The sequence below is a fragment of the Lathyrus oleraceus genome, chromosome 7 (assembly GCF_024323335.1).
Source record: "Lathyrus oleraceus cultivar Zhongwan6 chromosome 7, CAAS_Psat_ZW6_1.0, whole genome shotgun sequence".
Classification (NCBI taxonomy): domain Eukaryota; kingdom Viridiplantae; phylum Streptophyta; class Magnoliopsida; order Fabales; family Fabaceae; genus Lathyrus; species Lathyrus oleraceus.
The window spans coordinates 6,843,175-6,915,263 of NC_066585.1; the positions used below are offsets into that span (position 1 = coordinate 6,843,175).

General features: G+C 35.1%; 2 protein-coding genes and 5 non-coding genes across 8 annotated transcripts; all 7 read left to right on the forward strand.

Annotated features, from left to right (window-relative positions):
* Positions 1–40,185: 40,185 nt before the first annotated feature.
* Positions 40,186–42,861, forward strand: LOC127108185 (uncharacterized). Of its 2 annotated transcripts, XM_051045612.1 has the most exons (7): positions 40,223–40,369; positions 41,664–41,768; positions 41,877–41,931; positions 42,033–42,051; positions 42,158–42,238; positions 42,342–42,446; positions 42,525–42,861. In XM_051045612.1, exons 3-7 carry the CDS (start codon positions 41,927–41,929, stop codon positions 42,639–42,641), a joined length of 327 nt encoding a protein of 108 aa, XP_050901569.1. In that variant the 5' UTR covers positions 40,223–40,369; positions 41,664–41,768; positions 41,877–41,926; the 3' UTR covers positions 42,642–42,861. The 2 variants fall into 2 exon arrangements, with proteins under 2 accessions (XP_050901568.1, XP_050901569.1); XM_051045611.1 differs by lacking the exon at positions 41,664–41,768 and having other exon boundaries at positions 40,186–40,369.
* Positions 40,687–40,772, forward strand: LOC127109547 (small nucleolar RNA Z159/U59). The gene has a single exon (XR_007796822.1). It is a non-coding gene; the product is annotated as a small nucleolar RNA Z159/U59 (small nucleolar RNA).
* On the forward strand, positions 40,877–40,960 carry LOC127109545 (small nucleolar RNA Z159/U59). Its single transcript, XR_007796820.1, has one exon. It is a non-coding gene; the product is annotated as a small nucleolar RNA Z159/U59 (small nucleolar RNA).
* Positions 41,111–41,194, forward strand: LOC127109548 (small nucleolar RNA Z159/U59). Its single transcript, XR_007796823.1, has one exon. It is a non-coding gene; the product is annotated as a small nucleolar RNA Z159/U59 (small nucleolar RNA).
* Positions 41,329–41,412, forward strand: LOC127109546 (small nucleolar RNA Z159/U59). The gene has a single exon (XR_007796821.1). It is a non-coding gene; the product is annotated as a small nucleolar RNA Z159/U59 (small nucleolar RNA).
* Positions 41,663–41,744, forward strand: LOC127109549 (small nucleolar RNA Z159/U59). The gene has a single exon (XR_007796824.1). It is a non-coding gene; the product is annotated as a small nucleolar RNA Z159/U59 (small nucleolar RNA).
* Positions 42,862–54,497: 11,636 nt separating the features above from the next.
* On the forward strand, positions 54,498–57,312 carry LOC127100869 (uncharacterized). Its single transcript, XM_051038182.1, has 7 exons — positions 54,498–55,245; positions 56,031–56,117; positions 56,222–56,266; positions 56,343–56,438; positions 56,523–56,624; positions 56,745–56,899; positions 56,997–57,312. Exons 1-7 carry the CDS (start codon positions 54,679–54,681, stop codon positions 57,076–57,078), a joined length of 1,134 nt encoding a protein of 377 aa, XP_050894139.1. The 5' UTR covers positions 54,498–54,678; the 3' UTR covers positions 57,079–57,312.
* The last annotated feature ends 14,777 nt before the right edge of the window (positions 57,313–72,089 follow it).

Consider the following 72,089-nt stretch of genomic DNA (forward strand, 5'->3'; position numbering starts at 1 on the left):
CCAGGCAGAAACTGCAGATACTGACGACTCTGAACCTGAAGACTCTGATAATGAAGAAGAACTGTCCTTACTAACCAGAAGAGTTAAGCAACTCTGGAAAAGAAGGAACAACAACAACTTCAGAAGATCAAGACCCAGAGGGGATAGATCAGAGTCAACTTCAAAAGGTAAACCTAATAAAGATATTACCTGTTTTGAATGTAAAGAAACAGGTCATTATAGAAATGAATGCCCCAAGCTGAAGAAAGATAACTCTAAGAAGGAAAGCTTCAAGAAAAATGCCTTCAGAACAAAGAAAGGATTAATGGCCACCTGGGACGATAGTGATTCAGGATCATCAGAATCTGACTCTGATGAACAAGCCAACGTAGCATTTATGGCTACCACATCCAGCAGCTCAGATGAAGAATCTGAAGAGGTATTTTCTGAACTTTCTAGATCTGACTTAGAATCATGTTTATCAGAAACTCTTACCTCTCTTCAGAAATTAAAACAAAAAGTTAAAAGCATTAAAGGTCTTCTTAAAGCAAAATCTGAAGAATGTAGTGAACTTGAGACAACAATTCTAGCACATGAAGATACAATCAAATCTTTAACGTTAGAAAGAGATGGAGCTAAAACAAAAAGCTTAAAATTAGAAGAAGTGTTGTCTCAAGCACCACAAACTTCAAATGAAATTATTTATAAGTATGAAGAAGCCTTTCAACAATTTCTGAAGAATGGGATAAATAGGAGTATTATGGCATCCATGATTTATGGAGTAGGTCAGAATAATAAAAGGGGAATTGGGTATGATTCTGATTCTGATAAAACTTCTACCAGTAACCAAATTAAATCACCTTTTTCATACCACTATACACACACACAAGAACACAAATTTAAAAATGCTAGAAGACCCAAAGTTGTAAGAAACTCTGGGAAAACTAATCTGAAAGGACCCAAGAGATTCTGGGTACCGAAAGATAAGATTATCTATGTTGCAGATATCCTATGCAGCAAAGTTCAGACACCAGTCATGGTACCTGGACTCTGGATGCTCGCGACATATGACGGGAAGAAAGTCTATGTTCCAAAGCCTGGAACTTAAAGACGCTGGTTTTGTAGGCTTCGGAGGAGATCAGAAAGGAAGGATCAGAGGCTCCGGAACTATTGGTAATGGTACTCTTCCCTCTATATCTGATGTTCTTTATGTAGAAGGTTTAATGCATAACTTGTTATCCATAAGTCAATTAAGTGATAACGGTTATGATGTAATCTTTAATCAAAAAACGTGTAAAGCCATTAATCAGAACGATGGCTCTGTCCTTTTCACAGGCAAGAGGAAAAACAACATTTATAAAATAAATCTTTCTGATTTAAAAGATCAAAATGTTAAATGTTTAATGTCAGTTCACGAAGAGCAATGGGTATGGCATAGACGCTTAGGCCACATTAGCATGAGGAAACTTTCTCAGCTAACTAAACTTGAGTTAGTCAGAGGCTTACCTAAACTGAAGTTTTCTTCAGATGCTCTGTGTGAAGCTTGTCAGAAAGGAAAGTTTTCAAAAACATCTTTTAAAAAGAAAAATGTTGTTTCTACCTCCAAGCCTCTGGAGCTTCTTCACATTGACTTATTTGGTCCTGTGAAAACAGCATCAGTCAATGGAAAGAAGTATGGACTAGTAATCGTTGATGATTACAGCCGCTGGACATGGGTAAAATTCCTAAAGCACAAGAGTGAGTCTCACTCTGTATTCACCAGTTTCTGTTCTAAAGTGCAAAAAGAATTTGACTCTAAAATTATTAGAGTCAGAAGTGATCATGGTGGAGAATTTGAAAATAAAGATTTTGAAGAATTATTTGATTCTAATGGAATATCCCATGATTTCTCCTGCCCTAGAACTCCACAACAAAATGGAGTTGTAGAGAGGAAGAATAGGACACTCCAAGAAATGGCCAGAACCATGATCAATGAAACAAATGTAGCAAAGCACTTTTGGGCAGAAGCTGTAAATACAGCGTGTTACATTCAGAATAGAATCTCTATTAGACCTATTCTGGATAAGACTCCCTATGAACTGTGTAAGGGAAGAAAACCCAACATTTCTTATTTTCATCCTTTTGGATGCATTTGTTTTATATTAAATACTAAAGAACATCTGAACAAGTTTGATTCCAAAGCACAGAAAGGTATTATGTTAGGATACTCAGAACGCTCTAAAGGCTACAGAGTATACAACACAGAAACCAAAATTGTGGAGGAATCAATTCATGTTAGATTTGATGATAAGCTTGACCCTGAAAAGTCAAAGCTAGTTGAAAAGTTTGCAGATTTAGAGATCACTCTGGTAGAATCTGAGAAAACTCCAGAAGCACCTGTCACTCCAGACTCTGAAGAAATTAAATCTCCAGAAATTCCAAGGAAAGTCAAGAGTCGTAGCAACGTATCTGAAGACTTGATTTTGGGAAACAAAGATGAACCTGTTAGAACCAGATCTACCTTCAGAACTTCTGAAGATATTCCTCTGGGACTAGTGTCTCTGATTGAGCCTACGTCCTGTGATGAAGCTCTTCAAGATAATGATTGGGTGGCAGCTATGCAAGAAGAGTTAGATCAATTCTCCAAGAATGATGTCTGGGATCTTGTTCCTAAACCCAGAGGCACTCATGTCATTGGAACCAGATGGGTTTTCAGAAACAAACTGAACGAGAAAGGAAAAGTTGTCAGAAACAAAGCACGACTGGTAGCTCAAGGTTATAGTCAACAAGAAGGTATTGATTATAATGAAACTTTTGCTCCAGTCGCAAGGTTAGAGTCTATTCGTCTTCTTGTATCATTTGCTATTAATCACTCTATAAAATTATACCAAATGGATGTCAAGAGTGCATTTCTAAATGGTTATATTTCAGAAGAAGTGTATGTAAATCAACCTCCTGGTTTTGAAAACTCAAATTTTCCAGAACATGTTTTCAAACTTAAGAAATCCTTATATGGACTTAAACAAGCTCCCAGAGCTTGGTATGAACGCTTAAGTAATTTTCTTCTGGAACAAAATTTTATCAGAGGGAAAGTTGATTCTACACTCTTCTGTAAAAATCATAAAAATGATCTCATGATATGCCAAATTTATGTTGATGACATTATTTTTGGTTCTGCTAATATCTCTGTTTGCCAAGAATTTTCTAAGTTAATGCAGGCAGAATTTGAAATGAGTCTAATGCAAGAACTAAAGTTCTTTCTGGGAATTCAAATCAATCAAACTCCAGAAGTCACGTACATTCATCAAAGCAAGTACATTAAAGACGTTCTAAAGAAGTTTGATATGTCTGAATGCAATTCTGCAAAGACTCCCATGCATCCAACTTGCATTCTGGAGAAGGAAGAGGTAAGCAACAAGGTTTGTCAGAAGCTCTATCGAGGTATGATAGGCTCTCTTCTCTATCTGACTGCTACTCGTCCTGATATTCTCTTTAGCGTCTGTCTTTGTGCCAGATTCCAATCAGATCCTAGAGAATCTCATTTAACAGCTGTTAAGAGAATTCTTAAGTATCTGAAAGGAACCCCTAACCTGGGCCTGATGTATGAGAAAACATCAGAGTATAGGCTTTCTGGTTATTGTGATGCAGATTATGCAGGAGATAGAATAGAACGAAAAAGTACATCTGGAAATTGCCAGCTTCTGGGAAACAACTTAATCTCCTGGGCTAGCAAAAGACAGTCAACAATTGCTCTATCAACTGCAGAAGCAGAATACATCTCAGCATCACTGTGCACAACTCAGATGCTCTGGATGAAACATCAGCTAGAAGATCTACAAATCTTTGAGAGTAACATTCCTATCCTTTGTGATAATAATGCTGCTATTTGTTTGAGTAAGAATCCCATTTTGCATTCCAGAGCCAAACACATAGAAATTAAACATCATTTTATTAGAGACTATGTTCAGAAAGGAATAGTAACGCTGAAGTTCATTGATACAGAACATCAATGGGCAGATATCTTTACTAAGCCTCTGGCTGAAGATAGATTTCGCTTTATATTAGAAAATCTGAACATTAAAAATTGCCCTGAGTAAAATTTGGCTCTGAACATGTAAAATGAGAATCTGATAAAAACAAATACACTTCTGCCTCTGACTCTGATACTTCTACCAAGTTAAGAAGATATCTGAGTTAGAAATCTTCAGAACCAATCTCTTGGTATTCCTGAAGATCAGAAACATCAACACGTGGGGAACATGCGTCTAACCCTAGAACTTCTAGACAGCTGTCAAAAGAAATCAAAGGTCAGAACGCTTGAAATCTCCTCGAGCAGTGTGCTTACTGTTGGGATTAGACTTTCATTTATTAGCTATAATCATTTTTCCTCCCCTAGCGTGCAAATCTTGTGTTCTGTTCCAACGCAATTAATTGTGTCGTTTTGCATGTGTTTTTACCCTTAGGTATATAAACACTTTTCTCACATTTCACACACTTATCACTCTCACTCACTCTTAAACCCTAAACCCTCTCTCGAAGTTTTCTCTGCAACTCTCTCAGTTCTTCATCTTTTTCATCAATCTTCATCATGAATCCTCAAGAACAAGCAGTTTTTAACTTCTCCCAACAAATGGAAGCTGCTTCTAACCCCCAAACCTCAAACACTCAAACACCCATGGTTGTAGATGTTACCACAACCCCAGTTTACAAAGAACCTCACATTTTGGAACGCGAACAACACATAAACCTTTCAACTCCCTTTGAAGGTTTGGATGTTCTATGTGAATCGCTGGTAGATTTTGAGAATTTGAGAAGAAATGGCGTTGATTTAACTGAAGATCTTCGCAAGCAAGGTTGGGAAAACTACTTCAACAGATTGTATGGTCCAATCTATCCTCTTCTGGTGAAAGAGTTCTGGAGATGTGCAGATGCTGATGATGAGTTCATTGTTTCTTTTGTTCTGGGAGTGAAGATCATCATCACAGAAGCATCTATTGCCTCTTTGCTGAACATGGAGAGAACTGGAGGTAAAAGGATTTACAACATTCCTCCAAGGTCCAAGCGCATCACAGAAGTCATTAACCCTACAATCTTCAAAGCAAATGTTGAAGGAAACCCATCTAAGAACAAGGAGCTTCATCAGAACCTCCGAGTTTGGTTGAAGATTATTCTGGGAACAATCCATCATCGTCCAGCTTCCAACTCTTCAGATTATATAAATGCTGATCAGAAGTGCATCCTCTACTGTATTCAGAAGGGTATTCCAATCAACCTCCCTGTTCTCCTCTTCAGATATCTGAGGGATTCAGTCAGAGAAACCAGGAATAATATGAAGCCCAGATCCTACGTTCCTCTGGGAAGATTGCTCTCTGAACAAGTCAGAAATGGCTACATCAGAGACTCTGAGGAAAGACTCCAAGAGAGACTGGCTAGAGAAGCTGAGGCCAGAAGGTTAGAGGAAGAGAGACTGGCTAGAGAAGCTGAGGCCAAGAGATTAGAAGAAGAAAGATTAGCTAAGGAAGCTGAAGAAGAAGCTAAGAGATTGGAAGAAGAACGCCTGGCAAAAGAAGCAGAACTTCTGAGAATTCAGGAAGCTGAAGCCAAGGCTAAAGCAGATGCAGAAGCCCAAGCTGCTGCTGAAGCTGAAACTCAGCAGGCTCTGATTCAGGGGGAGTCTTCCTCTGCGATCCCTCTGATTCTTAACACTCTGAAGGAGATCAAGCAAGATCAGAAAGAGATCAAGCAAGATCAGAGTGAGCTCCGGGCAAGGATGGACAAGCAAGACGCTCTGAATGAAAACCTCCAGAACATGTTTGCCATGCTACTACAGAGACTTCCTCCTCCTCCAAACCCTTAGGCACTTAGGATTTCTTTTGTTTGCCTAGTGTTTTTGCTTCTGTCTTTTCTTTTTAGCTCTGATATTTCTTTGAATCTGTTGTTTTTGACTGCTGTTTGCCTTTGTGCTGTTTAATGAAGTGTTTTTCTCTCTATTATTCTTTTTATTTTTATGCCTTTTTGATTATGCCAAAAAGGGGGAGAAATTATTAAATAGCTCTGATGAAAATTATGTCTAAAACCTTAAGCATTCTGCAACAATTATAGAAATAGTTCTGATATAAATAGCTCTGATTAAATAATAGCTCTGATTAAATAACTCTAACTTTAAAGTTAAGCATTTGCAGAAAGTTTTCAGAAACCTAATTACTTGGAAAGCTCTGGTAAGAACTTCTGAACTCCCTAGTACTAACTCAGGGGGAGCTTTTGTCTATCTGATCTAATATTTTTCATGTTTCATCTGATAATTTTTATTTGTTTTGTCATCATCAAAAAGGGGGAGATTGTAAGAACAAAAATAGTTCTACAATAGATTCCATGATTTTGATGATAACAAAGGATGAAACCAAAAGTGGTACCCTAACGAAAAGTTTCTAAGTGTGCAGGGTTCTAAAGAAAGAAGAAATAAATCTGATGATGTCATCAGATGCAAAACAAGATCAGATGCAAAATCTCAAGTATCAGAAGCATCTAAAGAGGAATCTCATTCAAGAAGCTCTAAACTCTGGACAAAACTGCAAGTATCAGAAGCATCTGAACATGAAGTAAAGTCTAGAAGCTCTGACTCTGAACAAATGTCTTCTGCAAACTCTGAAGTTATCAGCGCCATCTGAACATTCAAGAAATAACATCAGAAGCCAATTTCTCCAGATACACAAAGACTCTAATCAGAATTGTTAATCATGATGAAGTAACGTTTAAGCCAAGTTAAAGTTCTGCAAATGGATTTCCTCAATTAGAAAGAGACGTTAATCTCCACTTCCAAGAGAAAAGATACTAATTGTGGTAAGTAGTCACTTCTAAGTGAAAAAGTCTACTGCAGAAGCTATTAATGGAATGGCGTAATTACATCTCAATATCCAATAGATTCAACGCTACTTCAACTCTACTTCAACTCCTATAAATAGAGAAGAAATCTCATTCAGTAAACACGAAGAAATCACTAGCCAAAACTATACTGAAATTATATCACGCTCAAGAAAAACATCTTTGTTCTTCAAAGATTTTCACTAAGCTTTTGCTTATCAAGTGAAAAATTTGTTCTTAAGTTTGTAATATTTGCTTTCTTAGAAGCATTCTAGATTACACATCTTGTATCTATTTTTATTTGTTTTCCTCAAGTGACTCTTTGTAGTCTGTAGACTTGAGAGGACTAAGAGATTTTCTTTTCTCTTAGGGGTTGTTTGTAATCTTTCAAGATTAGTGGATTAAGTCCTTGTTGAAGGCGAAATCACCTTGGCCGGGTGGACTGGAGTAGCTTTGTGTTATAAGCGAACCAGTATAAAATCATTGTGTGATTTCATTTTGCAAAAGCGCTTATTTTTCAAACAATTCAAACCCCCCTTTCTTGTTTTTCTCACCTTCAAGAAGTTCTCAACAATCAGGACGAAGAACTTGTGGTGTTCAGACCAGTTTTCCCGGTATCCAGACCGAAGTGGCATTCAGGCCAGTTTTCCCGGTATCCAGACCGAAGTGGCATTCAGGCCAGTTTCCGATTTCCAGATCGAAGAAGTTCTCAACAATCAGGACGAAGAACTTGTGGCATTCAGGCCAGTTTTCCCGGTATCCAGACCGAAGTGGCATTCAGGCCAGTTTCCGATTTCCAGATCGAAGAAGTTCTCAACAATCAGGACGAAGAACTTGTGGCATTCAGGCCAGTTTTCCCGGTATCCAGACCGAAGTGGCGTTCAGGCCAGGTTTCCGATTTCCAGATCGAAGAAGTTCTCAACAATCAGGACGAAGAACTTGTGGCATTCAGGCCAGTTTTCCCGGTATCCAGACCGAAGTGGCATTCAGGCCAGTCTCCGATTTCCAGATCGAAGAAGTTCTCAACAGTCAGGACGAAGAACTTGTGGCATTCAGGCCAGTTTTCCCGGTATCCAGACCGAAGTGGCATTCAGGCCAGTTTTCCCGGTATCCAGACCGAAGTGGCATTCAGGCCAGTTTTCCCGGTATCCAGACCGAAGTGGCATTCAGGCCAGTTTTCCCGGTATCCAGACCGAAGTGGCATTCAGGCCAGAGTTTTCCCGGTATCTAGACCGAAGTGGCATTCAAGCCAGTCTTTCCCGATTTTCAGATCGAAGAAGTTTCCGGTATCCAGACCGAAGTGGCATTCAGGCCAGTTTTTCCGATATCCAGATCAAAGTGGTGTTCAGACCAGATTTCCAGTGATCAGACCAACATTGATACTCTCATACTCCGATGCTTAGTGTTCAGACTAATGTGCGGCGTTCAGGTCATGGGTATTCCTGTGTTACCATTTATTTTGGTATCCAGGTCAACTTTCTGTTTCGGTACTCAGGCCGATTTTCACCGTACCAGACGAATTCTTCTTTTGAGATTGCTTCTTTGACGATGCTGACAGGCATTGTTTCATGGGGATTCAGGATCAAAATCCGGGTCTTCTTAGTATTTAACCATCTCCCACTATGATCATATGAAGAACATCCTGCTTCATATTCTCTAGTTGAAGACGCTTAAATAGGGGCAACTGTCATACCCCGATTTTGGTCCTGAATTTTTTATGTTTGTTTAGCGTGCTTGGCCTAACCTTACTTTGGTTTTTACATGAGGATTGGTCTTGGTCCAAAGTCATGGTGTTTGTTCATGTGCATTATCAGTCATGTTCTTTTCAAAGTCAAACATTCAAGTCATAAGGCAAAACAAATTGTGAAACCAATTTCAACCATTTGTTAATCCATTTCAATTTATTTCATGTCGTTGTTTAAACCAGTACATATGAGTCCATACAAAAAAATATACAAAATTTGGCGTTTTTGACCAACTATTGACTTTGGTCAACAGTTGACTTTTTGGTCAACTTTGACCAAAGTCAACCCAAATCCATTAAACCTCAATTCCATCATAACCATTGATTCATTATCCATTTACACAAGAAAATACAAAAAAAATGCTTTTTTGACCAATTGTTGACTTTGGTCAACAGTTGACTTTTTGGTCAACCTTGACCAAAGTCAACGCAACCTCTTTGCATCCTAAAATCCTATGTCTTCCATCATGACCCTAATCCTCATCCCATGCTTCATGTCCATGTTGGCCTTGATTTTACCTTGTGGATTTGGTTTCTTCACTTTAATGCCAACTTGGTCATGCCTTGAACATCTGGGGTTTCTTGCTGTGCCAATTCACTTCCATCCTACTGCATTTGCCCTGCTGCACCACCCCAATGCTCAATCTGCATTAGCAGCAACAACAACATGAAAAAAAAAACAGTTGATACATTGCCATAAACCTCAAACAGAAACAAGGAAATGCAACAGCAGCAATAAATCCATCATCCAATGCTTAATTCAAATGCAAGCTACAATGGAGAGATTGAAGTCTACCTTGCCTTGTTCTCCCTTTGATATGCTTACTGTAATGTTTAGCTTACACCAAATCTTTCAGCAGGCTGGAAGCCGGATAGGTTGTCTATTGAACATTCTGCACTTAGTTTAACCAAGATCACAAGTAAGCTAACATCAAATGGTTGCAGCCAAACTTTGATGCTACACACCACATGTTGAATTCACTGGCTGCACGACATGCCCAATATGACCACAGGCCTGTTAACAAAAAAAACAATAAGTTCCAAAGACTCCTCCAAGGGGCACCAACAAGTCGTACGTGTGAAAATAGGCTTGTTGAAGACAAAGAAAAAGCAACAGCAACAAACTTATCAAGATACACTTTTAATTCAAGGTGATCCACTTCATCAGAAGCAGCACGCTAGTTTGCCTTCACCGTCATATTCGAAACCGGATTTCTTGGATTCAGGCATGAAGTTTGCTGCTTCGGTTTCACCGGGTCAAAACATGCTTGGTTCACTTTGTTCTGAAGGGAGTGGCAATCTCTTGAATTTATCAAGTGGTCATTCTGTGCTGACTGAACAGTTACCTCAACAAACATGGGCCTCAAAGTATTCGCCTTCGCAGGTCGATGGCATTGGTAACTCAATGTCGCACGTGCAGTATTCTGGAAGAGATACAGCACTCGCACCACCACATTGCAACTCAGATGCCCAAAATTCTGTTCTGTTTGGGGTCAATATCGATTCGTCTGGTCTTCTGCTCCCTACTACTGTTCCTCGTTATACTTCTGCGTCAGCTGATGCCGATACATCGACAATGCCATTAGGAGAGTCTGGTCTCCAGGGTTCTCCATATCATTGCATGCAGGATTCATCAGAGTGTCGCATCCTGCGAAAAATCAACCGGCGAGACTCAAAGAAAACACACACAGAGCCGCCACTAAACGTTATTTATCCCAAGATAGGGAAAGGAAACGCTCAGAGAAACCTGGAAAGACATGGTCTCGCGACCAGAGAGAAAAGGTTCGGGAGTCGGTTACGCGAGGGGAAGGTATTAGCACCCCTCACGTCCTAGGTACTCCTAGGGATCCACGTTCTAAGAAAAGAAAAGGTTGCTAAACATCACACACACACACACGGGGAACGCAGGTGGGGTTAAGAGGAACGGGCTCGATAAGGTATCGCACCTTATGCCTACATATCTTGTCTGGAACAAGAATCAGAGCCACTGTAGTTCGGCTTACGCACGCCAAACAACACAAAACAACACAAACAAGCAAGGGTGGCAAACATGGAGCCCGACAACCACTGGATGGAATTACGTCAGCATCCGAACCAAAATATGTACAAAACGGCAAACGTGGAGCCCGACTGCCAATCACTGGGCTTACGTCGGCATCCGAGCCAAAACACACAATCAGATAACAAGTTAACGCACGCAAAAAAGAAAAAGGTTGCCCGGAGAGGTCTCGCACGACCACCTGCCTACATACCTCGTCTGGAACGAGGATCAGGGCGATGTAGTTCCCCTGAAAGGGACTAAATTGCTAACCAGAAACCGGGGAAAGATACACAACTAGGGAGCTGAGACTCGAGCCTAATGTTGTCATGCATCGTTAACCCTAAGTTCGGTTTTCTATCCTACTTGCATAAGCAAACTAACCTAACCAGGAAAGAAGCTAGCACACAAGCATACAATCATATCATACATCAAATGATAACAGGCATCTCAATCAAACATGTCAATCAGATATCCACATAACACGCACTATAGCCAAACAAGGGGGCTCAATCAATCAGGTTTGACTGCCTAAGCAATCGTCTGTACAGGTTGTGTTTGCTCTTAACCTTGCCATTACGAGGCTAAGGTGAAGCAGATGAAAAGGCGAAGTGAGGATCAGACCTCACAGCTCTTATCCCTAACCAGGGAGAGCTGACAAATGAGCATGGGTCCAGAATAGGGGAACCCTTCTATACTCGATGACTCTGACACAATGTGCACTGCACAGGATCTTGGGTTAGGATCTCAATGCTACAACCATGTAATGGGAGCAAGGAGAAGACTCACTGAATAGTGGGGGGTAGGCTGCATACCCCTACCTTCCACCAATTGCCTTATTTAAAGGACTTTCCTGCTTGGGCTTAAAAAATAAACAACCACAATCATTGCCTCTTAAGGAGGACTTCAGACATTTATTTGCCCGGCCCGGTAACAGCCGGGTCTCCAGACTACATGAAGTAAGAAGGTTATACCTCTATGCAAGTTGCTTAAGCAAAGCAAAGCAAAAGTTCACAAGGAACTGAGCAACTAAAGTACCTGGAAACAATCCAACACAGTTAGTACTCAGACAGACAAAACCAAACAGCAAGTGTTCAATCAATCAAACTATACAACTCAATACACAACACAAGGCAAGCTCAAAGCTCAAGCCAAAGCTTCATCACCTACAAAACAATGTTATGTTAGTGTACAAACATCAACAACATCAATTAAAATTGATTTGAACCATTATCCATGTGCATCATGCTTTTTGATCCTGAAAAATCAAGCAAACATTAGCAACTAGACCACTAGGCTAAGCCTAGGGTCCAAAACAAGAAAAAATCCTTAAACAGCAAGGCATTCACAAACCAATCTCAAATTAAAGTCAAACAAGAGCAAACATCCTTGGTCTCATGTTTATATCCTTCATCATGCTCATGCCATGCACAAAACAATCCACATTGGTTCAAGTGAAGCATCAAACACACAAACAGAAGTATTGCATTCAATTCCATACCAAAACACATCCAAAAATTCTCAAATAAATTACACCTAAACAGGGACTATTCAAGGTCTAGCATACCAAATTTGAGCTCAATTGGGCAAATGGAACCATGCCAATGAAAATCAACAAAAACGTCACAATTTCATGCTTCAATTCACAACATCAATGCATACATCCACTTCAAAAATTCATATCTCATTGAAAACAAAAAAGAAATGGATGGGACCAAAACAGGGATGTCACATTATGTGTCTACAACATTCATATCAAATTTCATGACCATACAATACCACATGAGCATTTCACATCAAAATTACAAACCTATGTCATATGAGCTTGCACAAATGATCACCAGAAATGAAAAATCATGATCAAATTGAAAATGCAATGTAAAATTCCACAAAAATTCATACAATATCTCAACATGCCAACAAATCATCATGCAAAATTTCAATCAATTTCAACAGGTATAGGTCACTCAAAAAAATCCTGCAAGTTGACATAATGAGGTGTGACACAAATTGTCACACCTAAGTTCCAAAATTTGCTGCTCTCTGACCAGATATCAAAAATTCATGAAATTTACATATAAATAATCCTCAATGAGTCAAGAACCACCACAAAAATTTTCAGCCATTTATTTTATGATATGAGTATTTCATGATCAAATTGCCAAAATGTATCAAAATGTGACATACATTAGAAAACCCTAGGTCAAATAAAATATTTGCCATGCACAACTTTGACCAATAGGTCAAAAAAATCCTACACAAGTCAACAAAGTCATAGAAAAAATCTCCATATTTTTAGGATTTTTTTGCTATTTTTTATGGATTTTTAAAGGTGTCATCAATTTTTAAATAATCAAATGAATTAATTAAAGTTCATAATGGCAGTTTCGTAATTTATGCTTGGCGCAGGAGGGAAACTTGCTATTTGAAAATTTGAATGGAAATTTGGATCAAACCAAGCTAATTCTCTTCTTCTTCGCCCAGAAACTAACAGCAACACCAAGAACACATAATTTTCCAAACCTCACCAAAACCAACAAGTAGATAGGCATTGGAACCGTCTAATTGAGCACAATCCAAATACCTATTCCAATTAACCTAACAATCACTATATCGTCTGAATCGATCGAATTAGGGTTTATGTTCATACTTTCATTTCCAGATTTCTCCCTACTCAGTCCACTATAATCAAAACTACAAGCATCATCGTAATCTACGTGACTAGCACTTTCAAACGCATATGAACAATCAAAGAAACATGAGCATCGAAAAACCTTCAAACCTGGATATGGCAGTGTAATTCGCGCGCTTTTAGAGCTCAATTCTTCAAAACAGCAACAGTAGAGGGATATAGAAGGTGATTAGAGATGCTAACTTCAATTGCCATGGCTTCTATTGCTTGAAATCATCATTTCACCATGGATGCTCTTGAAGATGCAGTCACGATTCGATGCCTTTCATGCTCCAAATACCACAAACAGTTCTAGAGGATGATGCAAGGAGTCCAAATCAAAAAGAATCACGAAAAATGGTTGAGAATTGATGATGAATTTTGGAATTGAAGGTATTGAGTTCTTGATGAAAATGGGGAGAATGAAGAGGTTCTTGATCTGGTTTTGGTAATTGTGCAATGCTGTTATGATTAGCAAGTGATTTTGATTATATATGTGAGCCTAATCCATGCTTAATCCACTTGATTAGTTAAATGGCATGTTAAGTGAAAATGGTAATTGTGCAAATAAGGGCAAAATTGTCAATTCCATAGCCAGCTCATTGACACCTGTTTTGACACCTCACACAACCCCTAAATATCATGTATGAGCTGTAGGAACTTGTTTCATTCCAATTGGTGGAGTATTTCTCAATTTCACCTTGTATTTGCAAAATGTCCAATTTTAGCATTTCATTTTCCAAGCCAAAATCCAATTTACATGCCTTAGCCATGAAATGAATATTCAAACACACTTAAAATGCCATTCCTGAGGTGTTGGAAAAAGTCCCATTCAAAAATTCCAATTATTTTGACATTTGGACAATTTTGCCCCTGACCCAATTCAGCTGTCCAGTTGAAAAGTGACTTTTTGCCTTGGCCATTTTTGAACAAATCCAATGATGCACCCTCAAAGTACATGTCAAATGGAGTTTGTGCATATAAAGAACTTGCAATTTGGACAAAGTATGTGGTAGTTATGGCCTCCTGATTACGGGTCTTTTCTGAAATTCACTGAGCCATAACTTTCCAACCATACATGGGAATTTCAAGTTCTTGGACTTTTTGGAAAGGTGAGAACAAGATCTACAACTTTCATGTTGAACAATTTTTCATTTGAAGCTTCCTTAGACATCTGTTTTTGAGGTCCAAAACTTTCCATTTTTGGAAACTTCAGTTACAAGTCACTTGCTATTTTTGGCAGTTTTTGTCCTGACTTGATTTTCTTCAATTTTAAGCTTTGCAATGTCATTTAACACTTGTTCCAACATGAATGAAGTGTGTCTAACTCATTTCCACCTCCAAATCCATCAGATCATGTACAGTTGACCACAGTTGACTTTTCATCTGATAGATGAATCTGGCAATGCATAGATCAAACTGAGCCCCAATCTTCAACTGAAATGGCTCAAGGGTGAAACCCTAGCCTCAATAAGCACCATATAATCACAAAATGAACCCCATAATCATCAGAAACCTCATCTCCTGATCCAGCCCTGACTGGCCCAATACAACTGATTAGGGTTGACCAGTGGTCAAAACCCTAATCTCAAGGAATCTTCCTCAATCTTCTGATGACATCCAATCATGATGATGATGATGTATCACTTCAATCAAGGTGAAGACCAATATCCTTGGAGAATCATAAAACCCTAATTCACAGCCCAATCCTCAGATGATCAATGATCAGTCAATAAACCCTAGGCTTGCACTTGGACTTCCTCATCTTCTGATCAAGACTTGGGAGAATGGCTTGCACAATGTAACCACATGATATGCAATATGCAATGCCTAATGACCTAAAAATGTAATGCAATATGTTAATGATAGTCCCAAGAGAGGAGGGCAAATTTTGAGGTGTTACAGCTGCCCCTATTCAATCCACTGTGAACCTGTCGATACGAAATAGCCTCGGCTTTCGGATGATCAGGATGAAGAGTGATTGAATACCAAGAACAGACGAACAATTTGCACTCTGATGGGATAATAATTAACGCCTGTCAGCATCGGCGAAGAAACAAACTCTGAAACGTCGACCTGGATACCAAAATAAATGGTAACTCAGGGATAACCATGGCCTGATCACCACACATCCACTCGGGATTATTATTCTTTCTTCTTTTTTATCTTTTCTTGGACCCCGAAATTTTCTTTTCTTCTTCTTGGTCTGAAAACCACGTCGGTCTGATCTCCGCTTCGGTCTGAACTCCGGTTCGGTCTGAACTCCGGAAAATTGGTCTGAACACCACTTCGGTCTGAACTCCGCTTCGGTCTGAACTCCGGAAAATTGCTTGCGCCAATGATCCCCAATCATTGCATTTGAACCCCTGAACCGCGCTGATCGCGTAACGTCCTCTGATTTTACTTCCATCTCTGTTCGACGGAAACCTTTCCTCCAGTATCGCACTACTGGGGAACATTGTTAATCTGACGTCATGATGCTAGACTCCTCAGAGTAACATCTTCACCATCTGGTGAAACCAAACCTTCAAGCGGTAACCACGGCTTGAGTCATGCTGAACGCGTCATGATGTTGAACTTATCCAAGTAACATCTTCACCATCCGGTGAAACCAAATATCAAGCGGTATCCACGGCTTGAATCGCGCTGATCGCGTCACGATGTTGAGCTTATCCAAGTAACATCTTCACCATCCGGTGAAACCAAATATCAAGCTGTACCCACGGCTTGAATCGCGCTGATCGCGTCATGATGTTGAGCTTATCCAAGTAACATCTTCACCATCCGGTGAAACCAAATATCAAGCGGTATCCACGGCTTGAATTGCGCTGATCGCGTCACGATGTTGAGCTTATCCAAGTAACATCTTCACCATCCGGTGAAACCAAATATCAAGTTGTACCCACGGCTTGAATCGCGCTGATCGCGTCACGTTTCCATCTCTGTCCGACGGAAAAGCTCCTCCAGTATCGCACTACTGGGGTACAACAAATCTCAAGCGGTAACCACGGCCCGAGTAACTGATGCTTGCAATGCTGATGATTTTCCAACTAGTGAAACCACTCCTCAAACGGTAATCACGGCTCGAGTAGCATCTTCACCCACTGGCAGAACCATATCTCAAACGGTAACCACGGCTTGAGACTAGCCTATGCTTGCAATGATGCATGATTGATTTTTCTGCGTAATGCTCCATAATTATGGAAATGCTACGCGATTATTTATTTTTTCTATGCAATATGATATGCTTATTTACATGATGAATGCATAAAAAATATCCCCCTCAAGGGACTCTTCTGGGAAGCACGAGACACTCTGCTGAGGAACTCGCCATTGCTCCAACTCCAACCTGCTGGGGAATAGCACTGCTGCTGGGAAATAGGCAACCCTTGCTGGGGAAACCTCCTTTGCACCCAATCCACTCGAGAAACTGCTGGGGATAAGAACCACCAATGCACTCTGTGGGGATACAACAATCTTTGACTTGCTGGGGAATATCAATCCTGACTCCACTTCGGGAAAACCCTCACAGATACCCGTTGACTTCACTAGGGAAACAGCAACCTCCAGGCCCGGCGACTGGGAAAGCATCGATCTGAAACCTGCTGGGGATAATCATCCTGACCCTGCTAGGAAATGAGTGCTACTCCGCTGGGGACAACCCATGCAACCCATAGGTAGAATCACTCAACTGGAGATGCAAAAATCCATCCGCTACGGGAACTTGTCCAATCCACTAGTAGGATGAACACTGTTGGAGATATATTTCATTGAAACCCGCTCCACTCGGGGAACTGCTGGAGATATATTTCTTTGAACCCGCTCCACTCGGGGATTTGCAACCTTCTGGCTTGGCTGCTGAGGAAACACCGTTGTAAACCCGCCGGATAACCATCTCGACTCGGCTGGGGAAGTCATAGACCTTGGAGCTGTTGGGGAGCTAGTCCTCTGATTCTGCTTGGGGATATAGCTGGGAAATGAGAATAGTTGGCACAACACCCGTCGACTCGTCGAACCACGGTATCCACCTCCCAATCTCGCCTCAGCTTTCCACTTTTGGGGAATTTCCAGACTCGTCTGGACCTTTTCTGTTCCATCATCTTGTATTCCAAATCGCTCCGCGCTTGACGGTAACGTACTCCTGGGAGTTATACAGAAATTTCAATCATCAGACTTTGAAGAGTCTTCTTGATTAATTCCCAAGGTCGTCGTACGTCTCGTCGTCTCTCCGTCCTTTCTTCATGCACTCGTTCCTGATCGGACTCTGCGGGGAATTACATACTTTCCAATCTTCCGATTTTGAAGAGTCTTCTTGATCAACATCAAGGATCGTCGTACGTCTCGACGTCTTCGTCATTTTCATTCCTTCGTTCCTGAGCGAACTCTCTGGGGATTTGTTACAAAGCTTCCACATCACAACCTGCAAGTGAGTGAAGAATATCTAACAGTACCTGCAAAACAGATCGTCAGATAAAACCGTGCCCCAAGCATGTCAAGATTTCAACACTTGGGTCACTCAACCTTCCAAATAAGATTTCAAGCCTTCAATCTTATAAACATGCATTGGAAGGAACCTGTATGTCTTAAAATGCAAGATTCTTTATCAAAAATATCTGGATGTTTTTGCAATCAAAGCGGTTATGAAAAACAAAAACAAAATTATTTGACTGAATTTGCATTTTATTGATTTGAAAAGTGTGTGGCTCAAATGAGCAATACAAAGGAAGCAATTCCTGAAAAGAGGTAATTGCACAAAAGGAAAAATCTATCCTAATGGCAATGTGAAACCCGTAATCTCATCGAGTTCCAACTCGGTTACACCCCATATGTCCTCAGACTCTCCGTGCTTTCTGCCTTCTGAACAAGACAATTCTGACTGATCCCTACCGGGTATTATCCATGATGCCTTAACCAAAGCGCAAACGATCATGCCAGACGCAGTTGTTCGTTTCAATCCCTCTTTTGCCTGGACCGCCCTCTCGGGTTTTCAGTCCACCGGGATACCCATTTTTGCCCAAGTCGCCTTTCCAGGTTTTCGACTTGTCGGGTACACATTCTTTCATTTTTATCCCTAATTTTTGCCCGAACCTTTCTTCTGTTCTTGGTTCGCCGGGATGCCCATTTTTGCCTGGACTATTTTGTTCTTTTCGTCCAGCGGGTCAATTATACGAAGTATTTTTTAACTGCGTCCGCATTCACAGGGGATGGAAAATCCTCGCCATCCATGGTCGTTAACAACAAGGCTCCGCCAGAGAAAACCTTCTTGACCACGAATGGACCTTCATAATTCGGTGTCCATTGGCCCCTTCGATCGTTCTGAGGAGGAAGGATCCTTTTCAGCACCATATCACCCACGTGATATACCCGAGGTCGTACTTTCTTGTCAAGAGCACGCTTCATTCCCTGCTAATATAACTGCCCCTGATAGATGGCTGCTAGCCTCTTTTCTTCAATCAAGCTTTCTAAGTGAGAAAGGCGTGTGCCCCAGCAGACGTACGTACCGCGGTACAGTACCCAGGATACCAGCTTCGTACTCGGTCACCATCGTTGGTACATTCCATCGTGCCCCGGGAAGCACTAACTCATCCACCTTATCCTCCCCATCAAACATCATAATCCGTTCGGATTCAGGGTCAGGCCCCTCCTCCGGGATCGGTTACTCTCAATCTTTCGATTAGAGCACCTCGAGATGTCCTCATCAGGGAACTCAAACGTCCTCGGTTGATAACCTCACGGGTTGCAGAGAGATGTAATCAGACAATACACCCCTTGATTGCTTTCTGAGAGTGTCACAAATCAGTCAACATTCTTTTGCTCTCCCGCAACCCGTCCGGGCGATGCTGGCTTCTCAAACACCTACTCGATCGGATCCATCTCGGAAATCCACAAAGTGGCATGAATCAGCATATACTGTCTCAGTCGGCGAGCAGCCTATGCCAAAGTACATCAAGTTTTCTCGAACAGTGAATGTATTGTTTCACAGTCGACAAACTTTTTGCTAAGGTAAATTGCATGCTCTTTTCGATAAGACTCGTCATGCTGATCCAATACACCTCATAGACCCCTCGAAGGCCGTCAAATACAGAATTGACAGTTGCTCCTTCCACAGGAGACATCGGAATCCGAGGTTCCTGCAACTTTCTTTTATTTTTCAATGCCCCTTGGCAATCATTATTTCGCCTGACCGTTTGATCTCTTTTTTTTTCTTGAATGGGTTCCCACGTGGCTGTTAGATGAGATGTGAACCATGACAGGTAGTTCAATCTATCTAGGAAACCACGAACCTCTCATTCCATTCTCTTTCGGTTCAGGCGTTTCTCTTATTGTTTTTTTTTTTTTTTTTTTTTAAAGCAGGATGAACCTCGATTCCTCCCCTACACTTATGATGAACCCCAACAGCTTACCGGATCGCACTCTGATAGTGCACTTGCTTGAATTCAACCTCAGTTTGAATTGTCTTAACTGGTCAACCGACTTGCCCCGGTCTGCCAGATGCCCCTCTTCTGTTTGGGACTTTGCTATCATGTCATAGCATAGCATTCGATTTCATGATGAATCATATCATGAAACAAAGTCACCATGGCTCTCTGATAAGTAGCACCGGCGTTTCGCCTCTTTAGAGGACAATCTCCTTTCCATGGTAGCTTGTGCGCAATGACACCGGTATACGACCCTGACGTATCTTGACATGATCAGGTGAAGGTATCCACATACTCCTTCAACAAGGCTACCATTCCGCTCTCGATTCGCCTCTGAAGCGACCCCAATTTTCACTTCCTGACCTCGGCGGTGCTTGGAATAACAACCTCAACCCGCTCCTCGTGCGGCTGAATCACTTTCTCCTCTTATTTCAACAACCTGGCTAATTCCAGCAGGTCACAATCTTCTTCGCCTTCTTCTTCGGCATGATTGCTCGGTTTGTCGAAGCCATATGAGGGGTAACCAAATTGTTATCAACGAGATCCGGAGAAGAATTATTTTTGAAGTTGGGACGAGACAAATCAAAAAAAGAAAAATGAAAACAAACATTGCCATTTTTATTTGTTTTTAAACTGCAAAAATAAATGAAAAACAGGGAACACCGCTTTTTGACTGAAAAACATCCATTTATTAATGATGCAGAAATGCAAATTTAAACATGAGGTGGCCCTTACAATGGACCATTACGTGTCGGGCAACACGTATGGCTTTCATGCAAATAAAACTGAAAACAGGAAATCATTACTCTTCAGGACGAGTGACAGTGATGATCCTTTCAGGCCTTGCAGTTCTGGATTCCCATCCCTGATACGCACGGCTTTATCCAACCACTGAACTTGCAGTCACTGTTGTTCTCTCCACCCATTGCACAGGCGTGATCCGAATCTTCACCAATTGCACTCACCATCGCCTGACCATGTGCCGGCATGGGATTGGCATTAACATTCGGAGATGGTGCGAAGTTAATAGCCTTGGAATCCACCAGGTCTTGGACTACGTGCTTAAAAGCTTTGCAGTCCTCTACACTGTGCCTGGGAGCACCCGAATGGAATTCACATTTGACATTTTCATCAAAATTGGCTGGCCTTTGATCAGGTCCCATAGGTGCCAAAGTCCTCAACTGTACCAGCCCCATATCTTTCAGCTTTTTCAATAGGACAGAGTATGTCACAGGCGGCCTGTCAAAATGCCGATCACTCATCCTCCTCCTGACTGGATATCCTGCCCTCTGAGACCTCTGCTGAAATGGCTGACGCTGCTGTTGCTGTTGTGCAGGCTGATTGTCAGCAGGAATAGTTACCGCAGCGGTGTGCTGGTAGTAACGACCCCTACCGTGTCCTCTCTGGGCGTACACAGCACTCGATTCACCCTCATCCTTGTGCTGGTCATTACCAAAAGATTTCTTCGGTCCAGATGACGAAGCGTTTCCTTGCATGTTCCCCATCTTCAGCCAGTCTTCAATCCTCCCCACCTTCTCGGCAATTACTTTCTGCCCCAAGGCGAACTCTTGCATGACATTGATCAGCTCTCCCATCTTCTCTTTCAGTTCGAGGATGTCAGCGTTGGGAGGATCCATCAGTCGAGGAGTATTGCGTCTGGTGAAGTATCTGTGAGGACGAGTTGAGTGCAAAGGGATGACTCTACGAGCGCGAGCAATGATTCCTGCAAAACAGCAAACAGGTTAATATGCATGAATGCAACGTCTATCCATATGAGGAAGCTTCTGTCTTTTGATCCTGGTTTCATCGAGACAGATAATATTTTGACATCCATATTCTGAAATTCAAGATGTCTCTCAACCAGATTCTCAATCAATAATACTCCCCATATGGCTAGACGTGAGTTTGGTGCAGATGAATGCAAAATGAGAATGATGCAGATGTATGCAATGCACTGGGCCATCCTCCAAGTCATCTGATCATCTGTACTGAATCTGGTCTCTGAACTGATCATAACCATCTGAGGAGAAATGTAACCAATCTGACCCACGGGTTCCGAAATAAACGGAAGACAGATACATCATCATCATCATCATCAGTCTCTGAGCAGACACCCACAATCATCTGAAACGGCCCGGGGAATCCTGAAATAAACGGATCCCCACTAATAAATAACGGACAGCACTCCGGCGTCTCGGCAATAAATGGCCATAAATCCGACTTATAAACAGGACTCTGATCCGCGGAACAACAAGTCACCATCTGAGCAATGCATCTGAAATAATCAACCCTCCCCTCACAGGTTAATTCTAAACAGGTCATCCTAAGGCGGATAATAGTCTCGACAATCGGGCGGAGATACTCAATGGGTTTGCCCTTGCGGGTGTGCCATTGTAGCTCCCTTAAGATCGTCTAAACCAGAGATCCGGGAAATGATCGGTCATCAGAGTCAACAGCCCAAAAGAGATAACCCAACCAAAGTGGAGAACCCCACTGGAAGAGCACTTCTCAGATGAACCTCGTCCGACTTGTGGTATGTCACGTCGCAACAATATGCCCAACCGACACATGAGCGACATGAGACCACGCTAATCCTAGGTGTACACTCGGGCCTGGGTTTTAGCCCCACTCAGAACACCCACCCCAAACAACAGAACCACCTGCAGAGGAAGATGGCAACATGACAGTAATGATGCATGCAGACATTAATGCAAATATATACACACTGGTTAGAATAATAAATGCAATAAATCACACAACAAGCAACCAAACCTAATCCTAGAACGCTAGGAAGGACTCGCCCAGGGACGATGGACCAGCACAGGTCTACATCGGGCCATTTCCCCAGCAGAGTCGCCAGCTGTCGCATCCTGCGAAAAATCAACCGGCGAGCCTCAAAGAAAACACACACAGAGCCGCCACTAAACGTTATTTATCCCAAGATAGGGAAAGGAAACGCTCAGAGAAACCTGGAAAGACATGGTCTCGCGACCAGAGAGAAAAGGTTCGGGAGTCGGTTACGCGAGGGGAAGGTATTAGCACCCCTCACGTCCTAGGTACTCCTAGGGATCCACGTTCTAAGAAAAGAAAAGGTTGCTAAACATCACACACACACACGGGGAACGCAGGTGGGGTTAAGAGGAACGGGCTCGATAAGGTATCGCACCTTATGCCTACATATCTTGTCTGGAACAAGAATCAGAGCCACTGTAGTTCGGCTTACGCACGCCAAACAACACAAAATAACACAAACAAGCAAGGGTGGCAAACATGGAGCCCGACAACCACTGGATGGAATTACGTCAGCATCCGAACCAAAATATGTACAAAACGGCAAACGTGGAGCCCGACTGCCAATCACTGGGCTTACGTCGGCATCCGAGCCAAAACACACAATCAGATAACAAGTTAACGCACGCAAAAAAGAAAAAGGTTGCCCGGAGAGGTCTCGCACGACCACCTGCCTACATACCTCGTCTGGAACGAGGATCAGGGCGATGTAGTTCCCCTGAAAGGGACTAAATTGCTAACCAGAAACCGGGGAAAGATACACAACTAGGGAGCTGAGACTCGAGCCTAATGTTGTCATGCATCGTTAACCCTAAGTTCGGTTTTCTATCCTACTTGCATAAGCAAACTAACCTAACCAGGAAAGAAGCTAGCACACAAGCATACAATCATATCATACATCAAATGAGAACAGGCATCTCAATCAAACATGTCAATCAGATATCCACATAACACGCACTATAGCCAAACAAGGGGGCTCAATCAATCAGGTTTGACTGCCTAAGCAATCGTCTGTACAGGCTGTGTTTGCTCTTAACCTTGCCATTACGAGGCTAAGGTGAAGCAGATGAAAAGGCGAAGTGAGGATCAGACCTCACAGCTCTTATCCCTAACCAGGGAGAGCTGACAAATGAGCATGGGTCCAGAATAGGGGAACCCTTCTATACTCGATGACTCTGACACAATGTGCACTGCACAGGATCTTGGGTTAGGATCTCAATGCTACAACCATGTAATGGGAGCAAGGAGAAGACTCACTGAATAGTGGGGGGTAGGCTGCATACCCCTACCTTCCACCAATTGCCTTATTTAAAGGACTTTCCTGCTTGGGCTTAAAAAATAAACAACCACAATCATTGCCTCTTAAGGAGGACTTCAGACATTTATTTGCCCGGCCCGGTAACAGCCGGGTCTCCAGACTACATGAAGTAAGAAGGTTATACCTCTATGCAAGTTGCTTAAGCAAAGCAAAGCAAAAGTTCACAAGGAACTGAGCAACTAAAGTACCTGGAAACAATCCAACACAGTTAGTACTCAGACAGACAAAACCAAACAGCAAGTGTTCAATCAATCAAACTATACAACTCAATACACAACACAAGGCAAGCTCAAAGCTCAAGCCAAAGCTTCATCACCTACAAAACAATGTTATGTTAGTGTACAAACATCAACAACATCAATTAAAATTGATTTGAACCATTATCCATGTGCATCATGCTTTTTGATCCTGAAAAATCAAGCAAACATTAGCAACTAGACCACTAGGCTAAGCCTAGGGTCCAAAACAAGAAAAAATCCTTAAACAGCAAGGCATTCACAAACCAATCTCAAATTAAAGTCAAACAAGAGCAAACATCCTTGGTCTCATGTTTATATCCTTCATCATGCTCATGCCATGCACAAAACAATCCACATTGGTTCAAGTGAAGCATCAAACACACAAACAGAAGTATTGCATTCAATTCCATACCAAAACACATCCAAAAATTCTCAAATAAATTACACCTAAACAGGGACTATTCAAGGTCTAGCATACCAAATTTGAGCTCAATTGGGCAAATGGAACCATGCCAATGAAAATCAACAAAAACAGTCACAATTTCATGCTTCAATTCACAACATCAATGCATACATCCACTTCAAAAATTCATATCTCATTGAAAACAAAAAAGAAATGGATGGGACCAAAACAGGGATGTCACATTATGTGTCTACAACATTCATATCAAATTTCATGACCATACAATACCACATGAGCATTTCACATCAAAATTACAAACCTATGTCATATGAGCTTGCACAAATGATCACCAGAAATGAAAAATCATGATCAAATTTAAAATGCAATGTAAAATTCCACAAAAATTCATACAATATCTCAACATGCCAACAAATCATCATGCAAAATTTCAATCAATTTCAACAGGTATAGGTCACTCAAAAAAATCCTGCAAGTTGACATAATGAGGTGTGACACAAATTGTCACACCTAAGTTCCAAAATTTGCTGCTCTCTGACCAGATATCAAAAATTCATGAAATTTACATATAAATAATCCTCAATGAGTCAAGAACCACCACAAAAATTTTCAGCCATTTATTTTATGATATGAGTATTTCATGATCAAATTGCCAAAATGTATCAAAATGTGACATACATTAGAAAACCCTAGGTCAAATAAAATATTTGCCATGCACAACTTTGACCAATAGGTCAAAAAAATCCTACACAAGTCAACAAAGTCATAGAAAAAATCTCCATATTTTTAGGATTTTTTTGCTATTTTTTATGGATTTTTAAAGGTGTCATCAATTTTTAAATAATCAAATGAATTAATTAAAGTTCATAATGGCAGTTTCGTAATTTATGCTTGGCGCGGGAGGGAAACTTGCTATTTGAAAATTTGAATGGAAATTTGGATCAAACCAAGCTAATTCTCTTCTTCTTCGCCCAGAAACTAACAGCAACACCAAGAACACATAATTTTCCAAACCTCACCAAAACCAACAAGTAGATAGGCATTGGAACCGTCTAATTGAGCACAATCCAAATACCTATTCCAATTAACCTAACAATCACTATATCGTCTGAATCGATCGAATTAGGGTTTATGTTCATACTTTCATTTCCAGATTTCTCCCTACTCAGTCCACTATAATCAAAACTACAAGCATCATCGTAATCTACGTGACTAGCACTTTCAAACGCATATGAACAATCAAAGAAACATGAGCATCGAAAAACCTTCAAACCTGGATATGGCAGTGTAATTCGCGCGCTTTTAGAGCTCAATTCTTCAAAACAGCAACAGTAGAGGGATAGAGAAGGTGATTAGAGATGCTAACTTCAATTGCCATGGCTTCTATTGCTTGAAATCATCATTTCACCATGGATGCTCTTGAAGATGCAGTCACGATTCGATGCCTTTCATGCTCCAAATACCACAAACAGTTCTAGAGGATGATGCAAGGAGTCCAAATCAAAAAGAATCACGAAAAATGGTTGAGAATTGATGATGAATTTTGGAATTGAAGGTATTGAGTTCTTGATGAAAATGGAGAGAATGAAGAGGTTCTTGATCTGGTTTTGGTAATTGTGCAATGCTGTTATGATTAGCAAGTGATTTTGATTATATATGTGAGCCTAATCCATGCTTAATCCACTTGATTAGTTAAATGGCATGTTAAGTGAAAATGGTAATTGTGCAAATAAGGGCAAAATTGTCAATTCCATAGCCAGCTCATTGACACCTGTTTTGACACCTCAACACCCCCTAAATATCATGTATGAGCTGTAGGAACTTGTTTCATTCCAATTGGTGGAGTATTTCTCAATTTCACCTTGTATTTGCAAAATGTCCAATTTTAGCATTTCATTTTCCAAGCCAAAATCCAATTTACATGCCTTAGCCATGAAATGAATATTCAAACACACTTAAAATGCCATTCCTGAGGTGTTGGAAAAAGTCCCATTCAAAAATTCCAATTATTTTGACATTTGGACAATTTTGCCCCTGACCCAATTCAGCTGTCCAGTTGAAAAGTGACTTTTTGCCTTGGCCATTTTTGAACAAATTCAATGATGCACCCTCAAAGTACATGTCAAATGGAGTTTGTGCATATAAAGAACTTGCAATTTGGACAAAGTATGTGGTAGTTATGGCCTCCTGATTACGGGTCTTTTCTGAAATTCACTGAGCCATAACTTTCCAACCATACATGGGAATTTCAAGTTCTTGGACTTTTTGGAAAGGTGAGAACAAGATCTACAACTTTCATGTTGAACAATTTTTCATTTGAAGCTTCCTTAGACATCTGTTTTTGAGGTCCAAAACTTTCCATTTTTGGAAACTTCAGTTACAAGTCACTTGCTATTTTTGGCAGTTTTTGTCCTGACTTGATTTTCTTCAATTTTAAGCTTTGCAATGTCATTTAACACTTGTTCCAACATGAATGAAGTGTGTCTAACTCATTTCCACCTCCAAATCCATCAGATCATGTACAGTTGACCACAGTTGACTTTTCATCTGATAGATGAATCTGGCAATGCATAGATCAAACTGAGCCCCAATCTTCAACTGAAATGGCTCAAGGGTGAAACCCTAGCCTCAATAAGCACCATATAATCACAAAATGAACCCCATAATCATCAGAAACCTCATCTCCTGATCCAGCCCTGACTGGCCCAATACAACTGATTAGGGTTGACCAGTGGTCAAAACCCTAATCTCAAGGAATCTTCCTCAATCTTCTGATGACATCCAATCATGATGATGATGATGTATCACTTCAATCAAGGTGAAGACCAATATCCTTGGAGAATCATAAAACCCTAATTCACAGCCCAATCCTCAGATGATCAATGATCAGTCAATAAACCCTAGGCTTGCACTTGGACTTCCTCATCTTCTGATCAAGACTTGGGAGAATGGCTTGCACAATGTAACCACATGATATGCAATATGCAATGCCTAATGACCTAAAAATGTAATGCAATATGTTAATGATAGTCCCAAGAGAGGAGGGCAAATTTTGAGGTGTTACACAGAGCTGTTGCAAAGTGTGGGGGAAATTGATGCTCAAAACCAGACACCTTAATCATATGATGGCACATACATGGTTAATTTAACAAAGCAATGCACATGAATTATGGTTTTGCACTCACCTTGACACATCTTGCCATCATGGTACTGCAGCAGCCAAGTCAAAACCAGGATATAACAGAAGCAATACGCAAAGTCTCCATAGTGCAGCACCTGAACCATTGGATCAAGGTTCAAGGGACCTGAGCTATTGCTGCATCACCAGAAATCAAAACTGTTAGACAACATTTATTACTGCAACAAAGAGACAGTCTAAAACAAACCATTGGAGAGATGAATGTTGAGATGGAGCACTTGAAATCTGAGATCAACAAACGGGAACACACTATTGCGGAGCATGAACAGGAGATGAGAAGTCTGATTTGTTAGGGTATGTGGTATTCTCTGGAAAATTGGTTTTGGATAAGAGGAAGATTTCTGTAAATAACTATAAAAGTGATGCTCAACAAACTTCTTTTGACACTACCAACCAAGCCTCTGTGGATGCCAAACTAACAAGCAAAGCTTTACTTTGGGGATCTCATGTGCTGCACCTTGACGATGTCATCTCGGTTTCTTATCATGCTGGTCTTAAATATTTCACAGTGCACTCGTATCCAATGAAAAAGGCTTCATGTGGTCTTTCTTGTTCTATTAAATCTCGAAGGAGTCGCAAGGACTTCCGTTTTGTGGCTACTATAATAGAAGAGGCAATTCAGTGGGTTGGTGGTTTTGCTGATCAACACTGTTTCATTAACTGTCTTCCTCACCCTTTAGTGTCTTCCAAGAAGCAAGCGTCCTCAGAATTGTTTCAAACCGATACCCCTCCTGAATTGCTCTTCAGATGCAAAACTCCACCCAAGATGCTTGTAATTTTGAATCCACGCTCAGGCAGAGGTCGTTCAAGTAAAGTTTTCCATGATACCGTGGAGCCAATTTTTAGGCTTGCTGGGTTTAGATTGGAGGTGGTCAAAACAACATCTGCTGGTCATGCCAGAAATCTTGCATCCACTGTAGACATCAGCATTTGTCCTGATGGAATTATATGTGTTGGTGGTGATGGGATAATCAATGAGGGCGATAATCCATACCGAGAAGAAAATGCAATGATAATCCAAACATTGAGAGGCTTGTTTCTCGCCCCCAATTTTCCTACCGAGTCTATCTTACTCTTGATCTCTATCCTCTTATATCTACATATATCATAACATAACATAGAATGACAGCCCCACAGTCCAAGCAGCTCCATTTGTTTCAGCCTTGTGCCATAACAACTTGCAAAATTACATGTGAGTGGCAATCCAAAGCAGCTCAAGTCCATTCGTCTTGATGACAAAAGCCATTCAGCCAGCCTGCAAGGTCTCATAACAAAGGCCAATCCATTTCCAAATAACAACACCGGATCCCTATTATTTAGGTTCCAACCAATCACTAACAACCATGTCCTGCAGCATGCAACAACACACCAAAATCAGTCCAATTCCAAAAGAAAAAAACATATATTCAAGCGAGTTACAGTGGTGAATTTGTTTCTTACCAATAGTGAAGTTTTCAAGCTACTCTTGCAAGGTTGAGTGTTGTTAACAGAAGCCTCAAAGTTGCAAGAAAATTCACTGCAGTAAAATCACAACAACTCAGTAGGATGGTAAAAATTCACAAGCAACAAAATGAAACATTTTCACAGAAGAAGTACAAGGTACATGTTACCTTTTTCAGAGCAAACACCAAAATGGGATAGACAACAGAGCAGCACAAAAAAGAAAGCACTTCCAATTCCATACTCTTTTGAGCTCATCCAAACCCTAGCAATGGGATTATAAAAAGGGAGGAATCAGTAAGAAAGAGAACCCTAGAGCACAACAGAAACTGAGAGGCAAAAATCAAAAGAGAAAAAACCCTAATTTCTAAAGGTTGGAGGAGCGGCCACTGTTCACAGAAAAGCTAGAGGCGGAAATCTGAGGAAGGAAAAAGACCTAGAACCGTTTACCTGGAGGCCGGCGTCTATACGTTCTTCACCGCCACCACCACCACGACACTTTGTAAGTATTTCTCTTTCTTTCTTGTTTATCTTTCTCATGTGCTTGCTGTTGAAAATATTGTGAGACTTGAGAGTGATTGAGAGGGGTTTGTTGAGAGCGAGAGAGGGATTCGTGTGAGAGATGGAAAGATGCGAGTGAGGTGCTGAAGGTTTGAGCTCGAGTGAGGGAGACGAGCTTCTGTTTCCATTTTCTTTTTTCTTTTTTTAATTTTTTCTTTTATTATTTAATTTAGTTTGTTTTTAACACAAAAATCAGAAAAATGTATATGCTTTTATTTTCTTTTGTTATTATTATTTACTTTTTATTTATTTAGCTTATTTTGTTTTTTAACAGAGATAATAAAAAACCCATAAAAATGTTTATTTTGTTTTTTTATTTTAAATCTTTTTTAGCCCGGTTCATATATTTAACATAGTATATCAGTAGCAAATATTGTTGAGTGGTCTAGTGGAAAGAGATTAGTTTCATAGTATTAAATGGAGAGGGTTCGATACTCATGTGTGAATTTTTTTGCTTTTTATTTGATTTTATTTTCCTTTAGCATTTTTTATTCTTTTAGTATGTTGATTAATATCTTTTTTATGTTTATTACACTCATATGTTCATTTTGTTGATGATGTATAGTTGTTGTATTTTAGTTTAGTTCAAAATCTTTTTTCAAACTATAAAAATCACACTTTTCTCGATTTAATACCGAGCCCATTTTTACACCCTTGTAAGTCGATTGCTTTTTAAGCATCGCCATCAACCTCACATAGCTTACTCTTGGGCTTTCTTACAATGAGCCGGTTCCCTTACACTCACACGTTGTTTAATGCTCATTTATTCCATTCTTTAAGTATTTGATTCGATTATATATTTGTTTATACCTTACTTGTTTGATTAACTGTGGCCTACTTGTATGGTGTATGAGGCATATATTTATATCGTTTGATTGCCATGACAACCCCCATTCATAACAAATGTATCCCTCTCCCATGAAATGTATAAGATTTACTCTTTCATTCTTTATTCACCTGTTAATACAAGAATTAAAATGAACATTCGATAACCATTTCAAAACAAGATCAAAACCTCGATCCAACGTCGAGTAATCATTTTCCAAAACCTAACAGAACCAGCACGTATTCATCCACCCTTTTGTAAGTCGATTGCTTTATGCATCGCCATCAACCTTGTAAGTCGATTGCTTCTTGCATCGCCATCAACCTTGTAAGTCGATTGCTTCATGCATCGCCATCTACCCTTATCCCTAACACTTCTCCTTGCTCCATTCGTCGATTCTTGTTCCGATTAGGTAGCACCCATTAGATAGAACCCTTTGTATGATAACATAAGTAGGATTCCCATATCCTTTTGTATGATAACATAGGTAGAATTCCCATATTCTTTGCATGCTAACATTAGGTAGATGTTCCCATTTGTAAATCCTAACACTTAAGTACACATTGCATGACAACTTTAGGGCAGAGCTTCCCCATTTCTTTTAGACCTTTCCGAGCGTCTCCGATCTTGTGGCATGTAGTCCGTTCTATTGCAAAGAGGTAACTGCCTAAGACTCGATTCAGCGAGCTGCGACACCTACTGCTAGGACGTGAATACACCGCTCACTCTCCTTTGACACAACTGGTGTCCTCCTTTGTAAGCCCATGCTTAGATGGCAACCCCTATGTAGGGGAACTACGTTGCCCTGATCCTCATACCAGATGAGGTACGTAGGCAGGAGATCGTGCGAGATCTCTTCGGGCACACCTTTCTTTTTCTTTTTGTGTGTGTTTCGGTTCGGATGCTGATGTAAGTCCAGTGATTGGCAGTCGGGCTCCACGTTTGCCCTTTTGTGTGTGTTTCGGTTCGGATGCTGATGTAAGTCCAGTGATTGGCAGTTGGGCTCCACGTTTGCCCTTTTGTGTGTGTTTCGGTTCGGATGCTGATGTAAGTCCAGTGATTGGCAGTTGGGCTCCACGTTTGCCCTTTTGTGTGTGTTTTGGTTCGGATGCTGATGTAAGTCCAGTGATTGGCAGTCGGGCTCCATGTTTGCCACCTTTTTGTGTGTAGGTGTCTTGTTTTGTTTGGCGTGCGTGAGCCGAACTACGGCAACTCTGACTCTCATGTTCAGATGAGATACGTAGGCACAAGATGCGATGTCTTGCCGAGTTTGACTAACGACTAACAACTAATCCTTGTTTGCTTTCGCCCTCGTTGCGATCCTTTCTCTCGCCCTCGTTGCGATCGAGACTTTCCTTTTCTCTTGCCCTAGTTGCAATCGAGACCCTTATTCCCGTAGTTAGCTGAACTACGTTTTGCTCTGATTCTCATTCCCGATGAGATACGTAGGCATAGGACGCGACGTCTTAGCGAGCACACTTATCCTTAACCCATAGGTACCCGAGCTACGAAGACTCTGATTCTCATTCCAGATGAGATACGTATGCAGTGGATGCGACATCCGTGCGAGTCATTTTCTTTGACCCTCTCTTTTAGTAAATAGTACATTAGATGAACATACACCCTTTAGACAAGAAACAACAAGAGTGGATCCCGTAGAGTACTACGGATGCGTAGGGGTGCTAATACCTTCCCTTCGCATAATCGACTCCCGAACCCAAGATTTGGTTGCGAGACCTTGTCTTTTCCTTTCCTCTTTCAGGTTTACTTCGAGCGTTTCCTTTCCCTCCTTTGGGATAAATAACGCACGGTGGCGACTCTTCTGTCATTTCTTTCTCGCCAGTTGTTTTTTCGCACATCCGTATTTTTCGGGTTGCGACACAAGCAAGGCATGAGAGGTTTGAAGTTTCAAAAGCCCTTTTTCAAAGCAAGTTAGCTGAGGGAGCCCCTGTAGGTCCCCATGTACTCAAGATGATTGGGTATGTGGAAAACCTTGAGAGATTGGGTTTTCCCCTCGAAAAGGAACTTGCAACTGATTTGATCTTGCAATCGTTGCCAGATAGTTTCAGTCAATTTGTCCTAAATTTCAATATGATTGATATGGACAAATCTCTTCCTGAACTGCTCGCCATGTTAAGAACTGCCGAGCAAAATCTGAAGTCAAAAGGGAAGTCCATTCTGATGATCGGAAATGGAAAGAGACAGAACAAAAGGCCTACTAAGCAGAGTGATAAGGGGAAGGGCAAGGAAGTTGCCAATCCCAGACCCACTGCTGCTTTGAAGCCTAGTGGAGGCATAGCAAAAGAAGGCACCTGCTTCCATTGCGGTAAGACTGGACACTGGAAGAGGAATTGCCCAAAGTACCTGGAAGATAAGAAAAATGGAGTAGAGACTTCAACTTCAGGTATTTTTGTTATTAATTTATCTACTTATGCATCATGGGTATTAGATACTGGATGCATTTCTCACATTTGTACAAATGTGCAGGAACTAAAAAGGAGTAGAGATTTGGCAAAAGGTGAAGTCGACCTACGAGTTGGCTATGGAGCAAAGGTTGCTGCTTTAGCCGTAGGAACTTTTGTATTGACTTTACCTAGTGGTTTAATAATTCAGTTAGAGAACTGTTATTATGTACCTGCAATTAGCAGGAATATTTCCATTGCTTGTTTGGACAAGTTTGGTTTTTCATTTATAATAAAGAACAATTGTTGCTCAATTTATTTGAATGATATATTCTATGCTACTCCACAAATGAACAATGGACTACATGTCCTTGATCTTGAAATGCCTATTAATGACATTAATACAAAAGGGTGAAACCTAACGAGTTAAAGACCAACTAGGTAAGAATATTAAAACTCTTCAATCAGATCGAAGTGATGAGTATTTAATCCTAGAGTTTGATGACCATCTGAAAGAGTGTGGGATCCTATCCCAACTTACTCCTCCTGGAACATCCCAATGGAAGGGTGTATCTGAGAGAAGAAATCGAACCCTGTTGGACATGGTCCGATCCATGATGAGTCACACCAATCTTCCAAACTCCTTTTGAGGACATACACCATTAACATCAGCTTACACACTTAACCGTGTTCCATCCAAAAGGTTGAAAAGACACCATATGAGATATGGAGTGGTAAAAGACCACATATGTCTTACATGAAGATTTGGGGTTGCGAAGTTTATGTGAAACGACAAATTTCAACTAAGTTTGAGCCCAAATCTGACAAATGCTTATTTGTGGGGTATCCTAAAGAAACAAGAGGATATTATTTCTACAATCCTTCTGAGGGCAAAGTGTTTGTCGCTCGAACTTGAGTTTTCCTAGAAAGGGATTTTATTTCCAAAGGAATCAGTGGGAGGAAAGTAGAACTTGAAGAAATTCAAGAATCACAAAGTATCGATACACCTATGGAGGAATTAGAGCAGGAAACACAAGTAGTTGTGTAAGAGCAACCTGCTCAAGTAGAACAAGACCAGCGTAGGTCAGGCAGGATACGTCACCTACCTGAGATATATGGATATCTGATCAAGGTGATGTATTACTCATGGATTAAGATGAGCCTGTGACCTACTCATGGAATCTTCGTTTTGATGAAATAGTGAAACTGTATGGATTCATTAAGAACGAAGATGAGCCTTGTGTCTACAAGAAGGTTAGTGGGAGCATGATCGTATTCCTGGTATCATATGTAGATGACATATTACTCATTGGAATCGATATCCTTACCCTGCAACAAGTAAAGTCTTGGTTGGGGAAATGCTTTTCTATGAAGGACCTAGGTGAAGCAGCCTATATATTAGGAATCAGAATCTATAGAGATAGATCACAAAACTGCTTGGCCTAAGTTAGAGTACATACATAGACAAAGTGCTGAGACGCTTTAAATATGAATGATTCCAATCATGTTATGTGTTTTTACTTAAATAGTGGCACTGTGAGCTTGAAAAGTTCAACGCAAGATGCAGTTGCTGATTCTACAATTGAGGGCGAGTATATTGCTGCCTTAAGTGCAGCAAAGGAAGTTGTTTGGATCAATAAACTTGGCATAGTCCCTAGCATTGTGGATCCCATTGGTCTCTATTATGATAACAATGGTGTTGTCGCACAAGCTAAGGAGCCTAGATCTCACCAACGATCCAAACACATACTTAGAAGTTGTGTGAAAATATGTAAAGTACCTACACTTGACAATGTTGCTAACCCACTGACAAAGCCTCTTGCGCAGCAGAAGCATGATGGCCATACTAGATCAATGGGCATACGGGGTATGCCTGATTGGCTCTAGTGCTAGTGGGAGATTGTTGGTGTAAGCCCTAGAGGCCAATACTTTTGGTACTTGTATCAAATTATTTAAAGGCATTTTCTTTATTATGGTTGATTAATAAAGTCCCTGGAATAGATAGTCCGTTTAATGTATTAAGTGTGACTTAATCATGAGAACACATTAAACATAAGGACACTATTCTTAAAGTATCCGTAGTCGAGCTTTAATGTGAAGTGGGATAACATTAAAGCATTAAGACTACTATGTTTGTAGACTGATGATCACATCTCATGGATCATGGATAAAGAGTTATCAAGTCTTAAACATAGGTATGAATATTAGGAGTAATATTTATACCGGATTGACCCGCTATGAGAATACTATATAGAAAGTTATGCAAAAGTGTCATAAGTTATTCTCATGGTGATAATAGTGTATACCACTCTTCGACCTGAAACCACTATGGATCCTAGATGTAGAGTCGAGTGCTTTATTACTGATCCAACATTGTCCGTAACTGGATAACCATAAAGACAGTTGATGGGTACTCCACGAAGCATGCTGAGGGACATGAGTGTCCTAGATGGAATTTGCCAATCCTGCGTAACAGGATAAATGTCTATGGGCCCAATATTGAACTGGACAAGGGTGACACGGTCTATACCTTGTGTTCAATATAGACATAAGGGAAAATGGGTAATTATACACATAATTATTATCACAAGAGGTTTTATCAGATCACATGACATTTTCGTGACTTGGGTAGCAGTGATGTGTTGCTAGATACCGCTCACTGTTTATTATGTTAAATGCGTGATTTAATATAATTGCCAACGTCGCGAAAACCTATAGGGTCACACACAAAGGACGGATTGATGAGAGATAGAATAATTAAGGAACATCGTAAGGTATGGTGTACTTAAGCAGAATACGAAATATGGTAAGGTACCAACTACTTAAGTGATTTTGGCATATTATGAGATATAGGCCAAAATGCACTTAAGTGGGCTTTTTGGCTTGAAGCCCACACAAGTGGTTCTATAAATAGAGCTCTTGTGCAGAAGCTTTGTATGGGAATACAACACAACTGAAGAGTTGGAATTTCGTATCTCTCTTTCTCTCACTCAAAGCCTTCATTCACAAACAGCTAGCACTGCGATTGAAGGAATCCGTTCGTGTGGACTGAGTAGAGACGTTGTCATCGTTCAACGTTCGTGATCGCCCCGTGGATCTGCATCAAAGGTTTTGACCATTATCAGAGATCTGCACCAAAGGTTTGAATCGCCACAAGAGGTAACGATTCTATCACTGATCATGCCCATTCGTAAGGATCACTAAATGGAGAAATTTTTAAATTCTGCTGCGCCTTGGATGGCAATTCTCGTACAGATCGTACAATAATGAGTGTTGTTGGCAAATGAAGTGTGATATTAGTCTCAGAAGGAGTCCATCACACTATCAAATATGGGTTATATGTGCAGACTTAAAGAACAATCTTATTAGTATTGGACATTTACAAGAGAAATTTCTAGCTATTTTTATAAAGGAAAATCATTATCAGGTCTACCATCCTACAAAAGATCTAGTGATTACCAACAAAATGACAGCCAACAGGGTGTTTGTGTTGCTCACTAATACACCTTATTGCCAACAGAAAACAAGTGAGAAGTGTTTTTAAGTTGATGTCCAAGATCTAGCTTAACTTTGGCATTATAGATATGGTTATCTCAGGTATACAAGTTTGAAGACTCTAAAAAACAAGGAAATGGTGAAAGGGCTGCCACATTTTGCCGAACCCAATGTTGTGTGCACTAAATGTTTGAAAGGGAAACAACATTGAGAAATTATTCCAAAGAAGGCTATATGGAGAGCTTCATAAAAAATAAAGGCGATTCATTCTGACATTTGTGGATCCAATCTATCCTACTTCCAATGGACAAAAAAAGCATCTCATTTGTTTCATTGAATATTTTAGTAGATAAGCTCGGTGTATTTTCTTACATATAAGGACAATGCCTTTAGTGTCTTTAAGCAATTAAGAACCTATGTAGAGAAAGAATCAGGTTTGCTCATTAAATGGTTAAGAATCGATATTGGAGGGGAATTTACATCAAATGAGTTCAACGAATATTGTAGAGAGAATGGCATCAAGAGGCAATTAACTAAAGTTTGCACACCTCATGATGTTGCAGAACGAAGAAACATAACTGTAATGAATATGGTGAGAAGTCTACTAAATGATAAAGATGTGCCAATAAATTTATGTCCATAAGTTGTGAATTGGGCCTTCTATGTTCTAAATAGATGTCCAATATCATCAGTCAAGGATATGACCCCTGAAGAAACTTAGAGTTGGGTGAATACTTTATTTGAACACTTCAAAGTGGTTGGTTGTGTAGCTTATACAAATGTGTTTGATGTTATACGAGCTAAACTCGATGATAAGAATCGCAGTTGTGTTCTGTTCGGGCCGAGTGCAAAATCCAAGGGATATAAACTATATGATCCTTTGAGCAAGAAGGTCATAATCAATAGAGATTGTCTCTGAGGTGGAAAAGAAGTGTAATTGGGATGAAAGTTACCAATAATTCATTATACTTGATCTAGAGGTGGGAGAAGAAGATAACGAAATCACACAACAAAATCATGACATAAAAGCAGTGAGAAAGAAGAGGAGAAGATTGTAGGTGATGAAATTGAGGCTCTTGTACCTAGTGCCACTGATACAACTTTCAATGTAAGAGAAACAAGAGTTAGAAGAGCACCATTATGGATGATTATGTTACCAGTGGAGAAAAAGAAGATGGTCAAGTACATTTTGCTTTCTTTGCTAGCTCTGACTCAATCAGTTTTGAAGAAGTGGTGCGAAGTGACAAATGTAGACAAACAATGGATGATGAGATAAGTATAATTGAGAAGAATGACACATGGAAACTAACATATTTTCCAATAGGTGCTAAAACCATATAAGTCAAATGCGCATACAAGACCAAACTGAATCATCTGGGAAAAATTGAAAAATATAAAGATCACTTGGTGGAAAAAGGATATGGTCAGCAATAAAAAGTTGACTATGATGAAATCTATACTCTCATAGCTCGTATGGACAATGTACGTATGATCATTGCTCTTACATCTCAAAGAAGTTGAATTATCCATCAACTTGATGTTAAATTTGCCTTTCTCCAGGGACAATTATCTGAAGAGATCTATGTTGAACAACATAAAGGTTATGAGTTAAAAGATGAAGGGAGGAAGGTCTACAAGCTTAACAAATATTTATATGGACTTAAGCAAACGCCACAAGTATGGTTTAGTAGAATAAAGTCACTCTTCGAGCAGACGACATTCGAGAAGGACGCAAGTTAACAAACATTATTTACTAAAGTGAATCAACATTGTAACTTTTTAATGAGAGAATTCAAACAATCCATGATGAAGGAGGTTGACATGTCTGACTTAGAAAAGATGAAGTACTTTCTTGTTATAGAAGTATTAAAATTTGATGAAGGGATATTTATCAACCAAAAGAAGTATGTGAAAGAAATGTTAAAGAAATTTAGAATGGAAGAAAATAATTATGTGCATAATCCAATGGTTCCAAGCTTTAAAATTCACAAAGATAAAAATGGTATGAAAGTGAATAGTTCGGTCTACAAGCAGTTGGTTAGAAGCATGATGTATATAACAACCATGATACTTGATGAGATGTATTGATTTAGCCTCATTAGAAGATACATGTCTAATCCAACAAAGCTCCATCCTATGGAAGCTAAAAGGATATTGAGGTATCTACAAGGAACACCTAGCTATGATATTTTCTATAGGAAGACTGATTGGATTGAGTGATAATGATTATTCTAGAAGTATGGAGGACAAAAATAGTACATTCGAGTATGCCATTTATTCAGAGTAATGCAGTTGTAGCATGGTCATCAAGGAAACAATCTATTGTCACACTGAGCATCATAAAAGCAGAATTTATAGCTACTTCAGCTTGCATGTGTCAAATGGTATGGATTAAAAGATTGCTCAAGAAGCTTGGTTATGATGGTAGTAGCAGTCTAATTATATTTTATGGGAGTAATTCAACAATCAAGCTATCTAAAACCCTTGAGATACATAGAAAGAGTAATCACATTTATGTATGGTTCCACTTCCTGCGTGATATGGCGAATGAAGGAACTGCAAATCTAAGTTCCATGGAACTTAAAATATATAACAGACATTTTCACCAAGCCTCTCAAGTTGAAGAGATTTCCGCATCTTAGGAAGAAATTTGGAGTATGTGATGCACCTAAGTTGAACTAGTATATTGTCTAGTTTAAGGGAGAAAATGATAAGGTCAATTATGAGTTGGTTAGTTTGTTAGAATAAGTGTCCTATTGTATAGAATTGATAGCATATCACTTGAATTAATTTTAATTTAGTCTTTATTAGTTTCAATTTTATAGTTAAGTTCTTGGATAGTTACTTATGTAATTAGTTATGTGTTTGCTTTTCTATTATTCAATAAATTAAGTAGGTTATCAAAGTTTTTTTTAACATAAATTACTAGACATTCAAAATAATTTATAATTTAGTATTGACCTTGTGATAAATCATGAAATAGATTTATATAATTTAATGAGGCTTATTGTGTATGTTTAAAATTTATATTGATAAAAATGTAAAATGAAAAGTGGATCTAAATCATGTACTACTTTGGCCCAATTTTGCTTGGTTCTAATAATTCTCTTTATTTTGAAAGAAGTTAACTTTTTTTTTTTAAATTAGATAATATATCAAGTAGTTAGGCAAAATTTTACAAGTCTAAATCATTTGAACCAATTGAAAAATCAATCAAATCATTAATATGATAACGAAGTAAATTTTAATTAAGGTCAGTCAAAATTTGACCTCTTTTCATCATTCATGGTTAAATTTGATCATGCGGAACAAACTATCCATGCCTAATATTTACAATGTCACTTATAAAAATAAATCCAATTTAATTTTAAAATAAACTTGTGAACAAATAAATTATTGTATCTCCACCAAATAGTACTTGATGGATAAATTTAGTTGCCTCAATCAATGATATGTGTGTGGTAATGATGTAACTTATGTACATAACATGTACAACAACCTAAATGTAATGATTATATGTAAATACAAATGTAACTTTTGTTTTAATAATTTTTATTTTACAAAACACAAATATTTGAGTTTGACAAAAAAAAAAGTCGTATAAACAAATTTAAATTTTGATTTTTTATTTTAGATTTAAAAAACTCAAATCCCTCATATATATATTTAAAATTTGTTAGGGTTAAAATGAGAATTCCATATGCTTTATAGATGTATGAGTACAATATGTAGGGTAAGAATAATAATTTTGTAATTTCTAATAAAATGGGCTTCGATAAAAACTAACTTTGGGCTTCCAACCCGACATTCGGAAATGAGTCTGGACACGAAACTAGGGTTTTGAATCTTTGATCCGTCAAAAACAAAATCGCAACAGAATTAGGGTTTTACGATTTAACCAGTATAAAGAGTAGTGAACGTAGTAGATCGAAATCGGTGTTCGTCTTCGTAGCTCTCATTTTTCAGATCTACTTTCTCTGCTCTGAGGTACATTTCTCCCTCTCTACTTTCGAATTCTTGCATCTATCTATGCAAATTGTTCCATTAGTTTCGTGGTTAGCTTCGTGATTAACGTGTTTTGTTTCCTTGTTGTAATTTTAATTGATCTTCAACATTGTCTCTGTATAAGCTTCATAGTGTTTGCTTTTATTCCAGTTTATTTCACCGATTGAATATGTTTGACGTGCTTAATTCTTCATTACCTCGACCTGATTTTGGTATTAGTTATGTTCAAACATTTTTTTTCAATTTCTAGGGTTTCATCAGTTAATTCTGTTTTCAGATTTTTAAAACCAGTGAAATAAGTCTCTGAGGATGATCAAAACAAAATAACTTTCGTTCTTCTGAGTTATCCATGCGGAAGATTTTTGGAGACCTGAACTGAAGAGACTTTAATTTAGTTTAATTGTAGGGATAGTTTCTTGTTTGTTTCAAGCTTTGTTCTTTGATTAGTTCTTGGGAAGTGTGTAATTCTTTTAAACAAACAATCGAAAAGCCTCTAATGATGATGAAACTTATAACTTTCGTTCTTCTGAGTTGTCCATGCGGAAATTATATGGAGACCTGAACTGAAGAGGCTTTTGTCACATTTTTATTGCCCTATCTTTTGTATTGGAGGTTTTTAATTTAGTTTGATTGTTTAGTTTCTGTTTTTTTTAATCTTATCTTTTTGCTGGCCTAGTTCTTCTACTTGTTTTTTAATTTATTTTTTTAGTCGTATGTTAATAATTCTCTGATGATGATCAAACCAATAACTTTCGTTCTTCTGAGTTATCCGTGCGGAATTTATATGGAGACCTGAACTGAAGAGACTTTCAATGTTTATATACAATTTATATAAATTTCAGAATTCAGGTCTTTTGTTGTATATATGTTGGTTCTTCTATCATTTATTGCATTTCTTAATTGTTTATTATCGTATCTGATGAGTGAGTACTGCTTTCAAAACCTCTGATGATGATCAAAATTATAACTTTCGTTCTTCTGAGTTATCCATGCGGAAATTATATGGAGACCTGAACTGAAGAGGCCTATTAGTGTTGTTTTTTTCAATTTATTTCATTTTGTGAATTTAGTTGCTTTGTATTGTTGCCTATTAGTGTTTAGATTTCTCATGTCTTGTATTATTTATAATTATTTTATATTTGGTACAATTTATTTTAAATTTTTGTAATCAGTTGCTTTGTTTTGTTGCTAAATGCTCTTGTTGATTCTTTTATTCTTATTTCTATTTCTTCTTGTTTAATGTTCTGTTTTCCTGCCATGAAACACTTAAATATAGCCTCTGAGGATGATCAAAAATTACTTTCGTTCTACTGATTTGCTCATGTGGAAATTTTATGGAGACCTGAACTGAAGAGGGCTGGCTTTCAAATCTTGTGTTTTAGTATGATTTTTATTTGCTATTTGTAGCTGATTTAAAATTTTAGTTTAGTTCTTGACTTCTTGTTCCAATTTATCATGATGATTGATTGTTTGTTCTTTCTGTTGTCAGATTCAACTTTGCTAGAACAATTTGACGTCTGCTCCATACTTTTTTCCAGAATGAGGCATGTAGTCTCTTGTTTATTGTTTTGCTAAATCTATTAATTACCATCTTGTGTTTGCATCTTTCTAACAAGTTTTGTTGTTTTCTTTTTTAATTTCTCAGCCGTCCAATGGAAGAAGAAGTGAGTTACTCATCCTTCAATAATCTTTTTGATTAATAGTTTTACTCATTATTTGAGGAAGAATGGGGATGGTTGTTTAATATTCTTTATATGGTTAATGTTACAGCCAGTGGGGAAGAATGAGGAAGAAGAGTTCAATACTGGTCCACTTTCTGTACTCATGATGAGTGTTAAAAATAATACACAGGTGTGTTTAATTTCTTGTTTTTTGTTGTATATTTATCACATTTGTTGTGTTTTGAGTTATAGAACTTATTTGATTTGTTGTTTTACTTTAAAAAACTATTCAGGTACTCATAAATTGTCGTAACAACAAAAAGCTTCTAGGTCGAGTCAGGGCTTTCGATAGGCACTGCAACATGGTTCTTGAAAATGTCAGGGAAATGTGGACTGAGGTATGTTTTGTTTATTTAAATTTTCCCTTCCACTTTTTCTACTTGTTATATATTAGCTGAATATTGTGCTTGTTTCAGGTGCCTAAGACTGGTAAAGGAAAGAAAAAAGCTCAGCCAGTGAACAAGGATAGATTCATCAGCAAGATGTTTCTTCGTGGAGATTCTGTCATCATTGTTCTTAAGAACCCAAAATAAGCTAGTATTATTGGAAGTAGTTGGATCTTATTTTACCTTGGTTTTCTTAAACTCTTGGTTTTTAGGCAGGGTTGGACTTAAAGCCCTTCAGATTTTATTGATATATATTGGTGGACTTGGTGCTCCAAAAAAGGATAAGTGTTTTGTGGATTTTAACATGTACAATTAAGGAATGTATGTAATGGTTTTAACTCTGTAAAGAGCCTGTGTTGCATTTTTACTTAACCTCCAATTTTTAGGCGACAAATATTGTCATTCCTTCAAATATGATATCGACATATTTTTTTACCATGAGGTTTCTTAAACATTTTTCATGTTTTAATCGGAAAACTTTTAACAATGTCTGTATACTGTTTATATAAGCATCTAATCTTTTTAGAAAATAGATTTTTACTGTCTAGTATGTACAAAATTGAAAATGAATTAAGATTATAGAAGTCTAATGTGTGCAAACTATTATATACGGATCCTGCTGAGGCATACAGTTGTGAGGTGCTTTTGATTCATTTTCATTCACAACAAAAGCAATCTTTTACTCATTGGCAATATAATGTTTCGAGATGAACACTAGCCTAAGTTTACAAGGAAAATTTTATTCTGCTTAAAGTCAAATTTTCTTATAATCAATTTGTTGTTACTTTTCTTTGTCCAATGAGTTTTTGGTTTTGATAAGTTTGCTTAAAGTTGAAGTTATATAAAATTGAGTGTAAAGGGTGCATAGTTGTGTTTAATCTGTGGAAGCTTTCAATTCTGTTTTTCTAAGTTGATGGGATTGTGAAGTAATAAATGGATCATCAAATTATCATTTGCAAAGTGACATCAGTCACAAATTCTATCATTATAGTAACATAAGAAACATTTTACACAGGTGATTCAAGACTCTATGTTAATATTAGTAAGTTACTGCTTTGTGAGCGATTAGATTATGTGGGCCATCATATCATTTCGGTGAAGGAGTGACAATTGATCAAAATAAGATAAAGTGCAGTATGAAATGGCCAAAACCTAAGAATGTGAAAGGAGTTTGTGGATTCTTAGGTCTTACTACGATATTTGTCAAAAATTATGAGAAAATTGCTAAGCCTTTGACTGGGTTGATAAAGGACAATTTTTCATGGGGACAACCAACTTCAAATGCTTTTAATCAATTGAAATAGATTGTGACTATTTCTTCGGTGTTTGCTAACATTTGTTTATATTTAATTAATTGTGTTACTTTAATTAAATTTGTGATGTGTTGGTACACTATTTTATTTTATGTGTCCGGTAGATAGACTAAGATGAGAGAACACATCATTTAAAAATAAAATGAGATTTTTATTTAAGTTTAATTAATTTAATTACTTAATTTGAAAAAATAGAGTGGGGTAGAAATTAAAAATAATTAACTAGAGTGAGGATATCACGAGTAAAATTAGAAATAAACATTAAGTTTTATTTTTTTTATTTAAATATAAATTGAGAGGAAAATAGGTAAGAAGAAAGAGCAATCAAGATTTTGGAGAGGGGCTAAGCTAGAGATACCAAAACAAAAAACTTAAGAGATTATGCAATTCTAAGATAAGGGGGGACAAATTATTCATGTGTGAGTGCTTAAGCAAAGAGGATATAAAAAGTTCCTTACCCTTCTCCTTTGGGGTTTTTCCTTTTCACATTGGATATTTTAGAGCTTAAGATGAGATTTCATTGAACCTCTTTCAAGAATTTTGTCATTATGTTAGTTTTGTATTCTGAATTGCATGTCAAATTCGTGTAAATTAATCTAATTAATTTTGAAAATTGTTGTTCTGATTGGTTTTGTTAAAAAGTGTTGAAGATAATGATGAGTTTTAATTAAATCGATGTAATATATATTAATATGTTTCAATTTGATTGTTTTTAATTTTATATTAACATGTATGATTAAATATTGTGTGTTTGAGATCGATTGGGGTAAAAAATGGAGCTTTGATAGGGCTCTAATGGTGAAAATTGTGCTTTTTGACGTTGTTGTTCCGGGCTTTAGCACTCAGTGCGGTCGAATCTCCGCTTAGTGAAATTTCGCTCAACATGAGAAGGGTTCGCCCAACGAGATGTCCTATTTCTAGTTATATGGGATTTTTTGGGGTTTGCGCTTAACGAGAAAAAATCGCGCTCAGCGAGCCCTGACTGTGTTGTGCGAGGATGACAGTGCAAAGTTGGTTGTTTTCAGATCAATTTTCGTGACAAAGTGAGTGTTCTTGTTTTTCTGTGATTTTCGCTTAGCGAGCGTTTCGTCGCTTAGCGAGCAATGTTTCGCTTAACGAAATATGCAAATTGATGATTTATTTGGGTTCTTGAGACGTGCGCCTATCGAGAGAGAAGCTCACCTAGCGAGGGTTCGCTCAGCAAGCTGTCGGTCGCTCAGGGAGAGTGATGACACAAAATTGAGTTATTTTCGAGTTGATTTTGTGACCTTGTGTTGTTTTGACGATTAATTGATACTGACATGTACTGTTTGAGATTATTTGATTCTATTGATGTGAATCGATGCATTTTGTTGAATTGATAATTATTATGCATGAAATTATTGAGTTTATGTTAAGGTGTGATCAATTGATTAACAATGAGCATTGTTGAGTTTCATGGTGAGTGGCCATGAAAGAGTAATGATTGAGATGTGATGAGTCTGATTGAGAGAGGGGACCGTGATAAACATTGATAGAGTTGAGTTGCATTACATGCATACATGAGTTGCAGAGTTGCCCGATTCGAGAGTGGGATTCTTTGGGCCAGTCTTGGTTCAGAGAGGGGATCGTGAGGGTGAATTAGGTTTAATGATTTTTAGAAAGAAAGCATCAAACTTTTACCTTAAGAATTTTTTGGTTTAGTTTTACTGATTATAGAGTAGTGAAGTGATGACTTTTTTTCTTCTGATTTAAGATATATAAGTGATATGCAGTAAAGTAAATTGACACATAGAATTATACTGGTCCCCCTTATCAACGAAAGGTACATTTATCCCCCTCACACCTTGTGAGAGATTTTACTATTTCTAGATCTTTGTACAAACCTCACACCAAGACTTCTCCTACAATCTTCTAACAATAATAAAGAAGCACACTGCTTCCTTGATTTCACAAACACAAACTACAATGATGGACTTTGAATTACCCATATTCAAAGGACCTTTCCAACAAATAGAAAAACAACATTTCCTATTTGCAACAACCACAATAATGGTGAAATATACAACAATTTGTATGAAATATATCATTGACAGACTTTGCAGCAATTATGATGAAATTGATACTATGCTTCTTTTCTGGTGTATAAAATTTTACTCTCCTCCTTCAATCAACAAGTCAATAGAATATAAACATTTAAGTGCTCAAGACTTTTTCACATATGATTTGAAAATTATACAGAAAAGATTTTCTGTTAAAATGTTACACAGACACTTGAAAAACAAAAAACATGTTCACGAAGAAGGCATCATGCAGTATGAAAAATTATACAATTTATAGTCACAAAGAAACCCTTTGAAAATTATGACAATGTTTGAAAATAATCAGATTAATTATACAATGATTCAAGAAAGTATTTCATGAAAAAGTACAATGAAAAAGAATTGCATTATTTCATAATTTTTCAAAAAAAAAATAGATGAAATCGATTGCACATCTCTTACAATAAATTTCGTCCTTTTCACGTTAAAAAATGTTCAAAAGTTGCACTATGACAATCAATTGGCACAATAAAAATGTTGAATATTTCTAAGTAAAAATGACATACTCAAGGATTGAACACACACCACCTAAGTACTTTAACATGCCACCTCAATTGTAGAGGCAAATCTTTTCTTGTTAAAAAAAAAGCTCATTAAACATTTTTATGAGAAAGATTATTATTTCTTTTTAAAATACAATTTTGAAACAATGCATGTATTAAAGATTAATTCTTGAGCATCGTATGTCTATAACCATTGATTTAAACATTATACCTTTGTTTATGATCCAATAGCATTGAAATCCAAAATTTTACATAAACTTGATACTTGATTCAATATTTTTCTTCTTAAGATAACCTTTTGTCTTCATCAAAAACAAGCTAAGAAGGATGAACATATCTTCTTCATAGCGTTTCTCTGATAATGTAACACTTGGATGAAAACATTTCTATTTTTTTTCTTCGAGTTTGAGAGTATTTTGTTTCGAGTACTATTTGCTCTGTTTGAGAAGTTTTGAGACGATTTTTAATTATGAGATTACTAGAGTTATTTTATTTTGGTAATTCAATTGTGATCAATCCAATAAAGACGAGCATGTGATGATGAAGTGTGTGTGTGTGTGACACCATATGTTTGAGTATTTGAAATTACCTATAATTTTATATATTTATAAGTGGAGTTTTTAGGATATTACATAGTTGGTATCAGAGCAGGTCGGTCCATCGGAGCAGGTTGTGTAATTTTGCCTGTCCCCTGGTATACGACATGTGTGTGAAACACTATCGATGCTGGTTTGTTCTTCTAACCGCTTGCCATTAGGAGCGAGATTGAAATAAGTGAGGGATAAGCTTATACTTCTTTGAGATGTTTCAGGTGTGGAGGGTTGGTTCAGCATGCCGCTGAACGTAAGAGTGGAGTTATGACTCGTTTCAACTATGGCAAACCAGGTCACATTAGTACCCAATGCCAATAGTAAAAAAGGCTCAATCTGGTGGAAATGTTTTTGCTTTGAGTGGAACAGAGACTACTAGATATAATAACTTGATTATAGGTACATGGTCCATTAATGGTAGTCCTCTAGTTTCTATTATTGATGCGGATGCGATGCATTCGTTTATATCTCTTGATTGTGCTAAGAAGTTGAATCTTGAAGTGTCTTATATGGTTGGGAGTATGGTCATTGATACTCTAGCTAATGATTCGGTGACTGCTTCGTGGTTTGTTTGAAATTTCCTTTGACTATTAATTGTAAGGACTTTGGTATTGACTTAATATGCTTAACGTTAAGTCAACTTGATATTATTCTGGGAATAAACTGGTTGGAGTTCAAGCACGTTCATATCAATTGTTTCGACAAGTCTGTGATGTTTCTAAAGTTCGAAGAAGGTAAGGATATGAGTTTTATGCCTGTTAAGCAAGTGGATGAGTCCTTGAAGGATGTGTAGTAATTGATTTTGGATTTGTTTAGTTGATTAATTTTTTGTTTAATTGATTATTTAATTGTCTAATTAGTCAATTTTTTTCCTATATATATTATTGATTTGCATGATAGTCATTTAGAATTATTTTGAATGATTATATGGTATGATTAATTGGTCAATTGTATGTTGGTGACCAATTGATTGATTATGTAAATTTTGGTCATGTAACGCTTATTCATTTAAGTGTGAAGTCTCTCGATTAAATAACTTTGACCTAAAAAAGTAAATCAATTTCAATAGGTAAGAATGAAAACCCTTGATCCAACGTCAAGTGGCTTATTTTACCAAATCTAATCCAAATTGAATGCAACATCGAGTGTCTCTCTCGCCTAATTCAAATTCTTTTATAAATCAACTTCAAACACTTGATCCAATGTCAAGTCATCCAATTTTTAAACCATTTTCATAATAAATTGGAATAAAAAAGACGGTGATTGGGTTTAGACCTCTTCCCTTCCCAAATACTGAAATATTATTGTAAATCTCCCTATTTGTGTATTTGTCTTCCTAACATGGTAAGTAAAAGAATCTTGATTCGTATTACACTTTTTCTTAAATATTTTTGGATGAAAGGAGAGTGATTGAGTTTAGACCTCTTCCTTTCCAAGCATTTGAATACTGCTATAGAGCTCACTGTTCTAATGTATGTATCCATTAAAAATCAACTTAACTCATCAAACTTATTTTTCGCCCTCGTACGATCCTGAAAACCTTTTTTTTCCAGAAATGAGCGTGTTTTAGCCATTTCGACGCAATACAAACAAAGGATTTAGTCTCCAAGAGCGAGTAAGAAGAAAAGGTTTAAATGCTCGAAATGTCTAACACATCACTCTCTAAAAGAAATCAACCAACACGTGGTTTTTTACTTAGAACACATGGTCTTGAATTCCTCATTGCAGTCGAGGATACGTAGGAACAGGATCCAACATCTTGTTAGATCCAATAGACTAAAAAATAAAAACTTTGTCCTTTTTCTCGCTTCTCGCATAATAGGAGGTAAAAGATAGCAAACGCTTCATGTTAACACTCGATCATGACACTAACTAAATGGGTCTCATCGAGTATGATGGATGTGAGGGGTGCCAACATCTTTCCCTCGCATAACCGACTCCCGAACCCAATCTGGTTACGACGACCATTTCCCTTAGCTTTAGCGGGTTTTATTCGATATTTTCCCGTTCCTCTAGAACAAATAAAGATCAGTGGCTACTCAGTTGTCATTTGAGCGTACGACGCACACGGGTAATTTTTCGTGCCGCGACATCATGGTAGAAAATAAGTGTGTGTTTGTTGTTTTTAGGGAACAATTATAATCGTATCCTAGAAATGTGTAGACATTAGCTGATTTGATCTCGTTCAAATGCTCCAAGCTTTTTATCTGACTGCTAAGGAACGAATTATAAAAGTTCTTTGGTGAAAAAAAAAGAAAATATTTTTGAAAAAAGGCTTGAGTGATAAAAGAAAAGAAAAAGTTGCTTGAACTGAAATAAAAAAGAGAATGCTTGAATTGAAAAAGAGTTGTGAAATGAGGAAAGTGTTGCTAAGGGTGTTGTAGAAGTATTGTTTGAACCGGGATTGTGTTGTTCGAATCCATAGAAAAAGTGTGTCTGAATCAAAGAGTGTGACGTTTACCAAGAGATGATGATTAGCCAATACATAATTATAGGCTTTTGCTTAGATCCAGGGATCAAGACATACAAAAAGGTTTGCCTAAGCACGGAGCTTATAAGACATAAATGAAATGAGGTTTCCTAAGCACTGATCTTATAGGTCATGAATGATTTGCATGAGCACGAAGCTCACAGGGAAATAAATGAGGGTTGCTAGAGCACGAAGCTTTACATGATAATGCATGAAGGTTGCTAGAGCACGGAGCTCTGCAGGGAAGTGCATGAAGGTTGCCAGATCACAGAGATCCATATGGCAATGCATGAAAAAGGTATTTGTTCAGAGATATGTGTTTATCCATGAGGTGATTAACCCAAAGAATGTATGCATGTCAAAGAGAATTGGGTTTGGTCTAAAGAGACAAGTATTGTGGATATTGATTGTTTAGGTATTGTCTATGGGGAAGAAGACTTGGCAATTATTTGATTTGAATTACACTAAAGTCTATGAGTGGAGGTGAATACTTTGAACAATTGGGTCAGACGCCCCTTATCTAAAGATATTCATAATAAGAATAAGAATACTTCATCTTATTTCTTCTCCACTACTTAAGGCTCATGGCATGTGATTCACATCATAACTGACAAGTGTCTACATGACTAGAAGAGTCTTTTTGGTGTGCTTTGAAGGATGAAACTCAACAGTGATCCAATCTTCAAAGTCTTGTATGTAGAACTTGAGTTGACTTTAGATCCAGTGTAGTGTAGGTACATAGGTCTAACCCAATCAAGTGATCAGGGGACTTATGATCACTTGGTTGGATATGGGAAGCAGGCAAATTATCCAAGACAAGTCTAAGACAAAGTCCAATATCAAGTATAACCAATTGATCAAGCATGAACTTGATTATTTGATTAAGGGACAAAGATCATGTTAAAGTTCTAATAAGCACATTGATTTTATTTAAAGCCTAAAAGCATAAAAATGGAAATGAACATTCTAATTTATAATGAATTTAACTAGAAAATTAAAGAGAAACTCTTCATGAAAACCTAATTAAGATCTAACATGCTTGTATTAAAATATTCTTTGAAAAAAAAGTGTATAATAAAATATATGGTAAAAGAATTAAAAGAAGAACGAAACAAACAAAAATCAAAGGAAATAAAGGAATATGCAGTGGGGGTGCAATTGCCCAGGTGGAGTGTAGCCAGCAAGGGCGTTGGACCTTATTGGAAAGCCCAATGTTATGGCTATGGTGAATTCAGCAGGGAGGTGTAGTAACAATGTATGGGTGCAAGGAGACAAATCCATGGACTTAGTTCAGCAAATCCCAACGTGCAATAGGCCAAGGGAAAGTGAGTCTTCAGCAAAGCTTCATTTCCAAATTTTCCTTGTTTTATCACGTCACAACTCCCTCCCTCCCTCTCAAAACATTTCTTCACATGAGTTTGCTCTGCCACGCCGGAGGCGGCATAAGGAATCCAAAATCAACATCAGCCACCACCATTATATTCATCTTTTTCCACTTTATCCAATTCGAAGCCTCACTTACTCTAAAACTCACTACAACCTCTCAAATCACAAAATGAGTCCAAGAACCCTAAAATTTAGAACATAAATTAAATTGTGACAGAGGGCTGAATCGAACCCAAGCCTTAGGGGTTTGGTTCTTCCACTGCAAGGCTACATTATGGCGACAGATTTTAAGCAAGAAGGAGATGGATTTCGAGGGAGATACCAACCTACAAGGCGAAGAATGCCTTGGTGTTTGTTGAATATGAAGGCAGAGATGACGAATTTAAAGAATAACAGAATACCAGAGGCACAATCCATAGGTGAGTAATTCAAATTCTCAGTGCTTATAGATTTTCCTTCTTCTTCCTCTTCTTCGTGTTTGAGTGTGTAGGATTTTAATTGGTAATTGTTGTTGTTGTTGATTATGCGTGTGAGTTGGAGAGTAGAATAAGATAGAGTTTGATGGAGAGTAGAGAAAATCAGAGAGAGAGAGAGAGAGAGAGAGAGAGAGAGAGAGAGAGAGAGAGAGAGAGAGAGAGAGAGAGAGAGATGTGCAATTTTAGGGAATCCAAAGACCACAGTCTAAGAATTAGGGTTCCATGAGACTTAGTTCAAGAGATAAGCCTCCCAAATTAAGTGTATCACCAAGATTTCATAGGTTTGACCCCCAGAGAAACCCTAGATTCATGTCAGGCATAAATAACAAAGACCTTTGAATCAATGATGCTTATTTAAAAATTGCAATTGTAAATGAAGAGTATGCAAATGAAGTGAGGATCATGAGCTAGATGAAAAGTGGAAAGAAGTATGACAAATTTTGGGGTATGTCATTGATGCATGAATTATTGTTGATAATTGCATGTATAATTATGTGAAGTGTTATAATTAATTGCATAATTATGATTGGTGAATTAGTGTTGTGCATAAATATTAATATGTTATGTGAATATGTATGTTATTGTCATGCTTGTTTAAATTATGCAATGGTGAGTCATAATGTAAGCATGAAGATGTAGTGTCGTGTTGGTGACCTTATTTGGTGTAATTGTGCATTTGTCATGCATCATTGGTGCACGAACTTCGGTTCGGTGGTGTGCTCTGGTCCAGTGGTGGGATCGGGAGCGAGTATCTGATTCCCATATGATGGGAATAATGAAGTGTTGCTATTTCAATGATGAGTCATCAGTAACGATTTTGGCGTGCTTTGGTTCAGTGGTGTAATCGGGAGCGAATAACTGCATTTCATAAATGGGAATCGGTGAAGCGTTGTTGTATCTATGGTGACGAATCAATAAGGATTTGGTGTGCTATGGTCCAATGATGGGATCAGGAGCGATTGTCGGTGAATATTAGTAACATACCTCTGACGTCAAAAGAGTAGGTACCACATTTTCATTTAGAGTCGAGTTAAGGATACATTTGTATATCTACATGCATTTGTGATCGAGTTATCGTTATGATTGTTTGATGTTGTAAATGAATATGTGATTGTTTGGTGATGTGGGTGAATGATGAATACCTATGTTGTTGGGTGATGATTATGTGTTGGTGATTGTGTTTATGTGATACTACCCGTGCTATGTTTTGTAGCGTTAATTTATTAGAGTGTATTCCCATCCCTTTCAGTTTTGTTGTTGCGTTTGTTCTCATTTGGAGTACAGGCGGTGATGAATAAGAGTAGATGCTTGATGCTAGAGGATAATGATGTGCCTATTTAGTTATTTATCGTTCGAGTTTTAGTGGAGTCGCTTTGATATGTAACACTGGAGAACGAGTTGTTATATGTTTTCTTTTGTTGCATGTCTTATTTTTTTTTAGGATTGTTGAACCACATTCTCATCTATTGTTATTGAGATTTATACACTAACTTTATTGTTTTTCTGCTGTTTATTTTGGAATTTTTTTTATTTGTGATTCTTTTATACTATTGTCAAACATGAATGTTTATCTATTTATCGAATTATATTAAATTATTCTATTGCCAAGTTGGAAAAATAAGGTATTACAAGCATATGATCCCTTCGTATAAAAATATGTGCAATTATTGAACTGATTTATTTTATAAAATATGTGCAATTATTGAGCTGATATATTTTATTGAACTAAACAATATAAGGGTGTCCTACCGGCAGGCTGAGTAGTTTGCAGCCACTAGCTAGTGATAAATTAAATACTCTTATTAAATATTAAAAATTTATGAAAATGATATTAATTAGAGGATAGAATTGAAAAAAATAAAGTTAAAAATTAAAATTGATCACTTATTTTAGAACACTCTTTTATTTTAAATGAGTTATTTAGTGTAGAATCAAAGAAAATATCTTTTATCATCTTTGTTTCGTTTTAAAATACTATCATTTAAAAAAATATATTATTTTAAAATTAAAGTTATTTTAATTTTTTAATTATATCCTTTAATAAAAATATAATTTTTTATATTTGAATCATAAAAGCAGATCAGCATGAAATATTTTATTTTATGAAAGAAACAAATATTATTACTATTTGATTTTTTTAATTATAAATTACTATATTACTAAAAATAATTGATATAAAATTATAATTTACTTCATATTAATAGGTTAATATCTTTTTATTACAAAATAAAATAATGTATAAAAAAATGTAAATATACTTTATTAGAAATAAATATGAGTTATAATGTTATATTAATATATATACTTTTCTTTTCTTTTGTTAGGTTAAATCAATATCCATGCAAAAAAAACTACATTTTTAGATTAAATTTAAATAAATTTGATGTAAATGAAAGTGTCAAATATTGCTTCTCTGAAGACTGAGAGAAAAGTGATGGAAGAAAGAGAACGTAAAATTTGAAAAGAGAATGAAAGAGAAAGAGTTAAATGAAGCAAAAGTTGTCATAGAGTTAAATGAACACTCTTTTATTATAAAGTAATTTTTTTAATTAATAGGAAAAATGAGATGAATTGTACGAAATAACCGTAATCGTGTAAAAATCATCTTAGATTTTGATAGGGGTGGCAAACGGGCATGCCCGCCCCGCAAAAGCCCGCAAAAAAAGGGGCGGAGCGGGGCAGTCATAGTTGAGGTGTGGGCCTAAAACTTAGACCCGTCCCGCAAAAAAGTGAGGGCGGGGCGGAGAAAGCCCGCGGGCATTGCACTCTTTAAGCCTAAAAATGCAAAAATTTATGTAAATACACGTGTCCGCAAAAGCCCACAAAAGAATGGGGCGAGGCGGAGCGGACACATTTGAGGATGAATGCCTAAATCCTTAGTCCGCCCCGCACAAAAGTGCGGGGCATACCCGTTTTGCCACCTCTAAATTTTGGTTTTGATTTTGAAATTAATTGTTATGCATTTTCAATATAAAAAGTCAAATCTTTTAAATAAATGAATAGTTGTCATTAAGTGACAGTATAAAAAATCATTAATCCGTGTATAATTAATTCTTTTGATCTCGCACTCAAACATTTTTATCCGTCAATTTGGATGAGACAACCAAAAAGTAATATTTCAAGATGCAATTTAGATAAGATAATTTATATTTGATGATCGTCCATAAATAATTGATGATAAGTTAATTTACTTTCTCCATCCATGAATCGACAAAAACAAAATGAAGTATAGTTAATTTATTAATGGAGTCATCATAACAGGATATACAAAGACCATTCTACCCTGTCACACTGCTTCGTCCTCTGTTTTTCTCTCTCTTAAAAACCCTTTCTCTCCCTAGAATCTCTAAACCCCAACCGAATCAATGGCTTCACTCTCTATCTTACGCCAAAACCACTTCTTCTCCGCCGCCCTCCCAACCAGACCCAAACCCAAATATGCCGCCGCTCCGGGAAGAATCCGAATGTCCCTACAAGAAAATGCACCCACACTCGCCGTCGTCGGTGTCACCGGCGCCGTCGGCCAAGAATTTCTCTCCGTCCTCTCCGAACGCGATTTCCCATACAGCTCCATCAAAATGCTGGCATCCAAACGCTCCGCCGGCCGCCGCTTAACATTCGAAGACAAGGAATACGTCGTGGAGGAGTTGACGGAGGACAGCTTTAACGGCGTCGACATTGCTCTATTCAGCGCCGGTGGATCCATCAGTAAAAAGTTTGGTCCTATTGCTGTGGATCGAGGAACTATTGTTGTTGATAATAGCTCTGCCTTTCGAATGGATGAGAATGTGCCGTTGGTGATCCCTGAAGTCAACCCCGAAGCCATGGCTGGAATTAGGGTTGGATTGGGGAAAGGTGCTCTCATTGCTAATCCTAATTGTTCCACCATTATTTGCTTGGTGGCTGCTACTCCTCTTCATCGACGTGCTAAGGTTTTACTGATTTCTTAACTGATTCTTGAATTTAATGAGATCTCTGATTGGAAATGGTACTTTATTCTCTGCAATAATTTTTTTTGGTTTTGTGGGACAACAACTAATTTTGAAATAATTGATTCTGTAAAATTGATTTTGGCTAAAAGTGATTTGAAGGTGAATTGATTTATGTTAGGATAATTTTTTTTTTTTTACAAAATCACGTTTAGAGTTGAAAACTATAAATCCTAGCTTCAAATCATTTCTAAAAGCATAACTAATTATACTCAGAGCAAACAACCAAACATGTGAGAATCAATTTTACATCCGGATGTTCAAAACTTGAAAGCAATAGTTAAAAGTGAGGAGAAATGGAAATGATTTAGGTTTAGATAGTTCCCTATATGGAGGAGACAAACAAATTTGATTTCGGAGGCGGTGACTTGGTTTTGGGTTTTGATATGTTTGAATACTCAAGTAAAATTGATTATAAATTGAAGCTATAATTTGGAAGTTTTGCCTCAACAATTGATTTTAACCTCGTATAACCAAACTCATTCAAAATCAATTTTTATAATGGTTAAAGCCAAACACATACTTAGTCACACCATAAATTTGAAGCTAAATAATTGATTAGAGAATTAGTTTGGCTTCATTCAAAAGTGAAACCAAACAAACACTTATGGTGTATAGGGTTTGATAGGGATAGGGTTAGGGTTAAGATGTCAATTTATTTTATTGTGTGATTTTATTTTGGTATTTGTGTGGTTTATTTATTCTGTTTGATTTGATAAATGTTGCAGGTGGTACGGATGGTTGTTAGTACATATCAGGCTGCTAGTGGTGCTGGTGCTGCTGCAATGGAAGAACTTGAGTTGCAAACTCGCGAGGTTTGATCCATATCGCAAATCCTACTTGGGAACTAATATGAGGGGAAACTGGTTTCCGAGTCTCCGATCATGAATTTTTAAGGTGTTTTTTTTTGTATGTTTAGGTATTGGCAGGAAAACCACCAACATGTAAAATATTTAATCGACAGGTATGTGACGCTCTTTGTACATCTCTTGTGATTTAAAGTTCAAAAAACGTTTCTTGATGAAGTTACTATTTTGCAGTATGCTTTTAATCTGTTCTCACATAATGCGCCTATTCTTTCAAATGGATATAATGAAGAAGAAATGAAATTGGTCAAGGAAACAAGAAAGATTTGGGTAACATGTTGTTTATGTGCATTTTTTTCATTTATCATGTTATGATGAAATTCTTTAACCTTAGTTCACTATACTTTTTTTTAGAGTGACAAGGATGTTAAAATAACAGCTACATGTATACGAGTTCCTGTCATGCGGGCTCATGCTGAGAGTGTAAATCTTCAGTTCGAGACACCCCTCGATGAGGTAGTCCATATTTTTTAAGCAGAGTCAAGTCATTTTCTGCATGCGTACAATCATGGTTATGCAGGACAATGAACTGTGTTATGATACCATAACGAATTTCTTTGGTTTTAATATCCCCAGGACACTGCAAGAGAAATTTTGAAGAATGCTCCGGGTGTAGTAGTTATTGATGACCGGGAATCCAATAATTTTCCTACTCCATTGGAAGTGTCAAACAAGGACGACGTTGCTGTTGGCAGAATTCGCCGTGACCTATCTCAGGATGGAAATCAAGGGTATAATTTCTTGTGTGACAATATATTAGTGTCAGTTTTCAATCAGTTTTGCACTTCATCATAATCATTTTACATCAATGGTGGATTATACACACAGGTTGGACATTTTTATTTGCGGGGATCAAGTTCGCAAGGGAGCTGCTCTTAACGCAATCCAGATCGCTGAAATGTTGCTGTGATTTCTGATATGTCAAACCGCTGCTGCTTTTGAATCAGTCTTGTGTCTGCTAGTTGGAAGGGGTTATTCTTAGTTTTTGTAAGGTTTAGTTTGTCAAAAGAATTTTTCAAGTATCTGGTTGAACTATTTCTTTTACATGGCCTTAATTATTTATATATTTTCTGTAGTTTCCGAATGAATAACAAGCATTGAGGTAAAGAATTTTTAATCCAAATTAAAGTGTCTCTTCACTCCACGCATTGATGAATTAAATAGATCCTTAAAAGTTACTGGTTTAATCCAATATTATTGTAAATGATTAAATTAAGAACATTTTAAGATTGTTGTTAGCATTAATGGCAACAGCAAAATTAGAGGTTGATGGAATATTGAATTACAGAAATCAGCATAGGTTTTTTTGAGTGTGGTTCGCCAGGTTGTACGTTCTTTTGCCAGTGAAGCAACAAATTAGTGTCTCAAGCAACGTACAGAAGGACAAAAATATCAAAACTTATTTGCTTTTTTTAGATTAAAGGGTGCTATAAAAGTGGAAAATAATTTTATATTGTTATCTAGTAAAATTTTATTATTCTCAAACATATTTCACCATTAATTTAAAAATACTAAAGTGACTTGGTATAAAATTCGAGGATAGTGTAAAAAAAATTCTTTTTTCTTTTATTCTTTATTAAATATTTATTTGTTACTCAATTAAATTGAAGCAACTCTCAAATTGAAATTATATATTTTACTTTCTTTAAAAAATATTATTTATAAATTATATTTATTTAAAATTATTACATCTAATTTATTTTCATAATTATATTTTTTATCTTCTATTTTTTCCCCTCTAATTTTAAATATTTTATTTTAAAATAACTAATATATTATTTAAAATACCACAATAACCATCTTTTTCAAAAGTATTCTTCAAAGAAAATAATTACATGGATTGATTTTAAGGATAAAATAAATATTATTTATTAAAATATTTCTATTAATTATAATTCCTCCGTCCTATAACTAGAAATCGATTTAGAATAAAATAATATCTCAAAATAAATGATCTATCTTAATTTTTAATATATCTTTTTTAATTTTATCCTTTAATTAAAATTATTTTTATTATTTTTAATATATATTAAAATATTTTAAAAAAATATCATTCTCTCTTTCATTTATTTTTATTTTTTTAATTTGTGTAAAATATTCGACTGAATTACTCATTGTGTGACAGAATGCGTAATTAAAAGAGTAATTGAATAAAGTGAAAGTTAGTAATAAATAAGATGATAGTGAAAAAATAATACATTACTCCATCCGTCACACAATGAGTGACCAATTTTGAAAAAAAGTGTGTCCTAAAATAAATGATTCATTTCAATTTATAATGCATTTTTTTTTAATTTTACCCTCTAATGAATATCATCTGTCTCACAATGAGTGAGATATTTAGAAAAAAAGAATGTCTCAAAATGAATAAATGATTCATTTTAATTTTCAATAGATTTTCTTCAATTTTACCCTCTAATTAATACTCCATCCGTTTTTTTAAGTGTCATTTTTTTTTGACATTTTACAAATACCTATAAAATTAACCGTTAATATTACTTTTCAAACAATAATTCTTCTTTTACCTATAATATTACTAATTATTTATTATATTCATTTTATCTTTTGTCTCTCTAAAATAATTACCTAGAGGTAATTTAAAAAAAAAATACAATTAATACTACCTTAGATTTTATAAATAACAATTAGAAAGAAATAATCTTTTCTTTAAAAAAAAATGACATTTAAAAAAGAACGAATGGAGTATTATTTTTATCATTCCCAATATATGATAAGAATATTTTAGTAAAAATATATGTATTTTTTTTAATATGTGTGAAATTATCAACTTGATCAACCAACATAAGACGAAAGAAATATTATTTTTATGATTTTTAATACATTAGAGAAATACACTTAATAAAAATATTATTATTTATCTTTTAATTATTTATTTTTCTTAATTTATATAAAATGCTTCATTGAATCACTTAAGACAGATAGAATAATATATATATATATATATATATATTTATATATATATATATATATATATATATATATATATTATATATATATATATATATATATATATATATATATAATATATATATATATATATAGATATATATATATATATATATATATATATATATAATATATATATAATATATATATATATATATATTATATATATATATATATATATATATATATAATATATATATATATATATATATATATATATAAATATAAACGATATATAAATTATTTATAATATATATATCATAATATAATATATAAAATCTAATGACAGTGCCACTTGCACTAAAAACGCAAATAAACACAGCATATGTGACGCATACATCATTCATGCATTATCAATGTGACAATAAAAATTGTTAGCTTAGCACGCGACCCCCTGACACATATGTATTCTGATGTGCAATTATTGAACTAATTTATTTTATTTAGGTGTCTTATCCATGGGCTGAGTAGCATGTAGCTAGTGATGGCATCTGGTATTGTCGGTTCATGTTTTAAAATTACTATTTAATACAATTTATGATATTTATAATTAAAGATTATAATAATATATAAATATTATATTCAATTAGTAATAATATTTGTTTTTTTTTCCTAAATTGATCTATTATGAGACATCCAATTTACTTACTTTTTTTACTCCTTTTGTATTCAAAAGTATGAATCTAATTTTAATTGATTCCATTTTGATGATAGGTTGTAGCTTGAGAAGTATGAGAATGGTTGTTGGAACAACATATCGATATAAGCTTAGTATCTTTATAGGTAAACACAAAGGGTATTCTATGAAGCTATTACATTTACGGACTCTTGATTATAAAAACACATAGTTGCGTCTCATTCATTTTTTCAACTCTTTATTCTCAATGGATTTATGTAATGTTTACCACTTAGAAAAATTTAAACTTAATTAATTTTTACATGAAATGCTAATTTATTGATAGCTATAGAAAATGTCGGTTGACACTCAATTTAATGTTGATAATGTCTATGACAATACATTGCATATAAGTGAGGTATAGATATAGTGTAAGAACAAAAATTGTTCTACAACAGATTCCTTGATTTTGATGATAACAAAGGATGAAACCAAAAATGGCACCCTAACGAAAAGTTTCTAAGTGTGCAGGGTTCTATAGAAAGAAGTAAGAAATCTGATGATGTCATCAGATAGAGTATCAGATCAGAAGCATATTATCAAATGATCAGAAGCTCTGAAGTAGAAACAAGCTCAAGAAAGTCTAACTCTGAACTAAACAACAAGTATCAGAAGCATCTGAACAAGAAGTAAGTCCTAGAACCTCTGACTCTCAACAACGCTATCTGAAGAATCTATTTAGATCAACATTTCAGAAGCAAGATTCCAAGGTTCTCTAGAAATACAAATACTCTGATTACGGATTTGCTAATCATGAAATAGTAACGTTGAAGACAAGTAAAGATTTTCAAATGGATTTCCTAATTGAGAAAGAGACGTTAATCTCCAATCTCAATAAAGAAAATACTACTTGTGGTAAGTAGTCATTTCAAGAAGAAAAAGTCATCCTGCATTAGCTAATTATGTGATGGCGTAACTTCATCTCAATATCCACCAGTTTCAACTACTACTTCAACTGATCTATATAAAGGATTGCAAATCAACTTTCAGCGACACACGAGAGAACAATCAGCAAGCCAACAAGCAAAAATTATACTGAAACACCAAGTCAAGAAAAACACTCTTCTCTCTAAGATCTTCACGAAGCTTTTGCTTATTACGTGAAAAACTTTTGTTCTTTACATTGTAATATTTGCTTTCTTAGAAGCACTCTAGATTACAATTTATCTTTCATCTCTTTGTTTGTTGATTTCCTCAAGTGACTTAGTGTAGTCTGTAGACTTGAGAGGGACTAAGAGATTTTTCTCTTAGGCGTTGTTTGTAATCTTTCAAGATTAGTGGATTAAGTCCTTGTTGAAGGCGAAATCACCTTGGCCGGGTGGACTGGAGTAGCTTTGTGTTATAAGCGAACCAGTATAAAATCCTTGTGTGATTTTCATTTTGAAAAGCGCTTATTTTTTGAAGTAGCACAGACACAATCAGATAGATCCACGTAAAAATGCATAAATATGTATCTTTTTTAAACCGACAAAAAAATATAATTATTTTTCTCAAAGATGAAAGATCCTAATCTTGATTATTATGTATTATAATCTTTCCCAATTCATCTTAACTGTTAAGATAATTTCCTATATTTTGTAGGTGTTGACTATAGTCTACAATCTCTAATTAATGAACAAAATTATAACGAACAAAATTGTGTATAAGTTCTTAAATGTGTTTGTTGTAATCAATTACTAAATTTAAATTGACATATAAGTGAGTAATAATTAATAAAATATACAATAGATTTATAAAATTATTATTTAAGTATTTTATTTTCTATTTCTATTTTATTATTTATTTTTTATAAGTTAAGTGACTACATATTAATTTTAAATATTGTAGTTATTAATAATTTTATAATAAAAATTATAAATCAACAATAATCAAATCTTATCTAATGATCTAAGACATGTTTTGAAAGATGGAATATTGTGTTTATTAATATATTAGTTGTTACAAATATATCTCTTTATTAACTATTTTGGTTATAAATTTATTTTAAATAGTCATTTTAGCTATTGAATTATTTTTGTTAGAAAATCATGTGAAATAAAATAGTAAATTGGATTAATGATAACCAAAATAGTGTAAGTGCTCTATTTATTGATTATTTTCGTCAAAATGCATAATAAATGTATATGAAGTGTTTGCTTAATCATTGCAACGATTGAATTTTGTTCTCAAATTGAAGATGGAAAATGAATAGAAACAAAGAAAATCCAAACTTGTATCTAGTAGCAATGTAGCATATGATACCTATTCCCATATGATACCATTAATTACATAAACTATAGTACAATACTTAATTACCTTACCACCACAAAATCAATTACCACGTTTTAATGATTATTCATTTTAAACAAGCTTTCAAACCTATTTGGAGGTAGTGAGTTTATTAAGGCATGTTTTCGTATTTTTTAAGATGCTTTGAAAGATGGAATATTGTGTTTAATATATATTAGTGTTACAAATATATCTCTTTATTAATATCTTGATTATAAATTATTTTAAATAATCATTTTAGCTATTGAATTGTTTTTTGTTATAAAATCATGTGAATAAAAATAGTAAAATTGGATTAATAATAACCAAAATAGTGCTAAGTGCTCTATTTATTGATTATTTTCGTCAAAATGCATAATAAATGTATTGAAGTGTGTGTTTAATAATTGCAACAATTGAATTTTGTTCTCAAATTTTAAGATGGAATATTGAAATTGAATAGAAACAAAAGAAAACCCAAACTTTGTATCTAGTAGCAATGTAGCATATGATACCTGATACCATATGATACCAAACTTTGTATCTATTTAAAGGTAGTGAGTTTATTAAGCATGTTTTCATATTTTGGTAAGTGTTCTCATAAATAATTGTTTTGCATTTTGTCCCATTAATAATTGGCTGAATTTTGCATGGTTCTTGCTTGCTATTAGCATGTATTCTCAAATCTATTTATTTTGATGAAAGTAACTTGTTTTGCATTTGAGTAAAAGACAGAAAAATAATGGACAAGTAATTCATGTGATAAAAATGTCTCATAATAGCATAATTACATTTTTAAAACAAACAATGCTATAAAGAATTTAGTGAAATACAGTAAGCCAATTGCTATAAAACGAGTCCATTACACATTCATCATCATGCAACTTAAAACTTTGTAAGCATAAATCATTATATTTTCTACATACCATCTTCCAAGTTATTTTCACATCTAATTCATTATACTTGTTGTGAAGCACTACACTTTCATATTTTTCATTATTTCGCCGACCTCACTCCAACATATTCTTTGAAGATATCAATGTAAGGTTTAAGATTGTCTTGTTATACATACTTATTTCGTCCAATATTTGTCACCCTTAAGTTATAATATGTGATATATTTAATGTCAATTATTGATTTTTGCAGATTTCTTTCCGTCAATTTTAGCATGGCCGGCCCAGGTATTTTCGTTATAATTGTAATTTTTTTATCTATGTTTCTGCAATTCAATAGAATTTGCTTCATATTAAGTTAAATTCTTTTACTTTTTCAGGAATGGATGCTCCTCCTTTTTACGTCATCTTGATAGCAGTTGGCGGTTTAATAGTTTTTTTATTTTTTGGTTATTATTACTCGCGTTGGAGATATTATAGACGTCAATATCTTGTTCGAATGATTCAAGAGAAATCAGTGAGTCAACGTTTGACTCATCTGTCTCACTCCAACACACTGAAAATCAGTGTATGATATGTGTCTATGAGTTTGAAGATGGGGAAATAATTCATAGTTTGCCATGCGGGCATGCATTTCATAAAAAATGTTGCCCCAATATTTATTAAAATGGCTCTTACCTGCCCCATTTGTAGGGCAAAGATTTGAAGCATATTAATGTAATATTTTATATTCAATATTAATGTAATAAAGTTTATATTAAGGTAAAAAAAGTGTTATGGTGTTTGAGAATGAATATAATAATATATAAATTAATATATTATATTTATAATTATATATTTGTAATATTTTATTTTTAATATAACTACCTTGAAAGTCATGCTATGAACCATTTTATTTATTATATAAATATTATATTAAGACTATTTATTGAACAATTTTGATCTATTGAGAGTGTAAATAAATATAATAGATAACATTAATTTATCGACGAGAATATAAATGCTAACTACTTTCATTTAAACATTTACACTTTTATTTGTTGATATGTAAGAGACTCACTATTTCTAAAATAGTATTAGAGGGATGTAAACACTGGTTATTCCATACTATAATTGTTTATAATTGAACATGTAAATTAAAAAACAAAATTAATGTTACATATTTCATAAACATATATAAATATGGAATATTAATTAAAAATTGAACAAAATAACATATTAAAATGAATAAAAGTATAAAAAAAAGTATACCGTCAATATCTTATCAACCAGGCAAAAGAAACAAGTTGTTTCTTTTAGAATTACGTTGGTACAAAGAAGAAAAAAATTACATGATTTGGCATTTACTAAATCAATCTACGTTATCTCCTCTTTTTATTATAACTTTTGTAAAAATATTGGTATCACAAGTATTTTTAAATATTTATTTTTTTTTATGTTGATTTGTTTTTCAATATTATTATAAATTATATTTTGAATGAAAAGTAAAAACAATTATAATAAAAAGGAAGGAAATATTAATTACCGAAGTGTAAGCATGTTTAAGAGGTATATGGATAATTAAGATTCAAAGCAATCATACATTTGCAAACGTTCTCAAATGTGAGAGTGCTCTTTCTGACAATTAAAAACAATAGTATTAAACGCATGCAATAAATTGCAACGGTAATTTTTGCAACTGATAGAAAAATAAATACAACAATATTAATAGTAATTAATATGACAATGTATAATTTTCAACGGATAAAAATTAACGATAATAAATTTAATAACGGTAATAATTATAAATAGTCACCTATTTATTACTTTTATTCACAATTAATTTTATTTTCAATTTGTTTTATCTCATTTAATTAATTTTTCTTATATTGTCAATGCATCCCAATCAACATAATGTAAAACGGTAGTATTCTTTTTTTTATTTCATTCAACAAAAACTCATATTTTAAAAATGCATCTCTTATTCACACAATAATCTAAATTTTTAAAACTCCCACAATTTCAACTTGATAAAACATATATGAAAATATATTGGTAGAAGAATAACAATTATTGAAAAATATTTTTATATAATTTTTCTTTTATTTTGTACTAGTAATTATTTTAACGTTATATTCTTTTAATAAATTATTATTATATATCTATATATATATATATATATATATATATATATAAATGTATAATTATTTTTTTTGATATATTTGAATTAAATTGTTTCGATTATATTTTTTTATTAATATAAATACGGAATATATTATAGGATTTGATGGAATTCATTTGAGTTTTTGTTGAGTTGTATGAATATTCAAACGATATAAAAGTTGTTTAGAAAATAAAAAGGTGTAATATAATATAAAAAGTAAATAATCTCATTTAAAAACCCAAAATGAAGATGGATCTGAGTGCTCTTTTATTCATATATTGTTCAATTTGGTATTAAATGTAGTGAGTGCATATTTTTAATGCAATGCCACTTTTTTTTTCTAGCAGCAGCAAGTGAATTCGGGTTAACATTTGAAGAAGCCATGGAGAGCGATTGTGTACATATTCCTGAGTTGTTGCTCATTTTCCCACATCAGTTAAGGAGGTAAAGATGAAAACATTTATCATGTTTGCAATGCCAAAGAGTATAAGACATATATACAATATATATTCAATTTGTTTGATGACTCCTATTCTTAAAGTTTTGTTCTTCTCCTAGATTGATCTATTATGAGACATCCAATTGCTTGCTTTTTTTACTCCTTTTATTCAAAAGTATGAATCTAATTTTAATTGATTCCATTTTGATGATAGGTTGTAGCTTGAGAAGTTTGAGAATGGTTTTTGGAACAACATATCGATATATGCTTAGTATCTTTATAGGTAAACACAAAGGTATTCTATGAAGCTATTACACTTACTGTCTCTTGATTCTAAAAACACATAGTTGCGTCATTCATTTTTTCAACTCTTTATTCTCAATGGATTTAATGTAATGTTTACCACTTAGAAAATTTAAACTTAATTAATTTTTACATGAAATGCTAATTTATTGATAGTTATAGAAAATGTCGGTTGACACTCAATTTAATGTTGATAATGTCTATGACAATACATTGCATATAAGTGAGGTATAGATATAGATATATTATGTTGGAAACAAGGTCACTGAAAAAGTCATTTTAAATTATTTAGAATTACATTAAGCAGTGATGATTATGCTATAGTTCATTTATTTGGTATTCAGTGATGATTATGCTATAGTTCATTAATTTTTTTACATGTAGAATATCATAGAAGTGCAGTGAACTGTTGTGCTAACAAGCATATTTGTCACCACCATGCATTTGTTGTGTCAAAATAGTATAATAAGTTACTGCTCTTTTACTGTCCAATCCGGTTGATTCTCAACTATTTTTGTAAATATTGTTTACTTTGAATATTCAGTACTTTTACATAGTGGTATCTCATGTAACATTTAAATTATAAATGTATTTAGTGAATATAGTAGTATTATAGGTTACTTTGATTATTCAGTACTTTATAGGGGATGTAATTTCTGGTTGAGTTATATAATTCCAACTGTCTCCAATAGTGAATATAATGGAATAATATCTCATGTTAAAATTATAAATGTACCTTTCTATGTTAAATATCACATAAGCTTTATGATCTTCGGGCAATATCAATATGGTTTTGTATAAAATATGGTTAGTATAAGTGGCTTTTTGTTTAGGAAATTTAATTCTAAAAACAAAGTATGACGAGTACAATGAAAAAAGAAAGTGTTAGTTGTTCATGTGGTTTATCATGTCAATTGCAACATAAAAAAGGTTGTAGGTACATATGTATAGATTGTAGAAATAAAAAAATTGCTATTACTTAATCACTATCTTGGCCATGCACCGATAGTTCATTTATAGTTATAAGAGTTGATTTTAGAATACTATTCAATCAATTCAAATATATCACTTAATCACTATTACTGACATAAGCGATCACATAGAATTTAAGATTTTATTGATAATTAAATAAAATTATATGAAGTAGCACGAGACACAATCAGATAGATCCACGTAAAAATGCATAAATATGTATCTTTTTTTAACCGACAAAAAAAATATAATTATTTTTCTCAAAGATGAAAGATCCTAAATCTTGATTATTATGTATTATAATCTTTCCCAATTCATCTTAACTGTTAAGATAATTTCCTATTATTTTGTAGGTGTTGACTATAGTCTACAATCTCTAATTAATGAACAAAATTATAACGAACAAAATTGTGTATAAGTTCTTAAATGTGTTTGTTGTAATCAATTACTAAATTTAAAATTGACAATATAAGTGAGTAAATAATTAATAAAATATACAATAGATTTATAAAAATTATTATTTAAGTATTTTATTTTCTATTTCTATTTTATTATTTATTTTTTATAAGTTAAGTGACTACATATTAATTTTTAAATATTTGTAGTTATTAATAATTTTATAATAAAAATTATAAATCAACAATAATCAAATCTTATCTAATGATCTAAGACATGTTTTGAAAGATGGAATATTGTGTTTATTAATATATTAGTTGTTACAAATATATCTCTTTATTAACTATTTTGGTTATAAATTTATTTTAAATAGTCATTTTAGCTATTGAATTATTTTTGTTAGAAAATCATGTGAATAAAAATAGTAAAATTGGATTAATAATAACCAAAATAGTGCTAAGTGCTCTATTTATTGATTATTTTCGTCAAAATGCATAATAAATGTATATGAAGTGTGTGTTTAATAATTGCAACAATTGAATTTTGTTCTCAAATTTTAAGATGGAATATTGAAAATTGAATAGAAACAAAAGAAAACCCAAACTTTGTATCTAGTAGCAATGTAGCATATGATACCTGATACCATATGATACCAAACTTTGTATCTATTTAAAGGTAGTGAGTTTATTAAGCATGTTTCATATTTTGGTAAGTGGTTCTCATAAATAATTGTTTTGCATTTTGTCCCATTAATAATTGGCTGAATTTTGCATGGTTCCTTGCTTGCTATTAGCATGTATTCTCAAAATCTATTTATTTTGATGAAAGTAACTTGTTTTGCATTTGAGTAAGAAGACAGAAAAATAATGGACAAGTAATTCATGTGATAAAAATGTCTCATAATAGCATAATTACATTTTTAAAACAAACAATGCTATAAAGAAATTTAGTGAAAGTAAGTAAGCCAATTTGCTATAAAACGAGTCCATTACACCATTCATCATCATGCAACTTACAACTTTGTAAGCATAATATCATTATATTTTCTACATACCATCTTCCAAGTTATTTTCACATCTAATTCATTATACTTGGTTGTGAAGCACTACACTTTCATATTTTTCATTAATTTCGCCGACCTCACTCCAACATATTCTTTGAAGATATCAATGTAAGGTTTAAGATTGTCTTGTTATACATACTTAATTTCGTCCAATATTTGTCACCCTTAATATTTATAATATGTTGATATATCTTTAATGTCAAATTATTGATTTTTGCAGATTTCTTTCCGTCAATTTTAGCATGGCCGCCCAGGTATTTTCGTTATAATTGTAATTTTTTTATCTATGTTTCTGCAATTCAATAGAATTTGCTTTCATATTTAAGTTAAATTCTTTTACTTTTTCAGGAATGGATGCTCCTCCTTTTTACGTCATCTTGATAGCAGTTGGCGGTTTAATAGTATTTTTTATTTTTTTGGTTATTATTACTCGCGTTTGGAGATATTATAGACGTCAATATCTTGTTCGAATGATTCAAGAGAGAATCAGTGAGTCAACGTTTGACTCATCTGTCTCACTCCAACACACTGAAAATCAGTGTATGATATGTGTCTATGAGTTTGAAGATGGGGAAATAATTCATAGTTTGCCATGCGGGCATGCATTTCATAAAAAATGCTTGCCCCAATATTTATTAAAAATGGCTCTTACCTGCCCCATTTGTAGGGCAAAGATTTGAAGCATATTAATGTAATATTTTATATTCAATATTAATGTAATAAAGTTTATATTAAGGTAAAAAAAGTGTTATGGTGTTTGAGAATGAATATAATAATATATAAAATTAATTATATTATATTTATTAAATTATATATTTGTAATATTTTATTTTTAATATAACTACCTTGAAAGTCATGCTATGAACCATTTTTATTTATTATATGTAAATATTATATTAAGACATATTTATTGAACAATTTTGATCTATTGAGAGTGTAAAATAAATAATAGATAAACATTAATTTATCGACGAGAATATAAATGCTAACTACTTTCAATTTAAACATTTACACTTTTATTTGTTGATATGTAAGAGACTCACTATTTCTAAAATAGTATTAGAGGGATGTAAACACTGGTTATTCCATACTATAAATTGTTTATAATTGAACATGTAAATTAAAAAACAAAATTAATGTTACAGATTTCATAAAAACATATATAAATATATGGAATATTAATTAAAAATTGAACAAAATAACATATTAAAATGAATAAAAGTATAAAAAAAGTATACCGTCAATATCTTATCAACCAGGCAAAAAGAAACAAGTTGTTTTTCTTTTAGAATTACGTTGGGTACAAAGAAGAAAAAAATTAACATGATTTGGCATTTACTAAATCAATCTACCGTTATCTCCTCTTTTTATTATAACTTTTGTAAAAATATTTGGTATCACAAGTATTTTTAAATATTTATATTTTTTTTTATGTTGATTTGTTTTTTCAATATTATTAATAAATTATAATTTTGAATGAAAAGTAAAAACAATTTATAATAAAAAGGAAGGAAATATTAATTACCGAAGTGTAAGCATGTTTAAGAGGTATATGGATAATTAAGATTCAAAGCAATCATACATTTGCAAACGTTCTCAAATGTGAGAGTGCTCTTTCTGACCAATTAAAAACAATAGTATTAAACGCATGCAATAAATTGCAACGGTAATTTTTGCAACTGATAGAAAAATAAATACAACAATATTAATAGTAATTAATATGACAATGTATAATTTTCAACGGATAAAAATTAACGATAATAAATTTAATAACGGTAATAATTATAAATAGTCACCTATTTTATTACTTTTATTCACAATTAATTTTATTTTCAATTTGTTTTATCTCATTTTAATTAATTTTTTTCTTATATTGTCAATGCATCCCAATCAACATAATGTAAAACGGTAGTATTTCTTTTTTTATTTCAACTCAACAAAAACTCATATTTTAAAAATGCATCTCTTATTCACACAATAATCTAAATTTTTAAAACTCTCCACAATTTCAACTTGATAAAACATATATGAAAATATTATTGGTAGAAGAATAACAATTATTGAAAAATATTTTTTATATAATATTTTCTTTTATTTTGTACTAGTAATTTATTTTAACGTTTATATTCTTTTAATAAATTATTTTCTTGTATTATATATATATATATATATATATATATATATATATATATATTATATATATATATATATATTATATATATATATATATATTAAATGTATAATTTTTTTTTTATATATTTGAATTAAATTGTTTCGATTATATTTTTTTATATAATATAAATACGGAATATATTATAGGATTTGATGGAATTCATTTGAGTTTTTGTTGAGTTGTATGAATATTCAAACGATATAGAAAAGTTGTTTAGAAAATAAAAAGGTGTAATATAATATAAAAAAGTAAATAAATCTCATTTAAAAACCCAAAATGAAGATGGATCTGAGTGCTCTTTTATTCATATATTGTTCAATTTGGTATTAATATGTAGTGAGTGCATATTTTTAATGCAATGCCACTTTTTTTTTTCTAGCAGCAGCAAGTGAATTCGGGTTAACATTTGAAGAAGCCATGGAAGAGCGATTGTGTACATATTCCTGAGTTGTTGCTCATTTTCCCACATCAGTTAAGGAGGTAAAGATGAAAACATTTATCATGTTTGCAATGCCAAAGAGTATAAGACATATATACAATATATATTCAATTTGTTTGATGACTCCTATTCTTAAAGTTTTGTTCTTCTCCTAGATTGATCTATTATGAGACATCCAATTTGCTTGCTTTTTTTACTCCTTTTGTATTCAAAAGTATGAATCTAATTTTAATTGATTCCATTTTGATGATAGGTTGTAGCTTGAGAAGTTTGAGAATGGTTTTTGGAACAACATATCGATATATGCTTAGTATCTTTATAGGTAAACACAAAGGTATTCTATGAAGCTATTACACTTACTGTCTCTTGATTCTAAAAACACATAGTTGCGTCTCATTCATTTTTTCAACTCTTTATTCTCAATGGATTTAATGTAATGTTTACCACTTAGAAAAATTTAAACTTAATTAATTTTTACATGAAATGCTAATTTATTGATAGTTATAGAAAATGTCGGTTGACACTCAATTTAATGTTGATAATGTCTATGACAATACATTGCATATAAGTGAGGTATAGATATAGATATATTATGTTGGAAACAAGGTCACTGAAAAAGTCATTTTAAATTATTTAGAATTACATTAAGCAGTGATGATTATGCTATAGTTCATTTATTTGGTATTCAGTGATGATTATGCTATAGTTCATTTAATTTTTTACATGTAGAATATCATAGAAGTGCAGTGAACTGTTGTGCTAACAAGCATATTTGTCACCACCATGCATTTGTTGTGTCAAAATAGTATAAAATAAGTTACTGCTCTTTTACTGTCCAATCCGGTTGATTCTCAACTATTTTTGTAAATATTGTTTACTTTGAATATTCAGTACTTTTACATAGTGGTATCTCATGTAACATTTAAATTATAAATGTATTTAGTGAATATAGTAGTATTTATAGGTTACTTTGATTATTCAGTACTTTATAGGGGATGTAATTTCTGGTTGAGTTATATAATTCCAACTGTCTCCAAATAGTGAATATAATGGAATAATATCTCATGTTAAAATTATAAATGTACCTTTCTATGTTAAAATATCACATAAGCTTTATGATCTTCGGGCAATATCAATATGGTTTTGTATAAAATATGGTTAGTATAAGTGGCTTTTTGTTTAGGAAATTTAATTCTAAAAACAAAGTATG

What these genes read in the sequence shown, in the direction of transcription:
- LOC127100869 (XM_051038182.1), top strand. Translation starts at nt 54,679, where the DNA reads ATGGCTTCACTCTCTATCTTACGCCAAAACCACTTCTTCTCCGCCGCC. An exon ending in TCGAGACACCCCTCGATGAG is followed by an intron (nt 56,625 to 56,744) that starts GTAGTCCATATT and finishes TAATATCCCCAG; the next exon opens with GACACTGCAAGAGAAATTTT. An exon ending in TCTCAGGATGGAAATCAAGG is followed by an intron (nt 56,900 to 56,996) that starts GTATAATTTCTT and finishes TTATACACACAG; the next exon opens with GTTGGACATTTTTATTTGCG.
- LOC127108185 (XM_051045611.1), top strand. An exon ending in GTGTTAAAAATAATACACAG is followed by an intron (nt 42,239 to 42,341) that starts GTGTGTTTAATT and finishes AAAACTATTCAG; the next exon opens with GTACTCATAAATTGTCGTAA. An exon ending in TCAGGGAAATGTGGACTGAG is followed by an intron (nt 42,447 to 42,524) that starts GTATGTTTTGTT and finishes TGCTTGTTTCAG; the next exon opens with GTGCCTAAGACTGGTAAAGG.